The 72,089-nt window shown below is 32.0% G+C and overlaps 3 protein-coding genes and 2 long non-coding RNA genes across 11 annotated transcripts in view; 2 read left to right on the plus strand and 3 right to left on the minus strand.

The window, feature by feature from the left end:
- Positions 1 to 7,785: 7,785 nt before the first annotated feature.
- LOC107928582 (uncharacterized) lies at positions 7,786 to 26,677 on the minus strand. 6 transcript variants are annotated; one of them, XR_001692639.2, is made up of 5 exons: positions 25,697 to 26,677; positions 25,262 to 25,614; positions 25,036 to 25,160; positions 13,101 to 13,171; positions 7,786 to 7,801 (listed from the first exon to the last, which is right to left on the minus strand). It is a non-coding gene; the product is annotated as an uncharacterized lncRNA (long non-coding RNA). The 6 variants fall into 6 exon arrangements; XR_001692636.2 differs by lacking the exon at positions 7,786 to 7,801 and having other exon boundaries at positions 12,931 to 13,171; positions 25,697 to 26,675; XR_005906105.1 differs by lacking the exons at positions 7,786 to 7,801; positions 13,101 to 13,171 and having other exon boundaries at positions 24,888 to 25,160; positions 25,697 to 25,944; positions 26,035 to 26,676.
- A 9,345-nt stretch (positions 26,678 to 36,022) lies between these two features.
- Positions 36,023 to 39,919, plus strand: LOC107928605 (eukaryotic translation initiation factor 3 subunit B). Its single transcript, XM_016859864.2, has 11 exons — positions 36,023 to 36,365; positions 36,444 to 36,681; positions 36,773 to 36,919; positions 37,406 to 37,534; positions 37,645 to 37,773; positions 37,862 to 37,945; positions 38,030 to 38,154; positions 38,258 to 38,456; positions 38,544 to 39,076; positions 39,211 to 39,319; positions 39,430 to 39,919. Exons 1-11 carry the CDS (start codon positions 36,244 to 36,246, stop codon positions 39,760 to 39,762), a joined length of 2,148 nt encoding a protein of 715 aa, XP_016715353.2. The 5' UTR covers positions 36,023 to 36,243; the 3' UTR covers positions 39,763 to 39,919.
- A 6,435-nt stretch (positions 39,920 to 46,354) lies between these two features.
- On the minus strand, positions 46,355 to 49,346 carry LOC107945215 (protein kinase PINOID). The gene is made up of 2 exons (XM_016879106.2): positions 48,000 to 49,346; positions 46,355 to 47,315 (listed from the first exon to the last, which is right to left on the minus strand). Exons 1-2 carry the CDS (start codon positions 48,536 to 48,538, stop codon positions 46,535 to 46,537), a joined length of 1,320 nt encoding a protein of 439 aa, XP_016734595.2. The 5' UTR covers positions 48,539 to 49,346; the 3' UTR covers positions 46,355 to 46,534.
- Positions 49,347 to 60,607: 11,261 nt separating this feature from the next.
- LOC107928623 (glucan endo-1,3-beta-glucosidase 13) lies at positions 60,608 to 62,058 on the plus strand. Of its 2 annotated transcripts, none has more exons than XM_016859881.2 (4): positions 60,608 to 61,097; positions 61,247 to 61,585; positions 61,676 to 61,706; positions 61,794 to 62,058. In XM_016859881.2, exons 1-4 carry the CDS (start codon positions 61,037 to 61,039, stop codon positions 61,891 to 61,893), a joined length of 531 nt encoding a protein of 176 aa, XP_016715370.2. In that variant the 5' UTR covers positions 60,608 to 61,036; the 3' UTR covers positions 61,894 to 62,058. The 2 variants fall into 2 exon arrangements, with proteins under 2 accessions (XP_016715370.2, XP_016715375.2); XM_016859886.2 differs by having other exon boundaries at positions 60,677 to 61,097; positions 61,268 to 61,585.
- Positions 62,059 to 71,368: 9,310 nt separating this feature from the next.
- LOC121210854 (uncharacterized) overlaps positions 71,369 to 72,089 on the minus strand; it is a 9,813-nt gene continuing 9,092 nt past the window's right edge. Inside the window, exon 4 of the long non-coding RNA XR_005906106.1 lies at positions 71,369 to 71,417. This is a non-coding gene — a long non-coding RNA (uncharacterized lncRNA). The remainder of the gene's footprint in view (positions 71,418 to 72,089) is intronic.

Here is a 72,089-nt window from a genome sequence, read left to right on the forward strand (position 1 = left end):
CTTTTATGAATATTCAAGCTGTCCATCTGTGTCATAGTCACTAAATTATTTATATCTGGAGATATATAACTTCAAATTAAGATCCATAAATTTTCCCAGAAACTACACTCATATTTATTCTTACCATAAAAATTTCATGATTTTTGGTTGGGCCAATTAATACAGTTTATTCATTGAATTCTCCCCTGTTCTGCTGTCTGACAGTTCCGACCCTTCTTCACTAAAAATTAATTATCTCATTGTAAAGAATTAAAATTATATTCTCGTTTATTTATCTTGAAAATAGACTCATTCAGTATTCTAAACATATAAATTTAAGCCCATAATTATTTTTATTAAATTTTTTTATGATTTTACAAAGTCAGAACAGGGGAACCCAAAATCATTCTGACATTGTCTCACAAAATTCATCATATCTCATGATTTACAATTTCATTGCTTACATAATTTCTTCTATAAGAAACTAGACTTAATAAGCTTTAATTTCATATTTTATTCATTCTATAATTATATTTTTATAATTTTTGATAATTTTTCAAAGTAAGACTACTGCTGCTGTCAAAAACTGTTTTAGTACAAGATATTAATTACCATATTATAACACCCTTATTTTCTTTTTCTACACCATTTCTCATAATTTTCTCTTATTTTCTCTTCACTAACATATCAAGAATATAGGACCTTATGTAAGAAAACTCTACTATAACTTTATTTCCATGCTTTGTCAATAATAACAAACTTAAAAAACATATTGAAATCTTGATATACTTACCTTGTTCTATTGATACTAATCGTTAACTTAATTTTCTCTCTCCTCCAACTTCTATTTCTTGAATCCAACTTGATATTCTAACTCCCTATGGTCTCCTTAACATTTTTCTCTCTTAGTAGCTATGGAAATTCTTTTAATTTCTAGGTGAAAATGGTGAATTTTTGGTTGAAGGACCAAATTGTAAAGAAAAGAAAATTTCTTTCTTTTCCTTCTCTTCTAACGTTGGTTGCATGCATGGAAAGATGATGAAAATTCTTTATCTTTCCTTCCTTTTATACTAAATAATTAATAATAAAATAATAATGAAATAATAATAAAATAATAAAATATCTCATTAAAATAATATATATCTAATTAAATAATTATAAAATATTATCAACATCATCATTACTTTCTAGATTTCTCTCTCTTCCAATTGACCATTTTACCCTTTATTATCTTTTAGAATTTCATCCTTGAATTATCATTTAATTTGGTAAAATTGCAATTTAGTCCCTCATAGTTCTTCACCTATTCAATTTGGTCCTAATTCATCCATTTTCCTTAGTTTCTAGATCATTCCACTCTTAAAATATTTACACTATTGGTCCTTCAAATTTTTCGTATTTACACTTTAACCGCTCAAATTTTGAGTATTTACTCTTGTGCAACAAACCTTTTCTCACTTTTACAATTTAGTCCTTTCTTGAATTAATATATCATAATATACTTCTCAATATTGACATAATTCACAATTTTCCTTTTTGTCACTTTATTTCCTTATTTTACTATATCAAGGATAATATCTTACTGTAAAAATTTTCAGGGTATTACACGACGGCATACCAGGACGATAAGACGGTTGTACACTTCATAGGATGGGAAAGGTTCCAGGTTAGATTGTTCATATGCGGATTACTAAAAACAATACACACTGCGAACATTATGGTGTAAGGATCCGTCAAAGATCTTTGATGGAATAAAATAATGTGAGATCTAATGTTGTGGCAAGAGAAGTTGGGAGACATTCACTATCAATGCTTGTAAAGACTAGTTTGATATGATGCAGTTCGAGGCTCGCCAAAGTTAGGAGGAACAATCCCTAAAGTATGTGAGACTTACTTTAAAGGGAAGCAACCTAGAAAGTCACATAAACTAGTTCTAATCACAACTCCATTTCAGCTTCTTCACACTTATCTTTTTGGTCTAATGCAAACTGAAAGTATTGGAGGTAACATGTATATATTGGTATGTGTGGATGACTTCTCTCGTTACACTTCGGTGAGATTCTTAAAGGAGAAATCAGATACCTTTAGAGTTTTTAAGAAACTTTGTAAAAGGCTCATGATTGAGAAAGAGAGAACTATTGAAGTTATTGTTAGAATTATGAGTGATCATGGCAATGATTTAAAATCAAGAGTTTGTTGAGTTGATGATGAAGGAATTTGATCATAAATCTTTTGCTACCAACACTCCTCAACAAAATGGAGTGGTATAAAGGAAAAATAAATTCATAAAAGAAATGACTAGTAATGTTGAAAAGTAAGGGAATAACTTACATGTTTTGGGTTGAAGGAGTTCATACTATTGCCTATGTCATCAACAAAGTCCACTTGAGACCAAAGACCTGCTCAACTTCATATGAATTATAGCGTGGTAAGAAACCTAATGTTAATTATTTCCATCTATTTGGTAGTGTGTGCTACATTCTTAGAGACAGGGAACGCCAAGGGAAGTTTGATGAAAAGAGTGATGAAGGGGTCTTCTTTGGGTTCTTAGATAGAAGCAAGGCTTATAAGGTCTACAATAAACGTCTTAAGAGGATTATGGAGTCAATTAATGTTGTGGTGCAAGATGAAACAATGTAAATAGTTACTGATGACAAGAGGAATGTGTGACGTAAATAATGTCTGAAACTATGCCCATTGTTTCTGGCACAAAAAAGGTGATCAAGTGGCCCGATCCAAAAATCCATGAAGTTGTAAATGTTGATGAAATCATTGATTATAATTATTCAAATGAACCTATTCAACCTTTAGTAAGAGTCATAAAGAACTACTCCACAGAAGATGTTATAGGTGATCTTTGAAATGGTGTTAGAACTAAAGGAAAGTCAAGGCCTAACTACAGAGATATTATCATATTGGCCTACTATACATCCTAGATTGAGCTTAAGAAGATATAAAAGGCCTTGAAGGATGTTATTTGGATCTATGAAATGCAAGAAGAGCTTTAACAATTTGAAAGAAACCAGATCTGAGAGTTGGTTCCCAAGCCAGTGGTTCCCAAGCCAATCCACTGCAATGTGATTGGTACTTATTGGATTTTTAAGAACAACACTAATGAAAATGGTTGCATAAAAAGGAATAAGTCAAGGATGGTAGCTCAAAGGTATATACATAAGTTAAATGTTTAGATTCTGATGAGATCTTTGACCCTATTGCTAGATTGGAGGCTATAAGGATACTCCTAGCTATGGTCACACATTTGAACACCAAATTGTATCAAATGGATATGAAAATTACCTTTTTGGATGGCTACTTAAAGGAGGAAGTCAATGTGGCTTAACCAAAGGGATTTAAAAACTCAGCACATCCTCCAGATTACGTCTACAAGCTAAGGAAGTCTCCCTATAGCTTAACAGAGGAACTTAGGGCTTGGTATGATAGTTTAACTCTGTTTCTTCTAGGATAATGTTATCAAAGGATATTAGTGGACAAAAACTTGTTCATCAAGAAACATTAAGGCCACATTTTCATTGCATAGATCGATTTCGATGACATAATCTTTGGTTCAACTTTAGCTAGTGCAAAGGATGAATTTTTGAAGATAATGGAGAGATAATCCCTGTTGGGGAACTCTTATATTTCCTTGTTTTTTAGATTAAGAAGCTTGATGATGGTATTTTCCTTTCCCAAGTAAAGTAAGGTAGGAACTTTATGAAAAGCTTTGGATTAGAATCTATAAAGGCTGCCATGACACCTATGAAAACTAGTGTGAAACTAAGTTTGGATGCTGAAAGAGTGCCAACAGAAAAAAAAAGCATATTTTGAAGCATGATTGAGAGTTTATTGTATTTAACAGCAAGCATGCTTAGGGTTTAGGGTTCCAATCCAAAGGAATCTCATGTTAAAGTTGTTAAGAGGGTGATCAGGTATGTCAGTGGGAGTCTTGACTATAGGATTTTATTATTTGAAGATAGTACTATATCTTTGTTAGGCTACAATGATTCAGATTGGGATGGAAATGTGCGTGATCAAAAGAGCACATCTGGTGGTTGATTTTATCTTGGTTCAAACTTAATTTCTTGATCTAGTAAGAAGCAAAACTCCATCTCATTTTCCACAGCTAAGGCAGAGTATATAACCCCTCAAACCCGGTCTAAACTTTATGGCCAAGTTTCGAAAGCTACATCAATCATATAGAAAAGACTTTTAGTTTGATTGTGCTTAACTCGTCTTTATGGAAAACATTGCTTATTTTTAATAATAAATTTGTCAACTAAATTTTTTATTAGAATATGTTTAGTTTAAGTAAATTTCGTAGTAGTTCAGGTTGTTACTTTTTGATAGTTTGAATAGAAAACTTGCCTTGCAAATTTTAAAACATTATTTTTCAAAAATTCAATTTTAAAAATTCGTAGCGGAATAAATGATAACTTTGAAATTTCTTAAAAAGTATTCCAATATAATAAAACATTTTAAGTTCTAAAATAAGTAATTAAATCATTTAAAAATCCCAAGTTTATGCATGCAATCCAATTATGAAATTAAAAATCCGATGTCATAGTTTAAAATATTTAAAATAGTCCAAAGTTTAAAACAAGTCCAAATGAGTTTTTAGATACTTTTATTTAAATATATCCAAGTTCCTCTTCCAAATGTTGCATCCAAGTCCTACCCACGAGTGTTATCTGAAAAATTTAAAGAAAACTAAAACAGTGAGCTAAAAAGCCTAGTGTAAGTCTTAAATCAAGGATAATAACAGAAATTATACTAACCAAAACAAAGTATCACAGAGAATTTAACATTCAATTGCACAAATATCTATAAGCATGTTTATGAAAGAGCAATATTTTTCATAAAAAAACATATATGCAGATTTTTCAAAAATTTCCTACCCATCTCCACTACACACCAAATAGAGTTCCCCATAACTCGTCATCCAAAACACACCAACAGATAAATGCAAACAATGCCACCAAAATCGCAGACAAGCTACCAGAACGGATATGTGGTTAAACCACCGATAGTACAGATCCTTAAATAGCCTTAACTTCCTCCTTACCATATAGTCTCAACCCCATGCAATGTGACATGGCATGCAATTACAAAATCAAAACAGTGAGCATGTTAGACATGCAATTATTTATTACTCAAAAATCAATAATCATGGAAATCTATGCTTCACAGAACAAATATGTCAAATCTCAATAAGAATAGATAATTTTAATTAGATTTGTCATGACATGCCATGAGAATTAGAACAAATCACATAATATCAACTATCATCATATCAAACAGTAGGGATTAAAATCGATATACATACCTTAAGTCCAATTAATCACACACCATGATATTGTTAGCCTTTAGATTATACTTACAATAATATTTAATTGATTTATATATATTATAATCAAAATCATATTTTTCACAAAAAAAGTGCTTAAATAAGACACAAACCTTAAATTTTTGTCCAAAACGCAAATTCCTAAATCAAACTCGAGTTCTTCAGATCCAAGCAAATCGAAATTAGATTTGTACCCTCATTCCACTTCAATTGGAAACTATAATTTTGAAATCACAAGAGGTCTACGATTCTCATATTAAATCATTCAATCCAAAATAATCTTTTGGTTAGAAAATATTCAACCACTCCAAATAATCAAAACTTCACAAAACGAAATAGAGCTTACATTTCCAATTTTATTACCCAAAAGTCTTTAAATAACAACTGATATTGATGATGATCCAATTTGGTATGAGGATCTAGTCATCAAAGAAAAGAAAGAATTAATCAAAGAGAAGTTATTATTTAAGAATAATAAGATGAAAAGAAAAAAAGAAAGAGTAATTAAAACACAATGGTTGTCAGTGGTGGTCAATAGCGACGAATGGTGGTGTACAGTGATTGAAAAATATGGTAATTCAAAATTATGTTTAGTAGAAAAAGAAGAATGATCGGTTATTTATATCAAAAAAAGAGAAGAAATGAGAAAAAAAAAAGAGAAAAGACAAAAAGATTAGATAAGAGTGATGGTGCAAAATGAAAGTTGGTGAAGAGTGGTACAATGTTGTTTTCATGGTGGTTTTCATGGTGGTTATAGGCGACAAGTGGTGGTGATATGGTGGAGGAAAAATCTTGACTGGCACACAACAATAGAAAAATAAAATAAAAATGGCGAAGAACATGCAAATGAGGGTGGTTCACGATGGTTGATAGAGAGGTAAAAAAGAGAGGATTGAATGATAAAAACAAAGGATACTAAGGGATGGCACCACATTGCAACCCAATTCAAAATCCAAAATTTCAATTAAAATGAATTAATGGTGAATAAACATAGGAGATAAGGGAGCTAGAATGAATTAATGGTGAATAAACATAGGAGTTTCAAAAACATAACACGAATGGCTTTTAAAATGGATGTTACAAAGTTGAATAGGAGTTACATTCATGCATGGACGATTAGCATGGATAGGTTGACCAACTTTTGATCAAAATTTTAAAAAAAGTATGAGAGTATGGAGACTTGAACTTAGTTCCCAAGGGATTTACTTAAGGTACTTAACCACTAAGGCAAATCATTTACTTGTTAAGGAACTAACATCAATAATTAAAAATTTTGGGATGTGACATCAATTTGAGCAAAAGCCTTCTAAGGTTGATTTTGATGATGGCGTGTCCATCAAGAAACTGATGCTTGGTGGGCTGACAAGAACAAAAAGGCCTAATGTGTCTCTCTCCAAAACAACCTACAAAAAGATTTAAGGATACAGATCTTCGAAAGCTTTCTAAGAAAGAGAGAAAGCAGTATGAAGACAAGTTGCTGCAAACTTATGATTGAGTTTTCATCTCCATTGCAGGTGCTAAAAGGCATGCCCTCTTGACAAAGAACAACATCATTGAGGAGGAAAATATCAATGAAATAAGTTTTGGTGATCATGCGATCGACTCTATATCAAAAAAGAATAATCTTCTCATATCTGCTCAATTCGTGAAGCCCTATGTCAAGTAGGTGGTACTGGAATTCTATGCCAACATGTTGTAAAGTATAAATAACCCCACCAGCTGTTGAAAAATCTGATTTAAAAATAGTTCTCTATTACAATGAAAAATTAAAAATTTGAAAACTAAGTTGATTTGTGATATTTATAGCAATAAACATTTTCCTGAAAAATATTTGTATTTTGTGTGAGATGGGTTTTAACACCTCGTTACTTGATCCGATCGTCAAATCCAAGTTATAAAGTGCCACATTTGCTGTCGAAGCAACTACGATAAATTTACATTCAATTAAAACCCATTAAACATTCATTTATAAGTAACACATATGTATAAAATAATGCATAATCATTTTCGGGTCTTATACGAGCTTACGAAATCTCTTTTTCTAACTCAAGGTCGAAGTAGGACCAAATTGTAAAGATTTCAAAACTTTGGGTTGACGTCACAACGTTGGAGGCTCCTCGTTACTTTCACTGAAACTCATCTTGACCTCGAGTTTGGGGATATGTCGTCGCGACATGACATACTGTTTCCATAAAAATCAATGTGGTACAAGTTTAAGAGACATTTAATAATACTTAACATTTCAATTACAACCAAAACAACAATATGCCAACTGATTCAATAAAAAGGATGCCCAATATGATACTTTAAAACACCATCAACTACCAAAGTCTAACTTTAACCATTTACAATGTAAAACCATTCTAAGTCCTAGGTACATGCCCTTTACAAATAAAAAAGTACATTACAAACTTTCTTGAGATAGAGAATCGATTCTTGGATGTTGGAGCGACCTCTCGATTTCTTGAGGATCACCCACATCTGCGCACGGAGAAAACAATCGTACGCTGAGCAATAAAACTCAATGGTACCTTTATTAATATAACATAACATCCTAATTTGTCACATTACATACATTCACAAAACTATCCAAATTATGTGCTATAATTCCAAGCACTTCTATTGACACATAAATATGTAATGATACATCATTAATTGGTAAAAACCAATTCATTCAATATAGTAAAAGAATTAAACCAATCAAATAATTTGTCAGGCTCCCAACTTTAAGCCATTCATGAAATCTCACATTATACCATATATAATTCAATTTTATTCAACATCAATGATCATTTATCTTATCATTCAGGTATATTCTTGGAGTCTATTGACTCATTCGTATTTGTATTGGCCCCTAAGGCTTGTTTCTAACCAATTCATATAGTAAATCACATTTTTTCTATACTATGAGTCACAATTACATAATATGCCAATTTGCTCATCATTCTTTAACTCTTACTCTACTCTAGTCATCTCAAATTTCCAAACAATGAAGAATTCTACAATTTCACAATTTACCATCCTAGGTGTTGCAGCAATGATGATTTACACAAATAAAATATATTACCATCATGGATGGCATGACAATGATGGTTCATTCTATTCAATATATTACCATCTCGAATGGCTCGACAATGATGGTTCATTCTATTTCAATATTCTACCATCCTGAATGGCCCGACAACGATGGCTATCATTATCCTTACGTTTCACCATCTCAGGTGGTGCAGTAACTATAGTTATCACATTTTACCTATGCTACCATCCCGAATAGTCTAGCAAAGATGGCGCTCATGATCTATACATTCTGCCATTCTGTATGGCCCGACTACGATGGTTTTTGATCTGCTGTTGATAATACTCTAAAATGACGTACTTTTATGTGTTAAATTCATATATATTTTGAGTACGATCCTATTAAATTGGGTTGTTTATAATTTTTTTATCTTATAAGGGCTAAATTAAAGGCAAAAGGAAATTTTGGGGCAAAAAGCATGAATTTAAAGAAAAAAATAGGTTAGCATGCGAAATAGGGAAGAAGTGGTGCCGAAAATACAAAGTCTGGAAGATTTCGGGAAAAATTTCAAAATAGATATTTATAAACATAAAACCTTGTTTAAATTTGAACTTTATTTTTAAGATTATTATTATATTGTTTAGATTTAATCTCTTAAACATTATCATCTAGAGTTCAAATAGGAACGAACTAGGGTTTTTCATGTACTATAAATAGGGGATACAGTAACATGAATACTCACTCATCACTTATGTAAAAAACTCCTTCCCCCTAAGGTTCTTATCCTTTTAATTCTTTTCTTTTCCAATAAAATTTTGTTTCATTAAACTTGTGTTTTTATTCCCAAATAGCATGAGCAACTAAACTTGTCTAGCAAAAGGCTATCAAGTGATAAGCTATAAAAGTAACATGTTTTAATCCTATTCTTAATACATTTTTGGATGATTAATTATGCAAATTAGTGAATTTGATGCTCTTAATCCTTTAAATTCATGTTTCTATACTTAGGAGAGCATTTGGGAGTGAAAGCAGCAAAAACACGAGCCAAAATCTAGCAAATAGAGCTGTTTTCTGGAGCCACACAGCCTAGGCATTTTCATATGGATTGGACACATGCCCGTGTGAGCCGCACGAGCTTGACACACGTACTTGCCACACGCTCATGTGCTAGCCCGTGTCGATTTCACACCCTACCTCCCAAATAAGCAGAAAACCCAATTTTTAGGCTTTCTAAACATTCTAAAGCCTATAAATACCAATCAGAAGAAGACATAAGGGGACAATCAGAGAAGATCGAAGAAAGCACTCGAAGAACACCATTGGAATCAACTTGAAAGCAGATCTCTATCAAGATCGAAGATCTTCTTTTAATTTCTGTCAAAGTTTTATTGCATTTCCTTATGTCTTATGGTCATTCTGACTTTGAGATGCTTTCATTCAGGATTATGAACTAATTCCTTAGATACCTAAGAAGGATGAAACCTATGATGAATCATTCTATTTAATTTCTATTTTTACGCGATAAATACTTGATTCTTGTTCTCAATTATGTATGTTTATTTCTTGCTTTAATATTTTTGGGATATTAATTCATGTTTAATGTACTTATTTCAATGGAGGAAAAGTCTCTATTTAAGGGTAGATCTAGCATAATTGAGTAGAGTTGCATGCAATCCTAGAAAGAGGACGACATAAATCTACCGTATTAGAGTCAAATCTAATAGGAGAATCCATAGATTGAGCGAAATGCGACAATAGGAGTTTTAATTAAAAAGAGATTTCAATTAATCAACCTAAAGCCAGTTGTTCTTACTTTCGAAAGTGTTATTAACATAATTTAGGGATTTCTATGGATCAAGACACAAGTGAATAAATCGTTTAATTCAAATTCATAATAAAATGTGAAGTTTAGATGGATTTTTTTCTTGGGTATTGTCTATCTCATTGGTTAATATTCAATTATTTCGTTGATTTATTCTTTGTTGTGTTCTTAGTTAAATTAGTTTAGTAAATTTAAATTAAAACATATCACCCCAAATTGTCTGCTAAATAATAGAAAAACAATAATTATTAATACTTTTAGTCCTCGTGGTTACGATATTCTCTACTCACAATAGCTATACTATTGTTCGATAGGTGTGCTTTCCTTTGTCATATTTATAGTTAGTTTAGTGACCATCATCAAGTTTCCTAAAAAAGAGTTCATTAGGCTTTGAACCTGTAACCTTCTCAATGAGTATTCATAATTTTTCTACACTATGAGACTGACTTTTCCATCCATGTCCTTCCAAAAGTAATCTTTTCATCTTATGCAAAGGCAACCACTTTTTTATGTTTTAGGAAGGTTGCACAGTCAGTTCGCTAACTTAATGCTTTAGAGGTTGTCGAGCCTAAGAGATGAAATGGCGTGGCATTCATCATTGAGAAATGATGATCTAGTGTAAGATGGTCCCACAAAAGTGACGGTTGGCTAAAGATAGTTCCTCTAGACCGTAAGGCTATAACCTAAGTGGAGTTGGTGGTTATAAGTGTCCTCTTCCACTATAATTAACTTATTCGGTCATGAGAAGCATCACCTAAGAGTCTATGATTAAGCTAAAGGAAGATTGAGATAACTAGAGGCTGGAATCGCTCAAATAAAAAAAAAACTCATTTTTCTCAACTCTGCTTCTTTTTAGAATTGCAATTTTGATCTATTTAACTCATCTATATTCTTAATTCTATTGTTTTTCCCAGGTCAGCTATTTTTCTTGGGGAAGACTGTGCCCAGGATTTCGAAGAATAAGAAGCTGTAGCGATCCTGTCCTTAAGGATTTGACCTTATTCCCCTTATATTATTTCTTTTCGTTATATAGGGATAGGATATATTTGGTGCTTTCAACGATACACCAGCAGTAATTTGGTGTAGTAGATTAAACTAGTTTTCACACTTTAGGAGCTTGAACATAAGCATTTTAGTTAAGTTTTAATTACATTTTCGTAAGTCTAGTTAAGTACAATAAAGTGTGTAATTTGAGTCTTTTATTGACCTTAGGGGTCGAATGAGGTCTAAAGGTGAGCTAATATACTTTAGGAGCATACAGATGACCATTAGAAGGTGCGATAACTCAATATTGGTCGCTAGGTTGCAACACGAGCACTAGACGCTGCAACACAGAGGGCAGAATAGAAGAATTCTATGTCTACCTTCAATTTCACGACACAACCTGAGGATGTCGCGACATACCCCTAAAGATACCCTGAAGTTAAGCATACTACCCTCGATGTCGAGAAATAAAACTTGGTGTGTAGCGACATCAACTCTGTACGAGAAATAATTACAAGCTAGGGGCATTTTGGTCTGCACAACCAAATGCTAAACATGAGGACAACAACTGACCTAGGGTTAAGAACGACGATCGCTCTAAAGTCTATAAATAGGCTCATTTAACACATGTTATAGGCACATTTTAATATTGTATAATTTTCTCTTCGGTTTTAGTATTTAGTTTTTCTCTTTTATTAGGTTTTAGATTTTATTTCATTTTTTGTCATTTGCTTTTGTAGGGAGATCATATTTTTGAAACACTATCAAACTCTGTGAGGATTTGACACTTAAATCTAAATACATATCAGACTTCTTCTAAACCTTATTCTCTTGAATTATCCATCATGTCTATTCTTTTTATCAAGTTTATATCATTTATTAGATCTATGAGGAACTAATCCTTCTGTGGGGGATTAACGAGTGGAAGTATGATTGATTAACTATTTTGTAAGGGTTTCTTAACAGTTCAGCTATTTAGGAAAGGAAGAACCTAAAATCTAGGCTTGACAACCCTAGGAATCATTAAGGTGGGAATTAACTCAAATTTGGTAATGCCCTATCCGTGAACACTTTAACCTTGAACCAGTCTAAACTGTGATGTCGAGAGATAAATAGTTATTATCGAGTCATTATTCTAGTAGAAGATCAGAAGATACTACTGGATATAAACTAGTTGATTGAACGAGAAAACCTGAAGTGACAGTTAATTATAACTACCAAAGCAAGCTAATCACCCATGACTAGATTTGAGATAGTTTAATCTTTGATTTCTCGTGTTTTATTTCTTTACTTTCTTTTATTATTTTTTTCAGTATTGTCTATCAAAACTCTTATTTTTATTCTTTGCAATATAATCCAATTAAAGTAAGAATTAGATCTATTCATCCTTAGGTTAGAATTAATTTAGTGCCATACCTTCCTTCGGAATGATCCTTGGAGTACTCACCTACTTCATTCTAACTGTATTACAACCTAATCCGCATATTTACGAATACCGTCTTTCATATCTTTTGTCCAGGATTTATATTCTGGACATTGGTACATCTGAAGGCAGTTAGTTTTCATTATATACATCTCCTACCATCCCAGATGGCCCAACAACGATGGTTTTCAACCTAAGGCATGCCAACTAAATCAACAGTACTCGAGACCATTATTAAGGTAATACCGAATTGGTACACATTATAACCAAGCAACATATTTCGATCTCATCACCAATTCATTAATAAAAAACATACATTCATATCATACACATTTTCTATTCAATTTCCACAATACATATCACACTTCAAGGTAATGTATGTCATCTATCATCTTATTCATTTTAGTCCTGTATTTTGATATCTTCTAACACATTTAACATTACAATCCACTTTATTATTGTATACTCATCTTGACTATACAGTTTGCAAATATGTGAAAATAATTAAAATGATGTGAATCATATAGGTACAAACCAGAATCTCGCTCCACTTGTCAATAACTTTCGCTTTTCCTTTCTCTCTCGATGGCCCAGAATCGACATTATCTATGTACAGTCATAAAACATATATCAATGTAAATTTCTAGCTAAATTCACAATCAAATACCAAATCATGCATATTTTGTAATTCATTCAATTTAGTCTCTATACCTAGGACATGCATAATTTTCAATCTAAAGTTTCGGATTAAAATCTGATTTCTTATGTACTCGTTAAGGACTCTTTATTCCCAATTCCTACCTCAATTTCATAAAATTTTTTCATTTTATTCAATTTGGTTTCTAATGCGAGAAACTATAAATTAAGCTTTACTATTTAGTTCTTTTTATAAAGTAAGTTAAATTTCTAACAATTTCACCCTAAATTCTTCAAGTCAACAATAGAAACTTTCTAAAAATTTAATAGATTTACAAATTGGTACATGGGCTAGCTAAATCAAGCTCTTATAACCTCAAAACTATAAAAATTATAAGAAAAATATTAGATTGCATTACCTATTTTATGGCCGAATTTGATGAAAAACCTTTGAAATTTTCTTCTTTTCTTCAATGGTTGCTACGATTTTCGGGAAGAAGATGACAACATTTCATCTCTTTTCCCACATCATTCTCTATTTATACTATGGTTTAATTATAATTAAATAACTTAACATTAATTATTTAAGCTTTAATCACTAATTAACTTAATTTAATGACAGCATCCATCACGGACACTAACATCCTTTTAGAATTGGCTTATTAACCATTTTGGCTCTTTATGTAACTGTAATTCAAGTCCCCAAGCCTTATCCTACTTAAAAACCTATAGCGATTAAACTTTTACAATTTAGTTCTTGGGCTTAAATTAAGCGCAATTTCAACTAAATCACTTAGTCATTCTTCAATTTAACAAGATATTAACTTTGTAAATATTTCTATTTAATATTTAATATTACAAACTCAATTTATGAAAATGAGGTCTCGGAATTTCAATTTCCGACACCACTAGAAATCGAGTTATTACAATCTTTCCTCATTAAGAAATTTCATCCTCAAAATTTTAACTAAAACTTGGTGGGAACAATTTGTTGGAAAATTTTACGCTGAATTCAGGGTAGCAATGGGAACCTTCTTAACATTTTCCAAAAAATTACGAGCTAAATGCTCAAAGGATCCACATTAGAGGCATGCTCCCGGTTTCCTCCAATATTCATTACTATGCTTCTTATCACAGTGCTCACAGTTCAGGATCTATACATTCCTTTCTGAATCCTCAGCATCACCATTACTCACTAACAGTTAATTTGCTCAATTTTTCTCTGATTTCCTATTCATTTGATCCGATTCCCAAGATCCTCGTTTAGATAGATGTTGCAAACTAGTGGTCTCGACTCTTTTTTAGAATACTTGAGGATGTTCTACCTTCTTATCTAAGTCCATGGCTTGTTCAACCAATTTTGCTCGTTCAGTCAAGTCAATAAACTCTTTTATTTTATGAAAGACCAATAGAACTTGGAGTTCATCCTGAAATCCTCGAATAAACCGCATGCAACTTTCCGCTTTTGTGGGCACCGACTCGAGTATATTTGCTAAACTGCAAAAACTCTCGTTCATAATTGACTACTAACATGTCTCATAGTTTTAACATTAAACTTTCTTGCTTTTTAACTTCCAAATATAGTTAACAACTATACATATTTTCAAATTCAGATAGAAAAAATGCCTAGGTAATCTAACTTATTGGTACACGACGAGTCACAGTTATCCACCGCTGATAAGCTTCTTCTTTTAAAAGAAACACCGCACATGTAACACATTACCTAGTGTATATTCTAACTATTAGAAAACTTATTTGGTCGACTGTTAACTAATTTTTGATTGAAGAAGGGTCAAAACCTCCCACTATTTAAATTCGATTACGCCATACCTTCATAGCTCTTTTATCGAGCTCATTGGGCTGCAACTACTACTGCAGCTCGCGGAGTAGCTCTCGCTATTCTTTAAAGAATTTTCGCTATCGTACAGAACAAATTCTTGTCATCTTCTCGTTGAGATCTATCAGTGCTATTCTATCAAGCATAGGTAGGATCATACCTAGGTGCATCGACCTCAATCCTATTCTCATTCTCAATGGTGTGATTATTGCTCTTTATATCATCATTAACAACGATTCTCGGTTCCTATGACATCTTCGGATATAAAACAAAGAAATTTAATAATCAGCATCCAAATCTCGACTCAGACTCAACTCAACCTTAGCATGTATCTCTAGACTCAATTTTGAGCTTGATTTAGTCTAAGAATCGACTAAACCTATAGCTCTAATACCACTAAATGTAACACCCTATTATCCAACCCGATCGTCAGGTTTGAGCTACAAGGTGCCAAAGTTGTTGCCGGAGCAACTACTATTAATTTAAATTTGATTAAGACCCATTAAACATTTATGAATAAGTAACACATGTGTAACATGGTGCATAATCGTTTTTGGGTCTTATACGAACTTACAAAAGATTATTTGCTAACCCGAGATCAAAGTAAGTTTAAAGGGTTTTACGGATAGTACAATATGTCCATATTTTCAACATTGTACATATATAATTCTTTAATATTGTACAAAAATAAAAAAATATAAACATGTATATTCACGTGCACCGTATATACTATTGAACACTAGTATTAAATGTAACAAATAAATAAAACAAATTCTATGTTAGAACATTTACATTTTTTAATTTATTTAAATTGTTTTTTTAATAAAATGCATGCACAGAAGTCAACTGAAAGAAGTTATTAGTTTTAAAATATTTTTATTTAATTATTATATTGTAATATATGTGTCATATAAGACGTATAATCTATAAAAATAAATCTTAACATGAAATAACCCAATATATATTCATTAATAAATGCAAAATATTGAAGTAAACAGGTAAGTTTTGATTCTTAATGAGTTATCCTGTCACAACTTAAATAAATTAAATAAATTTATATTAAAACAAATGAGAAATGAAAAACATAAAAGGATTTTAAAAAACAAATAAAATAAGTAAAAAGATTTTTTAAAGAAATTGTGTTAAAACCAGCAAATCACCATTTATCATACACTTTTTTATATATATAGAAAAAAAGTTACATCAAATTAAACTGAGTGAAAAAACCACTAGTTTTGTATTGTTGAAGGAGTTCCGAAACCTTGATCAGTGTGATATCAAAAACTTGTAGGCTTGACCTCCATGTTAAACTAAACTTGGCTAGACAATCGGAACCTAGATTACATTATCTAGGAATATATCTTATCGTCCATTGTCCTTCAGCCCTCATCATCCACTAGATCCTTCTAAGCACAATGATTTCTAAATGCTCCATCGTATATTTGCAAAATTCTAACCACTTCCAGGTTATCTGTCTGAATATCGGCCCTTGTGATACATTTGTTAAGTAAAATAAAAATGCCATCTAAAATGCCCCACAATTCAACCTCAAAAGTTCTACATCTTCACAAATAATGTCTAAACCCCAAGATCCAATTCCCATAATGGTCTCACAACACACCACTTATCAAAGCATTCCCATTATCTCTTGCCATTACTCCATCAATGGATATATTCACCCACGTTCCTTCCAAGGCTATATGAGAGTCAGTAAGATGGGTAGTGCCTTGGACTTCCAAAAGGCTTAACTCATACTACTTTGCCCAAATAAATGAAACCTTGACAATCTCAATAGTCATCCAAGTTATGCCTTGGAATATAAACAAATTCATGTTTTTCCATATTGTCCAAACAAGAAGATCATATAGGCAAAACCACATAACCTTTCTACCAGGTACCTTCACATGACAACCTTAGATTTAAAGTAAACCAAGCATGTATAGATCCAGAGAAAAACCTATTATGCTGGCTGAACATGACAACCTGTTTCCAAAATTCCTTCACAACCAGGCAGTCCTTAAGCACGTGAAGGATATCCTCTGTTATGCTTTGCATTAGTTAGCAGTTTCTACTTAGATGCTAACCAAAGGAAGATTTTCACTCACTGTGGTCCTTGATATTTCCAAATGAACTTCCACATGGGATCTATGGGATTCCACGAAATTTCCTTTAGAGCCTAAAGGCAATACGAACTATAAAGGCATTTGATGATGTGCAATTCCAAATAACCCTATCCAAGCTGAAAGATGGATGATGAGGAAGGATATTTACTATTTGCTTAACAATATAGTCAGCCAACCAAACATGAAACAAATCAAGGCTCCAACCTCCATCGGGTGTAACCATATCTCTGAGAAGGCAATTCAAATTAAGATTGGTGTGTGTCGAAATATGTCGAATTAAAGGGCCTATAGCTCGAACCTAAGGATCCATCCAACATCGTATACTAGTACCACCACCAGCAGACTAAGCTAAATTCTCACGAAATAAAGTGATAGCATGTTAATTTTACATGTTTTATATGTTTAAATCGATTAATTCTTGAATTAAATATTGCGAAATTGGTGATTTTAAGCTTAAATTCTATTAGGAATGCAATTTGGATGCTTCAAGTAAAATACAAGAAGAAATGACTGAATTGGAGCAGAAAGAAGAATGCGGGGGTAGAAATACAATTCCAAAAAGTGTGGGCCGTAGAAAGAAATAATAAAATTTGAAAAATTCAAATTTGTTCAAAATTTTGTTAAATTGATCGTTATCTTCATCTTTATCTTTATTTTCTTTTTCATTTTTAATTTATACTATTTTATTTTAAATTTGAAAAGCTTGATTTTGAGGGGGTAGTTTATTAAGAATTAGTATAAAATGGAAGTAAAGTGGGGTATTCAAAGACGGGTTGCAATGGAGAATTAATTTTGACTCTCTTGTAATTTCTAGCAAACTTCAATTTAAGGCTACTGCCACATTTTTTTTCTTTATTATTATTTTGGCAAATTTGCTATTTGTTTCTTCTACAGCCCTTCACTTATTCTATCTACTACTTAAAAACCCAACTAAGCATGACCAATTTCATGCTTAGCTAAACTTCTACTTAACTTTAGGTCGATATTCTTATCGGATAAGAATCATGAAAAATAAGTTCGCACTAAAAAAATCTTTCATTATGATATTCAGCATATCTCCAAAATATGAGATAGTACAAATTCATCCATTAAAGTTAATTCAATTTCAACACAAAGTACATGTTGGGTTGGAGTTGTTTTTGCGTATAGTTGGGAAGTTGAGTCGATCGTGCTGTATTCGGATTTCCGTAAACAAATTGACATGTCCTGGTACAGGCATACTAGTGGGATTTTTCGTCAAGGGAGATAATGATCGGATTAAAATGACCCAAGCGGTTGAGGCTATTGATCCAAGTTAGATTCTTCAGAACACAAGGCTGCCTGGGTTTTGAATTGCAAACGCGTGTATCGCGGTTAGATAATTGGTAAGGGATGGTTTGCAGGTCATATCGAAATTAACTACCAAAGAAAAAATTGGCAGTTGGGACATTCTTAGTCGCTCTAACCAGCTTATGGTTTGGAAGAGAAAACCCATTTTTAAGGATCGATTCGGAACCGAAATTCACTTAGTCTAAAGCTAATACTTTACATTACTGCTTACGAAATTAAATTCAATTTTCTTATTTTTGATACAATTCAAGTTCGCTAGGAGTCATGGGCAAAACTATTGTCGCGAAAATAATTCTGATCGTGAAAAAAGGAAAATAAATAACCAATCCCTGTGGATTCGATCTTACTGCTCTATAATGCTATTTAGTGTTATTTTGTCGTAGAAATTTATATTTGGTGGCTTGCAACGCATCATAAAGGCCAAACCTTGGAAAGAGACCTCCACAGATTTGAACAGTGGTTTCGAATAATGGAATCCAGCAATCGCTTTTTCAAACCATACTTCACTCGGAGAACTTTTACCCATAAGGCATTATCTTTAGACACCAAATTGAACCTAATTTTCATAAAGAATGACGTGCTTTGATTATGTAAATGGCGAAACCCAATACCTCCACAAGACCAAGGCCGATAGATAGAGTCCCAACTAACTAGGGACATCTTCAGATGTCCTTCAGAATATCCCCAATAAAACTATCATACTATACACTCATTTGGGAATCATTATTGACTACATAAAATAATTAGAAATCAAGAGATGTATAGATTGAGCCAGTGTGATTCTGCTAACTACGAATAACTTATTTGCCTCGTAGTTCTGTAACTTGATCATGAAGAAAAAGCACCACCAAATAAGTTCCAGCTTCTGAGTTTCTTGAAATCCAAACAGCTCAATGATGTTTGAGCTTAAAACATCTTCAGTTCCTTTAGAGAAAAAATAATGCTTTTACGAGTGTAATGCCCCAAAATTTTAAGAATTTAATTGTAAGATTCTGTAGTGATTAGATTTCTATATCTTTACTTTTGTGCTCTACTTTTGTGTTTAAGGTCTAGAGTTCAAGTTGCAACATTAAAAGTTTTTAGGTTAGTTTTGAAATCAACCCATAAGCACGCGTTACCTGCTTAAGTTCGATTTAGTCTGAAATCGTGGCAAGAATGAGCCTGCTGGTTCACTGTTCAAACATTTGTTCGTATTCTGTCTAGTTTCGAGTTCGAATACCATCGTATGCATAGGGAAAATATTTTTGCTATATGTCAAAATCTACTTAAAAGCTAAAAATTAATTTTAATGACAGTTCTTCCTTTTCCTTTCCTTTTATTTTTTATTTATGTTCTCATCTTTTCGTTTTTATATTTTTGTTGTTAACCGAAAGTGGTGAGGGGATTCAAGATTAACGAAAGTTCTATTGTTGGTCACTAGTCATAAGGCTGTCGGTAAGTAACTGTCAGTGCGAGCGTCTCCGCGAATTTTCCTTCATTTTGTAAATTACTTAGAACAGAGGATTGTTGTGAGTATCGAGAATCTTTTCTAAACATGGGTGTATTTACTTAGCAGGTAGGGCTATTAACAACAAGGAATAGCAATAAGACAATCTCTGTGATTGTTGCTAAAGTTTTGATATGTGAAGATTTCATGTCGAAACTTTCGACGTAGGTATTAAGTGAGTAATCGAGAAGTTTTGCTGATTAATTGGCTAAATGGTGTTACTGGATTCTTATTTTAGGCTTTGAAAATTTTTAAGGTTGTTATCACTTTGAAATCTTTTCAAGTGTGTATTGGAAACCTTAGTTTTTGCAATTTTTTGGCTGAAAAATAGTGGCTGTCGACGCTACACGACCAAACACACGGGCATGTAACTAGGCCGCATGGGCCACACAATCATGCAATAGGCCGTGTAATCGGCCGTGTAACTTATTGGTCATCAAATTAAGGCCACACAGGACTGTGTTCAGGCCGCGTGTGGCCAAAATAGTGTAGGGTTCACACAGGTATGAGACACGGACATGTGTCTAGACAGTGTATCTCATTGCTTGTGACTTAGGACCACACGGGTAAGCACATGAGCGTGTGCCCAGACCGTGTGAGTTACATGGGCAAGGACACAGCGGTGTGTCCAAGTCATGCAACTCTCTGTTTACAGGTTAGAACCACACAAGCAGAGGGCATAGGGGTGTGCCTAGGCCATGTGAGCTACACGGGCAAGGGCATGGCCGTGTATCCAAGCCGTGTTGTAGAATAAATGAGCCCGAAACCTATTTTTGAGGCCAAAAATATGGTAAACGATTGATAATGTTTCCCATTGTATTAATGATCTGAACTGGGGTTTAGGAATACTTAAATCTGAATCTGATCTGCGATATATATACACCTATGAAACTGCGTATATATAAATGTCTATCTGTGTATAACTGATCTGTTCTGAATCTGAATTGTAAATAGTCCTGTACTGAACTGAATTTTTTAGTATAACTACTTTATAAATGAATAAAAATTGAATAACTTAACTACGGTTACACACTGAGTTCACAACTCATTCTATTTTGGTTGGATTGCAAGTGATCTCCGGTCTTCATTGGGTCGGTATCGCGAGAGCTCGATCAATTTTTTATATTGTCTTTTAAGCATTTCTATTAGGGATTTAAGTTCTATGGTGTTATCGAATTTTTGAAGACTATATGTTTTAAATTATTGTTGTCATGAATGTTACGTAATGAATGGTTTCATTCGACTGTATTTTGATAATATGAATTTTAGTGTGGATGATGTAACTCTCCAAACTTGGTCTAGACGTCTAGACCGGGTCTAGGGTGTTACAACGAGCATTGATCCTGTGCCTAAAGTACTGACAGAACTATTGCAAGACACTTTTCAACACATGCGTTTGCTCCTTATCAGCTTTACAAAAGATGGTCCGATCATTTGAAAAGAAAATGTGAGATAAAGTGGGTGCTGAATGTGAAAGGCGAATAGGGCGCCATCTACTAAAGTCAATTGTTGCACGAATAGAATACGCTAACCATTTCATGCATAGTATGAAGAAATTTAGTGATAAAGGGCATCCATGTCTAACTTCTTTAGTTGGCTTAAAATTTTGAGTGGGAACTCCGTTCCAAAAAACCTATATAGTAGAAGTGGAGATAACAAACATAATCACTCTTCAAAGGGAACTCGGTACACCAGTAACTTGAAAATAAGCATCAATAAAATCCCATATTACCCTATTCTACGCATTCTCCAAGTCAATTTTTGCTACTATGCAATCCTTAGCATTACACTTTCTCCTCATCGAATGAATAACTTCCTACGCTATAATTATGTTATGAAAAATAGTGCGACCTGCAATAAAGCTAACTTGTTCCTACGAGATGAAGTTAGGGAGAACCAGTTTAAAATGGTTGGCTATAACCTTCATTACCAGCTTACAAAGGACGAAGTATAGGCTAATGGGACAAAATTGAGCAAAGCTTCCAGGATTCTCTGTTTTGGGAATAAGTATAATCAAGGTGTTATTCAACTCTGGGTCAATATCTCTTCCTACAGAAAACCCTTTAACCCATTCGCACACAGCAAGCCCAACAATATCCCACTGATTCTAAAAAAAATAAGGCATGGAATCCATCACTTCCCAAATCTTTTAAAAGAGCCATATCAAATAATGCTCGTTTTATCTCCTCTTTCGGAACTGGTTTCCCCCAAAAGTCTACATTCAAATGACTTAACATAGGTAAAATACCCAGAGGAAGACTTATCATGGACTCCGGTTATTCACCATAAAGTTGCTGAAAGAAATTTACTATCTCATATCTCAAAACATTTTGGTCCAAGCTCTTCTCACCATTCTCAAGGCATAAAACATTAATCCGATTAAATTTTCTTGTTCGCATCATACAGCTATGGAAGAATTTTGTATTTTGATCTCCCAAAATGAAGCCAATCACATCTGGACTTCTGTTTCCAAAACAATTCTTCATAACTGATAACATTTCCAATTTGTCTCGAGCATCCATTTTGATTTGGCTAGACGGTTAGAATCTGACTTCTCCATCTCCTTGTGAATGTTTAAGGGTGACTTGAACAATTGCTTTTTGCAAGTTCTTAAAAAGCCATAAATGGACCTGTTCCATTCGTTAATGCGGGAGGTAATTTGTGATAAGGAATCAGACATATTACCCAAGCATCTCTAGTTTGTCTTTGATAAAGGGTGGAAAGTTAAAGTGCTTCGTCCACCCAGCTAAAAAATGAAAAGGTCTACATCTTGCAAGATTCGACTCTTGTCCCATTGAAAGAAGAATAGATCTATGGTCCCATTTTTTTTAATTCTAAATTTTTGATCATTTTTATTGGTATCAATAGTTAATTAAATTTCATTTTAAATATTAAAATTTTCTATTTTTAATTTATATTAATCATACTACAAACTATCGCAATTTTAAAAATTAAAAATTTATATCACATTTTTTTGTTTCTCTAGTATTATAAAAATATTACTATTTTTATAATAAAAATTTAACAAATAAATATGAAATATTAAAATTGGTAAAAAATAATTTATAATTAATTAATTAATTTATATAGTGCATAATGTAGATTTAAAATAAGCTTCAGTTATTTATACATGATTTTTAAAATCAAATTTGAAGAGAAAACCAACATATCACTAGGGGTGAAATCAGAAATTTTTTTAGAATGGGCCAGAAATAAATTTTAAATTTTTACGATAATAAAAATATAATTTCACCATTTTAATATTTGTTGCTTTCTAAATTTTAAAAAACTAAATCAAACTTTTATAATTTTTAGGGGACAAAGTGCAATTTTATTATTACTAATTTAATTTTTTATAAAATTTGAAGGGACCTAAATAAATTTTGTTTCCATTTTAGGGGTCAGGACCCGGACTAATCACTGGATATATCTTCTTTTTTTTTTTGAAAAAAGCACTGGAAATATCTAAATGTAAACAAATAGAGTGTTTCCATTGAAAATGAAACTTTGTAACAATAAAATAATATTGAATATAAAAACATAATAAATATTCATAAGTTATAATTAGTTAAATTAAAAATTAAAATATAAAAAATGAAAGATCCATTTTGAATATATTTATTAGTTGATTTTATATATTATATAAATTAAAATTTTAAAATATAGAAAAATATCTATTTTAGTTGATTTAATTCTTGTACTTTAAAAGTTAAAAAATTCAATCATCTTATTATTTTAGTTGATTTAATTCTGGCATATTGTAGGAAAGAAGATTAGTGATTACTGTTTGGAAGTCTTAAATAAAGGTTAGTCTTCGAAACCTTTAAATCATACGAACATAGTGTTAATTCCAAAAACTGCTCATCCGAAAAACCCTATAAATTTTAGACCCATTAGCCTTTGTTCGGTGTTCTACAAAATCATTTCAAAAACCATTGCCAACAGACTTCAAAAAGTACTTGATTCTTGTATTGACCCAGCTCAAAGTACGTTTGTCCTAGGAAGGCTAATAACTAACAATGTCCTCCTAGCCTATGAAATTCTACATACTTTGAGGAACAAAAGGGTGGGGAAAAAAGGCTAATGGCTCTCAAGATTGATATGAGCAAGGCATACGTTAGGGTAGAATGGGGGTTGTTGAAACAAATGATGATCAAGATGGGATTAGATGTTGAATGGGTTGCGAGGATTATGCACTGTATTGACACTGTTTAGTACTCGGTGGTCTTAAATGGAGCCCTAGGGATGGTCTTAATCCAGAGAGAGGGTTGCGTCAAGGTGACCCTCTTAGCCCTTTATTATTTCTCATATGTAGTGAAGGACTTTCTACTTCACTTAGGTTAGCAACCGAGTAAGGAAGAGTAAAAGGGATTAAAATAAGCAGACGAAGACCTCAGATCTCTCATCTTTTATTCGCAGACGACTGCATTCTGTTTGGGGAAGCGACTAAGAGGGGAACAACGATATGAGGAGTGTTATGGTCAATGCATCAATTATGGGAAATCGACCGTATTTTTTAGGTCAGATATAGTGAAGATGTTTCAGGTTAACATTTCAAATCAGCTGGGAGTTAAAAGGTCTAATAATTTTGAAAACTATTTGGGATTGCCAAATATGGTGGGCAGGAAAAATCTTAGGGCTTTTCAACATTTGAAAGATCGTATAAAGATGAAAATTGATAGTTGGAGTACTCGTTTGTTATCACAAAGAGGAAAAGAGGTGTTCATTAAAGCCGTTTTACAGGAAATTCCAACATACACAATCGCATGCTTCCTATTATCGTTATCAATATGTAATAAGAAGGAACAATTAATGGCTAATTTCTGGTGGCAGAAGGGTCAAGGTCGACGTGGAATTCATTGGTGTCCATGGAATAAATTATGTGAATTAAAAGACGGGGGTAGACTTGGATATTGTAATTTAACTAAATTCAATTTGGCCCTCATCGCGAAGTAAGGATGGAGATTAATAGATAACCCTACATCCCTTTTAGCAAGAACATTAAAAGTCAAGTACCATCCAAATTCTGATTTTTTAAGTTCAGACTTAGAGAGCTTACCATCATATACTTGGAAAAGTATATAGGCTGTAAAAAGACTTCTGCTTTCAGGTCTGAGATGGAGGGTGGGTAACGGGCGTAATATCAGAATTGAAGAAGATGTCTGGGTTCCAAACCTTGATGACCTGCTGGTAAAAAAAACTGTCAATAGGCAAAATGTCACAAAGGTCGAAGATCTTATCGATAATAGGAACAAAATAAGAATATCTAAGCTAATTTCAAATACCTTCTCTGAAGAGGTTGCTCAAAAGATTATGCTAATACCACTGGCTCATCTTTCTCATGAAGACTTTCTGAGTTGGAGGGGAGAGGCATATGGAGAATATACGGTGTGTAGCTGATACAAAATTCTTTTACCAAGAAATGAAAATTACAAGCCAAGTGAGATTTACAAATGCTACAAAAAAAACTCTGGAATAGTTACCTCCCTTCAAAAATTAATATTACAGCTTGGAGAGCCACCCTCAACTATCTTCCTACTCTAGTAAACCTAAGAACTAAGAGATTAATTAATGAGGCTATTTGTCATAGATGCATGCAAGGGCTGGAAACCAAGGAGTATGTTCTTCCGGGATTGTGCTGTCACAAAGGAAACATGGGAAAAATTAGAATTTGCATGGCCACAGAGTATTTTACAATCAGAGTTTATGGAATGGTTTACCTGGATCTTGCATAACAATACAACAGAAGTAGGTCAGATTTTCATCTATGCTATATGGGCTATCTGGTCAGCTAGGAACAAATGGATGCATGAAGGCCACAGGAGATCTGGAACAGAAATAGAAAAATTCATACTGAAATATATACAGGAATTAAAAGACATTGAGAAAAAGGATCTCGCCTCGAATCTGGATTCCGAGCTATGGAGGCCTCCGAAACAAGGTTTTTTCAAAATAAACTTTGATGTTGCTTTTGGTAATAGGCAAAATAGATCATGCTCAGGAATTATAGTCAAAAATTTCAAATGGAAGTTTTAGCATAAAAAACAACAGTTCATACCGACATTTTTTCTAGCTTTGCGGCTGAAGCCAACGCATGCTTACAGGCAATTAAAGTGCGCAGAGACTTGGGTTTAAATCATGTTATTATTGAGGGAGACTCCTTGACAGTAATAAAGAAAGTTCAAAGCCCAAAAAGAGATAGATCAGAAATAGAACCTTTTATTTTCAATATCAAAGATGAGAAAGCGGTATTTTATGATCGCCATTTCAACATGTAAGAAGAATAGCGAATGTAGCAGCACACAATCGGGCATCAGAAGGGTTAAAAATAGACAAAAATACATACATTGCTCCTGTATACGTTGGAAAGGGTATTACTGAAGCGGAAATAGATCGGGAATGGAGATGAAACATCTGGAAATAGAATCATCACCAACTGCAATGCTAAAGAAGGAGAAGACGATCTCTACATCAGGAAACATACATGATTTTACAAAATCTTTTAAAATGGAAAAGAAGAGCGAAAATCAGATTGAGAACAGAATGAAGCAAGGAAGGAAAAAGGAAAGGAAAAAGAAAAAAGATCAATAGGCATGGAGCAAAATCCTTTCCTTGGAAATCTGGAAACGTCTTTACAAAGCAATGGCAGATGAAATGACAAGACGAATACAGACTTTTCTGATTGGGCGAAATAGTGTCGATATTTTTAAAAAAAGTTTCTAGAGTTTTTGCTTTATTTTTGTTTCTTCTCTTCGAGCTAAAAACTTGTTGGGCCAACTCTTTCTTTTTGTTTTTCTTGGACTTTTATCTGTTTTTCATGGTTTTTTCTAATAAAGCCCAATCGGAGCAATAGTTTCCCAAAAAAAAATATTATTGTTGTTGGTAATTTTTTTGTTAAAATTTGTCAACTTAATATATTTATTTTCCGTCAATCATACGACATGTCACATGGAGAGGTGTCTTAATCAACAAGCCAAATTATTTTATAAAATTATTATTATTTTAAAAAATTAAAAATATTTAATAGTCATAGTCATAGAAAATTATTTTAAACTTATGTAATCTATTATTCTAATTTACTTGTTTAAAACGTTTTATTAGGAAAAACATTATAAACAAAATTACGAATTTTGAAAACTTGTAAAACAATATTCCCAATTTCTTATACTTTTAAAATGCATAAGACTTTTGGTAAATTACTTTTTATATTGTATATAAAAACATTTTTTAGCAATAAATATAAAATAGTTTAATTTTTTAAATTGGCTTTTGAATTTAAAAAATAATGTACATAGACGTTTTATTTTTAAACCATTTTAAAAATAATTTAGTTTTAATATTATTGATAAAGTGATATTTCAATCTTATTTTTTAAAAATATTTTTCGACCTTTTAGATTTAAAAAATATTATATGTTTGAAACAGTAAGTAATCATTCATGTAAAATTTTGGAAAAACTTCAAAATTGTTTTAAAAAATAATAGAAAAAAATAGATAAATTTCAAACTTTATAATAAATGTAGAGATAAAGTGACATAGGGCGAGTTTGGATGGGCGGTGTATTTATTTGCGGTTAGTATAAAAATAGCGGTGGCAGTGAGATTAGATACTGTAGCGATACTGTAGCGTGAGACAAAAAGTAAACTAAACGCACCGCACCGCACTGCACCCAATCGTCCATCCAAACTAAGCCTTAGTAGGCAAATAATCAAGTTATGATTTCAAATTTCTAAAGCATTTAAAACCTTGGAGGACTAAATTTATGAATTTAAAAACAAAAACCGAAAGTTATCTTAAGACACATGTAGGGTCAAATGTTGAAATTAATTATTCTGAAATTTCGAATTTTCAAATAAATATAAAATAGGAAGGGCCTAGGCTGTAATTAAATAAGGTAGAAGGCCTTACGAAAATAATAAGAAAACACGAAGGGACTTATCTTGCAAATTTCTCCATTAACTCCAACTACAAAAGCCAAAATTTCATTCCATTGTTCATTTTCACGGTTTATTTAGAAAAACTCTCATTTTCTTTTTAAATTTCCCTTTCTTCTCTATTTTGTCATGAGATTAAATCGGAAGAGAAGCTTTTTTTTAAAGAAAAAATCATTTTACATCTGTTTCACTTTATTTTAGTGGTAATTTTTATGTCGGAAAAATCATTTTTTTTATCGATTTCCAAGATCATATAGCTCAAATTTCACCAGAATATCAAAAAGAATTTTCAAATTTTATTTTATTTTTATAATTTTTTTAAAAAAATTATTTTTAAATCTAAGCTTGGAATAAAGTTGTTTCCTAGTGATTAGGGCTAATATGGTTGATCATTGAAAATTTTACCCATCACTTATCTCTGCTTTAAAAGGGTGAAGAAGAAATTTTTTATTAAAAGGAAATAAACGATTTTCGTCACACATCAAAATCACCATAAAAAGTTGAAACGTTAAAAATGAAGAAATTGAAATAATATTATTTAAGATGATTAATTTACTTATAAAGACCCATTTCTAAGTATATTTATAGAAATGAGTCAATTTTTGCATTATTTATTGAAAATGATTGATTTTGGCAAAACGCGTCCATGTAGGAGCGTTTTATGGAGCAATTTCCAGCAAATTGCGCCCTTGAGGGAGCGCTTTTGACATGTCAGCACAAAACGCGCTAACGTGGACGGGCTTTGCTGACATGACAAAACACTCCTTCAGAGTCGCATTTTGCTCCGTGTTTTTGTCCCCAACGGTTAATTTTTTTTTACAGTTGGGGGTCCAACGGTAAAAAAAAGTATAAAACCCCTTCCTATTATTTCACACAAAATTTCTTCAAAATTTAGCAAAAAACTCTCAAATTGCTCCCTAAATTTCTCAAAGTTCTCAAATTTCTCCTTAAATTTCTCAAAGCTCTTTTTAATTAATTATTTCCTTTAATTTCCTTTCTAAATTAGCATTATTTTTTTATAATTTCAAAAATATTTGATCGTGTTAACAATGGCCGGGGAATTAATTCGTCTCAATTATAAACATAACTCCGTCGAACAAATGAAAATGGTAAGTGTTAATTTTAATTTTTAAATATTATTTAATAATTTTTTCATTTATATAATTTTAATTAATTTGTATTTTAACATTTTTTATAACAGTCTGTATATCGGGTGTTACAATGTTATATTTGTACTATGTCTGGTCCTTCATCACCATTTATAAAAAATTACTTGAGGGAAGCAAGTTTTTGGCACGTGGCCACTATAGGTCGGGGGTACAAGTTAGACTCAAAACCCATCAGCATGTTAATAGAAAGGTGGAGACCAAAAACGCACACATTTCATCTTCCATGTGGAGAGTGTACCATCACTTTGGTGGACGTGCAGTTACAATTGGGATTGTTGATGGATGAGTCCGCACTCACCGGGTCCATTCAATTTGCTGATTGGGGAGCCGTATGCTACGATCTTTTAGGTACGATTTCGGATAATATTTATGAAGGTCGGATCGAGATGAGTTGGTTACGAGACACATTCCCGGAGCCGGGGAATGATTCGACTGAAGTAGAAAGAATACGATATGCTCGGGCATACATCTTTAAGATAATTAGAGGTTATTTGATGCCGGACTTGTCACGAAACCTCGTACATCTGAGGTGGCTGCTGAAACTCATTGATTTTAGAGCAGCTAGCGAATTTAGTTGGGGGTCTGTCGTGTTAGCAATATTGTACTAGAGACGTGCGGGGCGATGCCATAAAATAAAGCCAAATCGGAGGTTGTTTATCACTATTACAATAATGGGCTCGGTTTTGCTTTCAATTTTTTCGTCCTCGATTGAACCACCCATATACATTCCCACTCATAACGAGGTAAATATTTTATTTGATTTTAAAAGTATTACATAAATTAAAAAAAATTGTATGCCAAAAATTTATTTAATTAGGTAGAACTATTCGGTGAGTTATATCGGGATACCGACCGCTCTTGAAGATATACGGCTTCTATTAGACCAACAGTCGGAAGCGCAAGTAAGTATTAAATAATATAAATATACATAAAATAGTCGTTTCATATATAGTATTTAGTATTATGTATATAACTAATATTTTTATCACGTTCATATAGTTTCAATGGACACCATATGAGGATCCGGCAATTCAGGCAGTAATTTCGAATGAATTCTTTCAAAATTCAAACATTTGACATTTTAGGGGCCCATTAGTCAGTTATGCTACTGTTGAGATGCACCAGAAGAATAGAGTGTTCCGGCAATTTAGATTCTGACAACTGATTCCTAAGGCACTTGAGGTGCTCGATAAAGAGCACAAAGTTGACTTACGATAAATTGATACGAATTGGCCGGTATTTTTATCAGAATATATCAAAATTTGGGAAAATCGATCATTGTCTCAGAGTTAACGTGCGCGCTGGATTACATGCCATGGTTTAGGATCCATAACAAGCCATATTTGTTATCGAAAGAGCAAAGGCATCGACAAATCCGTGTTGAAAGGGAACAACAGTGCCCTTTAAATCCAAGGAGAAGAGATGACAGCACAGGCTTATCAACAGTTCCCACATAATCACCAGGCCCGACGCCTCAATCGATGACACCCACAGCATAACCCTTTCAGATTATGCTAGGTGCGTATCCTAGCCTTTATATGTATCCTAACCCTTATATGTTTCCTTTTCCCAGTCCTATGCCAGGTTGGAATACATAGCCCAATGCATCGTCACGAGGAGTTTATCTCGTTACTAATCCCAATCGCCTTATGGAATTCAAACACCTTCGTCACGGGTGATCCAAACACCTCAACATTCTTTATTCTATCAATGTGGGTCATCCTTTCGACATTCACAACCGGAACAACCACAACCCTCGCCAAAAGCTGAACCAATGAGGAATCCAGCACGTAATCATCGAACACCCCTATGTGGCATTGATTTCAACTGGCACATACATTAATTTTTTTAATATATTTGTAAAAACTATTTTTATATCAGGTCATTTAATAAAATAAAAGTTATTTTTAATATTTTAATAGTAAATTATTTTTATATTTCTAATAAAATAGAAGTTCTTTTGAATAAGGCGTAATAGAAATAATGCAACATAATTTCATTACAACAATTATCAACTATTTCGGTTTAGACATGATCGAATTGTATGACTTGGGTTCCTACACCATCCGTACAACTTCTGTTGGTTCGTTCTTTCCCAGATATCCATATTATTACATATTCTACTCGAGTAAGGTTGACTTTTTAGTTTGCGACGCAATTCTCTATCCGATAACAACTTAAACGGAGTAAGTGATACAAACAGCCACTTACATTCATCTGAGACCGGTGGGAATATATGTCTCCATACATTGTACATGTATTCTATTTTATACACTTCGTCGACATATCTAATAGGATCCAAACAGAGCTTCTGACAAGCTACAATTGCATAAGCGCATGGATAACGAAGTGCATCAAACGTATCACAATCGCAAGTCCTATTTATCAGATGTACATGATATTGCCCTCTAGTAATACATTGGTTTGGTCTATCAAACTCCATCACACGAAACCATAAGTTGTCGCGATCATGACACACTATGTGTATGGTATTGGCTCGTGCATTCGTCTTGTTAATTTCTTACAATACATTCCAGAACCATACATGACCTCCCTGCATTTGGCCTTTTATAACTCACTGCTCGTTTTAGAAATAGTGTCGCCAAAAGAAAATATGTCTCTCACACAATCGAGGTTATCGGCAAATGACATGTTCCTTTTAGAACATAATTTATTCATTCAGCCAAGTTTATGGTCATATAACCATATCATAAGTCGTCGACGTATGCTAGTGTCCATTGTTCGAAAGGTATGTTATAGAGGTAGTTTGCGCCTTAATCGTTAACTGAATACAAAATCCCCAACATATCATGAAAACGATCCTTATTGATCTCGTACCCTGCCAATATAAGTTGATAGCGAAAATTACATACCACTGTTTCATTCAGAATAAATTGAATATTACAAACGAAATTATATTAATAGAGATTAAATACCTATGTTGGTCACTTGTCGTCGTTCAATGGTAAACCAATATTGCCCACAGTAGTTGGACGCGACGTGGTTTAGACAATATCAATGGTGCGTACAATCCTATAGGTTTCCTCATCGCTCAATTGCGGCTAGTATTCCAATACCCCGACCTGATATAATGCAGATATCAGGTTGGGGGCATACATGCCTTTTTAACCTAGAAAGAAAGAAATCTCAGTCATTACCTGACTCCCATGGTGTTATTGCAAACGCAATTGGAAGGATTCTCCCACTGCTATCATGTGTCACAGCTAGCAGTAGCTGATAGGTATATCTATCATACATCAAGGTACTGTCAGTTAGTACCAATGGCTTGCAGTACACAAATGCATCCTGACATTGCTTAAATCTTCAGCACTGACGCTTGAACACTTGGCATCCACGGAGCAATCGGTCGTTGTAATACACAAGGACCGTTTCAAGGTCTATTATACAACTTGGGATGTACCTCTCTAGCACCTGACACCACTACCACACCTCATTATATGAAACGCCCCACCAATTATGCATCTTTTCCAACGCCTTTTACTTAACTATCCAAGCCTTGCGGTAACAGGGTGTGTACCTCAAATGGCTACGAATATTGGTAATTAAGACCGACACAAAAGTATTGAGATCTGCCTTCAAGATTGGTAGTATTAAGCTAGCTATCATACATGATTCTATCTTGAGATGAACTTGTGAAATACCTGTCAACGAAGTATGTTAAATAATGCAACATTAAGTAATAACATTATTATTCAATAACCCTAAACACCTAGTGATACTACACTAGAAACACAAGTATGTAGACCTTTGTACTTTTTTATCATCGTCCACAAGCCTGTCTTTTTCCTAAAAGAAGTCATGATTTTCCATAAATATGTATCGTTTTGCACTGCACACTTAGCCTCGAACTTCTTAGATTTGGATTTTAACCACGTTGTAGTTAACCCCGTGATTGATGATATGTTGTTTCAATGTACCAAGAAAACAATCCTTACTGGAAAACTCTTTACCAACTTCCAATTCACCCAAATCCAATGATGATTTTATACGATCACACTTTCTGTATGGTAGATCTGGAAACTCTAATGTATCATCTGCCAATATATCGATATTATGCATGTGGACTGGAGGTGAGTACGCCCTAAATCACAGACCTTCTTTTTCTTCTTCATCTGAACCCCCTTCAACATCTTTAGGTTCGGATGGAACAATATCTGGTTCAGAAAATAATACAACTTCTACACCATCAGGGCTAGGCTTTCGAGGTGGATCCATATCGAACTCATTATCCAACCTACCATCATTTGTAACGTACGAGGTCCACTCGTCGGTGGACGTTGTAGGGAGTACACAATCCCTTCTTGTGGATATTTCTTAACGTCCCCAATCATATGTGGATTGCCAACCACTAGAAGTTGATGTCATTCCCCAATACATATTTCCAGTATCGAACATCGACCCACTGATGTGCATGTCTCATCCACTAACTGAGTGTCATGTAGGAGTTGTGTATTCATACTACCACCAAACACAGGCGCTTCCGTATTCTGCCTCCCATTAACGGAGTGTCAGGTAGGGGCCGTGTCTTCTTTTCGAATAGCAGTAGATGTTGAAGTCGCAAATGTTTAATTTGGCGATGAAAATTGTACATATAACTCAAGATAGAGTGATTCGCTAGCGAGATAAGTTTGCACCATCGCCTCAAAGCTACGACCATCTTTGATATCAAATGAGTCATATGTCACAGGATCAATCAAAGCACAAAATTGATACTTAATAGAAGAAACCCTCATTAGCGTCGTTCCGAAGATTTTGTGCCTAATTCTTTTACGAAATTCTGTCAAATCTATAGTCTGTTTAAATACTATTCGCGTTGTGTTCTCAAATAAAAAAATAACGTCGTTCTCAATGTCACGGACCTCATCATCCTAGTAAATAACATCACTAATACGTTCACTCATATTCAAATTCTATTCTGCTTAGCCTCTCTAATTTTTCTTGCTGTAATTTATGTAACCTGATAATGAAATTTGACTCATTTATAGCCTAAAGCCAAACATGAACTATTGTAGAAAAAGAGCATCCACGTGAGAGCCTTTTTTCAGTAATTTTGCTGATAGTGCATCCTGCTTAAAGCATTATGGGCACTATTTGTTCAGAAACGTCTTCTCAAAATTATTTTTTTAGTAACTACTATAGAAAAAGAGCGTCTATGTGGGAGCTTTTTTCATCAATTTTGCTGACAGTGTATCCTACTTAAAGCGTTTTTTACACTATTTTTTCAGAAACGTCTTCTCAAAATTATTTTTTCAGGAACTACTGTAGAAAAAGAGCGTCCACGTGGGAGCTTTTTTCTTCAATTTTGTTGGCAGTGCATCCTGCTTGAAGCGTTTTTGACACTATCTGTTCAGAACTATTTTTTCAAAATTATTTTTTAGGAACTACTGTAGAAAACGAGCGTCCATGTGGGAGCTTTTTTCAATAATTTTACTGACAGTGCATCCTGCTTGAAGCGTTTTTGACACTATTTGTTTAGAACTGCCTTTTCAAAATTATTTTTTCAGGAACTACTGTAGAAAAAAACCAAGATCCTTATTGTTAATATAATTTTCCCTAAACCTTAAACCTAAACCCAATATTATTTTAAAAAAATTAAACCTAAATTTAATTAATTTTCTTAAAAACACTAAATCCAAATTTAATTAATTTATTTAAAACCCTTAAACCCTAATTTAATTAATTTATTTAACCCCCCGAACCCTAATTTAATTAATTTTTTAAAAAGAACACTAAATCCTAATTTATTTTTAAAAATTCCTAAAACCTAAAACCTTAAATTATTTTAACAAAACCGTAAACCATACAAACCTAATCTTAAAAATCTTAAACCAAAAAACCCTAGGGACTAAACATGCAAAAGGCCCTAACCTAGAAAAAACAAGGAGCAAAACGCACTCCTGAGGGAACGATTTTGCCACGTCAGCAAAGCGCATCCACGTCAGTGCGTTTTGTGTTGACGTGGCAAAATTGCCCCCCAGGGCTCGTTTTGCTAAAATTTCACTCTAAAACACTCCTATGTGGACGCGTTTTGCCAAAATCGGTCCTTTCCGGTAAATAATGCAGAAATTGACCCATTTCTGTAAATATACTTAAAAATTAGCCTTTATAGGTAAATTAGTCATTTAAGGCATTCATTTTTTTTGAATTTTTAAAAATTAATAAATTTATATTTCTAGTGATTTTAATTGTTATTAATAAATTTATATATCTAATGATTTTTATCTAGTGATTTTAATTGTTATTTATAAATTTATTAATAATAAACAATTTATACACCTCCTATTTCTAAAACTACAAATTTACATCTAGTTATGTTTTAGAATTTTATAAAACTACATATTTATTATTTTTATCTAGTGATTTTTTTAAATTTTATAAAACTATAAATTAATTATTTTTAATTGTTATTATTCAATATATATATATTGATTTTAAGTAATATGAAGCTATTCAAGTGTCATCTTGACAATTTATGTATCATTAAAATCACACTAGTCTTAGTATTAGGCTTTGCAATATATATAGTACGATTTATATTTTATCAATTCAATCGCCATATTTTATTCTTCATTTAAGGTATGAGTCTGTCTCTATTTAAGGTTTAAACTCAACTTATTTTTTAGTTTGTAATATTTTATATTATGTTATTTTTTATATATTATGTAATTTATAATAACTAAAAATTAAATTTATAGTAATAAATAATACTACTATAACATAAATATTAAAAAATATTAAGATAATTTTATATAAAATTATTAAATATTAAATTTAAATAATATAAATATATTTTTTTAAAAAATATGGATTAGCTTATCATGATTTGGGTTAACTATTTGTAAATATGTAAAATTTAGATAAAATTGTAAGCTCATATTTTTTACTAAACTGATTTTATATAAATATAAAATACATTAATATCGTACTTAGCTCCCGTGTTATTCAAGAACACCTCTAATAGGGATGAGTCCAAGAGTAATTGGGCTGACAACTCCACTCAATAGTCATCTGAAAACCCTAGAGAGAATGGAAAACCAACCCCTGTTTGCACTTAAATCACCCAAAAATTTTGTAATTTTTTTTCGTTACTTAAAGCTATAAAAAAAAACACTATCTCCTCCATCCGATCCGAAATAGTTCACTATGGCGGCGGAGGTGATGCTAATGAACGAGATAGAGGCGAAGGCTGCTAGCATGGGCATCGATTTGAATATCGATTTCAATTCCATTCAACTTCCTCGTGGTGAAGATTGTGGCATCGTCAGGTACTATACTCGATCTTCTTTCTAATTTATTTATTTTTTATTTAAAAAAATACAAATCTGATTTTCACTTTTGGATAGTGATGATGAGGATGTTTACCATGACGATCACTTGGAATTCGATTCCGGGTTTGGAAACGTTATTGTAGTGGATAATCTCCCGGTTGTTCCGCGTGAAAAGTTTGAGAAACTCGAGGGTGTCATTCGGAAAATCTATAGTCAGATTGGAGTCATTAAGGAGGATGGTCTTTGGATGCCTGTTGATCCTGAGACTAAGAAAACCCTAGGTTATTGTTTTATAGAGTACAATACACCACAGGTTCGACTTTTATGGCTTTTGGATTTTGGTAATTATGTTCTCTTACCTTTCAATTTTTTATTTGCTTTTCTTTGATTTCTTATGGATGTAGGAAGCTGAGCTTGCTAAGGAGAAGACCAATGGGTACAAGTTGGATAGAGCACATATTTTTGCTGTTAATATGTTCGATGATTTTGATAAGTACATGAGAGTTCCGGATGAATGGGCTCCTCCTGAGATTAAACCCTACACGCCTGGGGTAATATTTTCAATTCAATGTTTTGGTAGTAAATGTATTTGGTTTACGTTTCCTTGCAATGGCCATACAGACCCATATGTAGTAGGAACGTTGATTAGCTTTGTTCTAACATATACTGACTTGATTGAAACATTGATAATAAGCTGCTGATAATTTGTCTGATCTTGGAGTTTGTAGCTATGGGGTCTTACTAAATAAAAACATCTAGAATTTGTAAAAGATGGTTTGATTTAATTTGAGCCAGGATCAGTGCTGAATATTTGAAATTCTTCTATACTGGCATACTTGCTCTAAGATTTTAGGCAAAAGTTAACTATTGCAGTTTCTTCTTTTGTGGCATTATGTTGAATTTATTGCTATAAGAGTTGTGTCTGCAAGTACTATTTAACCATCTTATGTGCCAGTTAATCTCAAGTCTTTAAACTCCTAACACACAAAGCCTGTGTTCTCTCTGAGCTCCTGTTTATTACTTTGATGATGTTACAGGAAAATCTTCAAAAGTGGCTTACTGATGAAAAGGCACGAGATCAATTTGTAATTCGTGCTGGCACTGACACTGAAGTTCTGTGGAATGATGCAAGGCAGTCTAAAACCGAGCTCGTTTACAAACGCACTGTAAGTAGTTTACCCCTTGTATCAAATACTGGAGCTTGGTTATCTGTTTTTCATTTCCAACAGCCATTTTTTAATGGATATAATTGGTTATAAAATGTTTTTGCATACAGTACTGGACCGAAAGTTTTGTGCAGTGGTCTCCCCTGGGGACATACTTGGCAACAGTTCACAGGCAAGGAGCAGCAGTTTGGGGAGGTGCAAATACATTTAATCGTCTAATGCGTTATGCGCATCCTCAGGTCAGAATTAGGCCTTTTTTAACATTTTCTCCCAAGTTTTCTTTTCTCCTTTTCCTCATTTTAACCTCCAATGATATTGATAATACAGGTTAAGCTTATTGATTTTTCTCCTGGTGAAAAATTTTTAGTAACCTACAGCAGCCATGAACCAAGCAATCCTCGTGATGCAAATGTGAGGTTTTCAGACTCATCTCTTGTTACTTAAATCCTGTTCTCTTATTCCAATACAGATTCTGATATAACATTTCGCATTCAGAGGGTTGTGATAAACATTTTTGATGTGAGAACCGGAAAAGTGATGAGAGATTTTAAGGGAAGTGCTGATGAATTTACAATTGGAGGAGCTGGTGGTGTTGCTGGAGTTTCTTGGCCTGTTTTCAGGTGATTCTTGTCTTTTGTTTTAATTTTATCTTCAACCGTCTCCTCTCTTCTCATTTTTGGTGAGCATGCTTGTGTCTAAAGAATTAGAATTGTCATGTTCCAGATGGGGAGGCGGAAAAGAGGACAAGTATTTTGCCAAACTTGGAAAAAATATGATATCTGTTTATGAAACAGAGACCTTTAGCCTTATTGACAAAAAATCTTTGAAGGTTGAAAACGTTGTGGACTTCAGTTGGTCACCAACTGATCTCATTCTTGCACTTTTTGTTCCTGAACTTGGAGGTGGAAACCAGCCTGCTAGAGTAATTACTTATTCTTTTGAAAGGCTCCATTATTTTATGAGTATAGACTTGATGTCAACTAATATGCGACTTGCATGTATATCTCAGGTGAGTCTTGTTCAAATTCCCAGTAAAGTGGAATTGAGGCAAAAGAATCTTTTCAGCGTCAGCGACTGCAAAATGTACTGGCAAAGCAACGGTGAATATCTTGCTGTAAAAGCTGACCGATACACAAAAACAAAAAAAAGCACTTATACCGGTTTTGAGCTCTTTCGCATCAAGGAAAGAGACATACCAATTGAGGTTTTGGAGCTTGATAATAAAAATGATAAGATAATTGCTTTTGCTTGGGAGCCGAAGGGGCACAGGTTTGCTGTTATACATGGGGATAATCCAAGGCCTGATATTAGCTTTTACTCCATGAAATCATCGCACAATTTGGGCCGCGTTTCAAAGCTCACTACTCTGAAAGGCAAGCAGGCAAATGCGTTATTCTGGTCACCTGGTGGCCGTTTTATTGTACTTGCTGGATTGAAGGGGTTCAATGGTCAGTTGGAATTCTTTAATGTCGATGAGCTTGAAACAATGGCAACTGCTGAACATTTTATGGCCACAGATATTGAATGGGATCCCACTGGAAGGTAAAGCCAATAAAAATTGATGACATTTAAGTGAGCTGAGATGCCTTACTGTTTATCTTTTTTTTTTTTTTAAATAAAACATTTATTATGCTTAAAATTTTATTCTAACAATTGCTGGCTCTATTATTGTAAAGATATGTTGCAACCGCAGTAACATCTGTTCATGAAATGGAAAATGGTTTCAATATATGGTCCTTTCATGGTAAGCTACTCTACCGGATACTGAAGGATCATTTCTTCCAGGTAATTGAATTATTGTACATAATATAAAAGCATAAATGGTTGGTTGCAATTAGATGGTTTATTCTGGCATTGCGGAATCATGATTGTGGTTGTTTTGTGGAAAATGACAGTTCTTGTGGCGCCCAAGGCCCCCACCCTTCTTGAGCGCTGAGAAGGAGGAAGAGATATTAAAATACTTGAAGAAGTACAGTAAGAAGTATGATGCAGAGGACCAGGATGTTTCGATGCTATTGAGCGAACAGGATAGGGAGAAGAGAAGGATGTTGAAGGAAGAATGGGAGAAGTGGATAAGCGAATGGAGGCGGGCAAGTGAGGAAGAGAAGTTGGAGAGGCAGAAGTTGAGGGATGGAGAAGCAAGTGATGAGGAAGAGGAGTACGAGGCCAAAGAAGTTGAAGTTGAGGAAATCTTGGACTTCTCCGAAGAAGTCCTTTTTGAAGAGTGAGTTGATTGGGACAAGATTTTTCAGTATGTAGGAGTGGAGTAGATGATATTTCGGCTATTTTTATTTTAGAATTTTGATCATCGCGTTAACACTTTGTGTGTATTTATAAATGATTGTGTGAGGCAATGCAAAAATTAGTCCCTGCATATTTTTCCAACTTGTTTTGACTGTGATACCGGTGATTTAGGCATTTTAGTGAAAATTTTCAACTAATATAATAAATAAATTTTTAATAAGAACTAGAATCAGATTTTAAATGATTATATATTATTTAGTTTTTAATAAAATTTTAGTTAATTACTGCTATTTTGTTTCTGATAGTTTTTTCACTTTAATTTTTAATACAACATTTTTCAATTCTTAAATAAAAGGGTCAATCGGTTGACTACCGAATTAAAATTTAATTGACAGTTAAATTGTGAATTAAATTAATATAAAATTAAAAAGATAAAAAATTGAAGGGAGGGAAAATTAGAAGGATGGAATCTTTTTCATAGGTGTACTTGGATAGAAAAGACGGAAAAATAAAAAGAAAAATCAATGTTCTTTTCTTCTATTGCTTGGTAGAGTTAAAAAGTGAAAGAAAAGAAAATAAAGTAATTGAAAAACGTATAATTTGGACTAACAAACGCTTCTCTCCCAAAATTTTCTCCTCTCATTATTTCAATTTGAAAGAATTAATTTTTATGCATTAGGATTGAAAATGATCACCTCCTTCTATTTTCTTTCTTCTCACTATTCTTCCTAGCCGAACACACTCTAAATTTATTTTCTTCCTATTTTTCCATTTCCTCCTCTCATTCCACAACTTTTGCACTCAAACACGCAATCAATGGATAACATTACTAAAGAAAACGCAAGTTATTTGATTGTAACTAGTCTAGGAATCCTATACAAACCGAAAATATGCTATATTCGTTAGTTGAGAAATTGAATATATCAATCCCATCAGTATGTAAATCCATACATGTTCTATTATTTAATTTACTTTTCATACTTAATAATTGATTCATTTTATACCCTAATTGTTATCATTATTTTATATTAGCAATTACCATGTAAAACATTGAAAAACTTGAATTTGTGGTCCTCAACATATCAAGCAAGAATTATTTATCATGAGTGTTAAATATCGAAATTCACTTAGACGTTAAAAGTCTCGAGAATACAATTATGCATGGGATTGAGAGATTTAAATAGGATAATGCCTAATCTGTGATTTTCCCTTTTCATTATCTTCATGAAGGATTGAAAACAAAATATTTGACTATAAAAAGTCAACTTGAATTGTGGAATAGCCTAAAAGAAAGATATGACCATTAGAAAATGATAATTCTACCAAAAGCTCGTTATAATTGGATGAACTTAAAGTTGCAAGACTTATAAAACAGTAATTGAATATAATTTCACAATATTTAAGATAAATTCTCAATTAAAAATATGTGTAAAAAATAACCGATGATAACTTATTGGAGAAAACTTTCTCAACTTTTCACGCATCTAAGGTGCTCCTGCAACGACAATATCATGAAAAAAATTTAAAAATATTTTGAATTAATCTCATCCCTTTTGGTGGCTAAGAAAAATAAAGATGCATTAATGAAAAATCATGAAAGTCATCCTGCTGGTTCAACTTCATTCCCAGTAGTGAATGCAACCATACATAATAATAGAAATGAAAGAAATATGGTCACAGTTGTGGCCGTTGTCATGGATATGGTCATGGACGCTATAATTACTATTATCATGATGGTACTAATTATTATAACCACCAAAAGAAAAATAAAAGAGAAAAGATGAAAAGGATGATGGTCCAAGCAATCTTTCCAAAAACATTGAAAATTTGTGCCATTGATGCAGTATGAGTGTGCATTAATGGTCACATACCTGTTGTACACCTGAACATCTTAATATGGGTGCTTTTCACTTATCTTGGCTATTGGAGCTAGATTGACTCAAAAATTTGAGACATTAATGTGATTGTTTGGATAGATAACACATTGAATAAGTACTAAGTTGAATTTATTCTAAATTCGTTTATGGCTTAATTCACTTATGACGTGGTGTAATTTACCTAAGTTTTGAGTAAGTGTATAATCATTCATGTATGACTCATATTCTTTTATATATTAAAAACCTCTGCTCTTAAGATAGTTGGCAAAAAATTATTATGTTGGGTACATGACTTAAACATGTCATGGCTTCACTCACAATAGTGGAATCATAGCTTGATAAAAAAAAGTAATCGGTACCTCTCATCGGCATTGTATATGAAACATTGTCATGAATTATTTGTTTGAGACAAATGATTTAGTCATTATTGATATAGATAATGATAATGTTTATTGTAGAAGATACAATAGTGATAATGAGATAAAATGGATCAGATTAAGTGAATGGATTTAACATAAATGGATCATGAATATCTTTTAAGGGTAACACATGTATGATAATGTCATTAGACAAAAACTTGATTTAAGTAGTCTTACTAATGGTATATAATGAGGAGTTCAATCATGGTATTTTTAATGGATTGACTCCATGACCCAAAAAAAAAAATTGTAATTAGTAGATGAATAGTCAGAACTTAATTACAATTTATTCTACCCTTAATTATATATGTTCAATTGGTCCATTAGCTAGCTCACTATAACATTAGATGAATTGCTTAAATAAGAACATTTGAGTGAATGAAAATTAGATTGCATGAATTACCAAAAAGGTAAGAGGTGACTTGGGATTAATTTAATTTCTTTGAATAATTATTTAAATGAATAAATTAAATAATTGAATTCAAATTGAAAATTAAATTAGTAGTAATAATTAGTTTAAATTCATTCGAATAATTAAATGGAATTATAATTGAGTTGAGTAATTAATTTTTATTTGGATAATAAAGTATTTAAGCTTAGTTTTAATTTAAATCAAGAGTGATAAGCTTGAAAAATTGGACCAAACTTGGACTAGTCCAATTGTCCCAAATGGACTAGGGTGCTACAATATAAGAGCTATACAATATGTCTCTTTGGGAAGTCCACTCGATTTATTTAATCAAGAACCTAGAATGAGAATTAAACTCATATGTATTTTCCTATGTTAAAGTCAAACTACATTGAGAGGAGATAAATTGGTATTTTAAAATTTTAGAAAATAAAGGCACAAATTAAAGATATGAGAATTTCAAAGAGATTCAAATTTAATTACTTACCTCCACGGATTTTGCTTACTCCATTAATTTGTACCTTTCAAAGATAATGTATAACTTTTACAAAACCCTAACTTTAAAATAAGTAAAATAGAACTACTTGCTCTAAAGTTTTTGGTTAAGTAATGAGAAACTAAAAAGAGAATGAATAAGTAAATTTATAATGAATAGCAAATAAACACGTGAAAGAAATAATTATATATCCCATAAGTATTTATAAGAGAAAAATGAGAAAGATTTGGATTTTTGCATTTTTAACTTTATAACCTTTTTTTCTTGTCTTCATTTAAGCATTTGTAGATCATTTTTATATAACCTCACTGATTATATTAGAATTTAATTTAATTTATAATTATGTTTTTTTTAAAAAAAATTAGATTTTTTTTATTTGTAATTAAAATTTGTTTCAAAATAAATGAAATTTATTTGTTTAGTGTATTCTCCATCGAACTTGGAGGGTAAGTGGGATATTTTCAAACCCAAACCCCTGATGTTTTGAATGTTTTTCCCTAATTATTTTTGTAGTAGTTAGAAATTAATTGAATAGTATTAAATTATGATGTACATTCGATGTGGGAAAAATCATTAACAAATATATTAATAAAAAGTGATGTAAAAAATAAAGGAGGTTTTGATTGAATTAGTAAAAGTAAGATATTAAAAATTATGATGTTTTAGATTTAAATCATATTAAGTATAATATTTTTTAAATTTACATGAAATATAAAATAATAAAAATATCATGATAATAATGTTTGTTATTTTATAATATATATTTTTAATAATTTTTTAACTAAATTAAAATTCAATAAATAAATTATATTAATTCAACCGGTAAAATTTATTCAATCCATCCTTTAAATAATGATATAAATAAAATTAATTTAAACATCATATAATATTTTTATGATAATTAAAAATAAATTAAATATTTAAATTAATTTTTTCGATTTAAAAAAATATTTAGATTTTATAGAACATTGCTAATTACATGTCTATCCATCTATTATAACTTAATGATGAAAAAACACAAATGGTTGATAATAATAGGAGAGAGAGAGAGAATGAGTAGATAAAAATTAAAAAGAAATAAAGACTGTGGCAGGGCTAAGTGTAGGGTTGGAGAAACTGCAATTTCAGTGGACGAAGACTATAAGCTACGTAAGCCTAATGTTCCACCAGGACACAGGCTATAGCATACATAGTGTCATTAGGCACAAGTTACGTTGCATTGCATTCTAATCACTGCTCTTTCATCACTTTCCTTTCATCTCTCTATCCCCCACACCTCCATTTCTTTATTATTCCTTCCTCCATTTACTAAATTGATGATTGGAGTATGTATGAAGGAGCTTTCCCTTTTAGTCTACTCCTATAAATATATGAATAGGTAAATGTCGTTTTCCATTATGTTGCCAATTCCGACTGCAGTCTAGCATTATAAATGAATTAGGTGAGAGAGATGAGGCAGCGGCTACCTATGCCGTTTTTGCCAATAGCTACTAACGCTGGACACACTGACTCATTAAGGAGAGGAGAGAGAAACGAATGAAGCATTTGAAGATTCACGCAAACCCCACACTTTGTATTGCGTTACCATTGGTCACTTCACTTCACTTGTGTGAATGGAAATTGCACAGTGAAGTAGGTATAAATATAATACCAACATCACAAGACAAGTGAAGTTCCAACCAAATTTCCCATGTCTATATTTAAACAACTACTATACAACGACAGTGTTGAAAAAGAGCTTCATTGTTTAAACTAAAACACAGTCAAACAAACGTATATCATCTTAGTTGCTACTTAGTTATTTATACCTAGTTTGGATGGATGTTTGCATCACCAATGAGGATAACAACACCCCACAATAACCACAAACTTAGTAAGCTACTCTACCTCACCAGCTCCCTTAAAAATCAAGCAAACAAACAAAGGGTCGGCAAAGTAGGGCTAGGTGGCCCTGAGGATCAGGAATGGGACAAAGTGATTAAAGCCACGTCGCAGGCACGAGGAAATCGACACGTGGGAGAAGGTTATTGGGTTTGGTGGCATTTTGTTGGGGACAAAGGAGGAGACAAAGAAAGGCAACCGTGGGAGATCACATGGACAGCCCCCATGTCATGTGTTGTCAAACCGCTCACTCCTTTCCCCAATTATTATACACAAACTCTACTGAATTTTCATAAATAATGGTAACTTATGTGTTTATCAACTCATTTATATATCAAAATAATTTGACTATTGGTTAAGTGGAGAAGTAAAAAGGATGAAATTGAAGAGTGGTAAAGTAGAAAGAAAATTAATTTTGGGTAGACCTGGTAGAAAGAAAAAATAAATGATCAATTTTCAACTTAATACATAAAAATTAATTTTTTTAAATTACAAGTTAAGAGGAGAGAAAATGAGGTAGGGGTGTTGATAGTTCAAAACTATATTTTTTTTTAAAGTTTTTTTTCTCTTTTTTAACACTACCAAAAAATGGAGGAAATGAAATGAAATTTTTGTTTTCTTCGATAAATTACAAGAAGAGGGTAAAAAACTTACCAACAACGTAATTAGTGTGACTCAAACTTAATAAACACTTTAACCATTAGGCCAATACATGATGCATTTCTCTAATTTTCTCTCCTCTTACCATTTCAATTTTTTATCTCATCTATTCTTCCTATCAAGATTTTCTTTCTACTTTTATACTCTCTTCTTTTGAACTTTCAATTTTCTACTCAACCAAGAATTATAAACTTAATAAACTAATGATTGAGTTTAGTTGATTTTCCACAATTATATGTTTTAGCATAAAGAGACATTGATGAGGTAAAGTATGGGAAATTCTGAACCCATCCCTGTTATTACTTGAAACTCAATAAAGGTAATATTTTGTTTTAGTGAGAAGACATCAATCATTTTCATCAACTTTAAATTATTTATTGCATTCCCACATTATCTATTAAATCCTACTCATAACCCTTTTTTTGTTTGCGTTTGGCCAACATTTCGTTCTATGCCCCAAAATAATAATTACACATTTGTATAAAATATATCATAAATTTAAGAAAAAATACAAAAACTTATCACATATAGATAAGCAAATTTCTAATATTTCTATACTATTTAGATAAAAAAAAATCAATCCATAAATCATACTAGTAATTTATTGATTTCTTTTCCACTTGGTTTTTGAATATCTTCCATTAATTAGCTATGCATATATCTTCCATACAAAGTCAACCTAAACCAGCTGAGCTAGGGAGCTTGCAGGATCAACCTTTAAATGGAAAATTTTTATACCTTTAATAATTTATAAAATTTTAAATTAATAATAAAATTATATTTTAACTTTTAAAAATAATTAAATTTTTTTTTTTTTAAATGATAAAAATAATATAAAATAATAAAATTATGTTTTTACTATTATACAAATATACAATCTAGCTAATTCCCAACCTAAAAATTTCTTACTTCAAATAACACCATAAAAAAAAAAAAAGACTGCTCGAATATACATATCTGTCTCTCCACTGGCCAGTCATAAAATCTGGCATAACCGACAGAACACGTGGCGTCTCAGAAGTAATCAAACGCGTTGGATTGTTCCTCGATCTTAGGATGGTGAAAGGACGTCGTGGTGGGTGACCGCCTCAAACCCGGAATCTCCGGCGGCGTAAGCGACCTGATGAGGGCGAAATTGAGTCCCTTAAAGAAAGGGTGGATTTTGACGTCGGCAGCGCCGCGTTTGGATCCCAACCGAGTGTTGGGGTCCTTGTTTAACAACCCGGAGATGAGGTCTCGAGCGTGGTGCTCGAGAAGAGAAGCAGGCGAGTGGGTTGGGAAAGTGAGTGGCCTTTTCACGATGTTGCGCAGCGTAACCTCGTTCGATGGAGCCGCAAAAGGTGTACCTCCGTATATCATCTCGTAAATGAAGATACCTAGAGACCACCAGTCCACGGCGTTACCGTGGGACCCACCGGCTGCCACCTCGGGAGATATGTACTCGTGGGTCCCTACGAAGGAGCGTGACCGGGCGGTGACGGGCTCCGCCACGAAGAACAGATTGTTGGGTGCGAGCGTCTGTATCTTCTTTGACCGGAAGAAGCGGTGGAATAGGCAGGAGAGAGGGGTTGTAGGTGGACGAGAAGAGCGGTGGTTTTGGGGAGGCGTGGGATCCGGGGACGATGACGGTGATTCAACGGCTGCGATGGCATCTGAGCAAAGTGAAAGGTCGAAATCCGATAGCATGATGTGACCGTCTGATCTTACTAAAACATTTTCCGGTTTTAGGTCTCTGTAAATAATACCCAGCATGTGTAGGTACTCTAGAGCTACCAGAACCTCAGCTGCATAAAACCTGGAATAAGCAACTAATCATCAGTTTATTTAGTTCATTTTTAATGTCAGAATTGATGGAACCTGGAAACAGAGTAGTTTAGTGAAATGTCTTATAGTCTGCAAATTCTCAGCAACAGAATAACAGAATTAATGGAAAGCATTCATCTCAAGAGTTTGCTTGCATGGCAAGGAATTTTATCGAGACAATAAATGGAAAGACACTATCGAATAAGGGAAATTCAGGCTAAAGTCAGATGTATGTAATTGCGTGAACAATCTCAGCTGTCGAGCAAGAACAAGGAAAAATAAATAAAATGCTTCCTAACATCCCCGAATTCTCGTACACTGATGAAAAATCAAATGAAAACCGAGTAAAATAGAACAAAACTCAAATAATGAAACTTTATTTTCTAATGATATTTTGGGGAGAAAATTGTAAATCTTAGTGCTTTATAAAAGAATATTTATTTATTTGTAATATTTATAGCAACCAAGAAATATTGGAAAAAAAAGAGAGACAAGGTTGCTTATTGAAAGAGACTTTGCAGAGTTGAGGCAGACAAGGATAAGAACAAGACAGGCTAAGTGTTTGAAAAACAGCAGAAGAAAACAAAAGACAGATTAAAGCATGCAAGAAGGATAAGCGTAAAATCATTGTAATGAATATGAAGGTAGTGAGCTAAGAAAACAAAAAATGAAGTACCTTGCGGAGCTCAAAGAGAAGCGTTTTTGAGGTTGTTTATGTCTAAGAGAATGCAAGTCACCGCCGGAACAGTACTCCATAACTATGCAAGAGAAATGAGAAGCTTCGAACTCGGCGTACAAAGTAGGCAAAAATGGATGATCCAGCATCTTCAAGATCTTCTTCTCCATTTCAGCACGTTGCACTTTATTCTTCATGGGCATGGCCAACGCTTCTTTATCCACCACCTTCATCGCATAACAGCATTTTTCATCTGCGTCGGCAAGCTGGCAGAGGTAGACGGTTCCGATGTCGCCGGAACCGATGCGCCGGATGAGCTGGAAATCACGGGACGTGAGGCCGGTTTTACGGGCGAAGGTGGCGGAACGGATAGCGGAGTAAGCCAAGTCGGAAGATCGGTGGGGTTTGAGAGAAAGGTTTTCCGGGGAAGACCGGAGCTCAAAGGAGAGACGGCTGGAGCTGCTACGGCTTTCACTTGTCATTGAACACTCACTCGATGAACTTAACTCACTTTCTGACTTCCGTTCGCACTCCAACATTTTATGTTCTCTCTACTTGTAAGACAGGGAAAATCAACATAAAACTCTTTGATGATCTAAGAAGAAGAAGATGATGATGATGATGATGAAGTCAAAAAAGAAAAAAGTGGGAATCACTTCAGATGACCGAAATTAAAGACGGTGGATAAAAGCAATCAACTTTGAACATTTTGGGTTTTAAGAAGATGATTTGATGATGACTGGAAATCTGGAATCAGATACCCGTAAAGGAGATGAAGGAGAGTCAAATAGTGAAGTAGAAAGAGAGCAGTAAGTTTGAAGGGAAAAAAGGGAGTCAAAAACTATGGGCAAGCAGAAAAGAGAAGAAATGAATGATTAGCAGAGAGGGGGCATTGAATGGGATTCAGTGAAATGCTTTGAATGCATATTTTGAAGCACATCAGAGGGGCTTTTATGATGAAGGACGGGGACCTCATATTTAGGGTTTCTAAGCAAACCCCAAAAAACCACCAAGTACGTAAGCAGAGCCAAATTTCTGAGACGCATAATAAATAAAAGCAAAATGAAAACAGCCTTTTGTTTGGTTTCTTGTTTGATGAGTGAGGCCCGAGGGGGCGGTGGGGGATATTTAATGTTTATTACGCTGCTGCTGGTGAGGTGATTAGGGTGGCATGCAGTAAATCGCGGTTAATGGCTTGACCTTTTAACTTTTACCCATGGGTGTTGGTGTTTGCCTATACTATTATTATGACTTTTGGCTTGCGATGACGTTGGGTTATCCGCCACGTGCGCCTGCTTCATATCACTTAACACTATAATATTGTGTTATTAATTAATTATTTCTTTCTAATTTCCATTTTTCAAGGTAAAATAAGCCTTAAGCTCTACTTTAAACACACTACTGCGTTGATTATTTCCCTCTTTGCGAGGTAAACTAATTAAAAGATTACAAATTACTTAGGATTAACAATGTATAAGAGTATGAGATTTCATTTCCTCTCTTAATTATCAAAAAAAATTAAAAAAAATGAGCGCTTGGTAGTTTATTAACAGGTAAAAATATTATGAATGTTTTTATATTAAAAATAAAATTACATTTTATTTTTTTTACTAAAAAATAGATAAATCAATCTATGTACATCAAATTAAAGAATAAATTGGTCATTCTGTTAAAAGTTTCATCCATATATATTGTTAAAAACTGTCGTAGTTGACAGAATAATTCGGCAGTGACATGTGATATGTTGTCTGTACTTCATATTGACATACATAAGCCAAACTTTAACAACAGAAATGGATGAATATTTGAATAGAAAGATCAGTTTGCTCTTTGATCTAATGTATAAAGATTAATTTGTCCAATTTTTGAATAGAAAGAATAAAATACAATTTAACTCTTAATACAAAGACCTTCGTAATACTATTACCCGTAAATCATAACACTTAAAAAGTATTAGTATATGAGAAGATGAAACTTAGAAATGCAGTTGTAAATCTAACCTAACCTAATCTAATAATCTATATGCATATGAATTATGATAGTTGGTCCCAAGTTGTTTTGTTAACTTATTTAGAACCAGAAGAATTTAGCAGACAAAAACCCCAATCATAGAACTGCATTGCTGACAACAACTTATGTGTTTTTTTTTTTTTAACTTTAACTACAATCTTTTTTTAATTATTTTTTTAATCTTTTATATATTTATATGCATGTTCCTCATCATGCAATGTTTTTACTCTGGATCATGGTATATAAAATACTATCTTGAAAAAGAAAAAATATATAATTAATCTGAAAGTAAAGGCAAAGCTTGCTGTCCACAACTGGCTTCTGCTAATATCTCTAAGGAAATAAAAAAAAAATAATTTTGGTTTTAAATTAAAAGAGGAAAGCAATATATAACAGTAAAAGAAGCATGAGACTGCAAATATTTATATACTAGTGTTATTAAAATCCACATGGCCAAATAAAAGAGAGCATGCATGACATGTCCACCAGTTTTGGGAGCAATCTCCTGGGCCCTGAGGTTGGCAACAGTTAGGGCCCTAACACTTAAAAGAGAGACGAGGTCCAAACACTTCCCTAATAAATGCCTTACATTTGATCACCAACTTGAATTTAACTTAATGTAATATTATATTTAATATGGGGAGGGATTTGAGATTGAAAAACCTACAAAATTTGCTACTAAAATAGATTAAGAGACACAACTTCATATAATAATTTGATGATTAAAGACGTTCATTACTCTAAATATAATCTAAGTTGGAATCGCGTTTATGGTTTAAAATTTACTTTTATTATTGTAATTAATAAAAAGAATAGATTAAGAGGCAAAAGTAGGATGAAATTGGTAAAGCGGCAATCACGTCATGTTGACAATAATAAACAGAAAGAATGCAATAATTTATATAGTATTGAGGAAGTGTGGGGTATAGAGGATGATCTATAATTAAGGTTTGATTTGATAGTGAAGGTCCCCCAAAGGCTCTTGAAAATCGAGAAATCAACCCACCTGAGATCCCATCCAAATCTAAATCTATCTATAGGGTAAAAAATCTCTACTTAATTTTTCCTAAAATTAATAATGAGGTTGTCAACCTACAAATTAATAAAATACATAACTTGTCCACAATAATTGAACAACACTACCTAATAATGATAATCTTAAATCTCAAAGTTATAACTGAGATTTGGCATGAAATTATGTTGTGTCCACTTGACTGCATTAGAGATTCTATTATTGGTATTAGTTTTATGGGGTGGGGGATCTATATTCAAATTACAACTATGTTTGTCCCCTATCTTTTTTCCCTTCTTACTCCACCAATATGCTATAAAATCTTAAAAAGGGAATCCTTTTTCTAGGGAATAAGACAACCCACAACCTCACATTTTAATATTATATATGCTAAATTCTCTAATTAATCATTTAATTTTTAAGGCGTTTTTATTTTGCAACTTTTAAAACACTTTCATTTTAGCCACTCAATCATTAAATCTCTAATGACAGATAACTGTACACGCCAAATCATGTTCACATTTCACTTTAATCGCTCAAAAAACATCCCTCTTTTTAAAGATTGATTGGAGTAAAAAAAACATTAACAATTAAAATGAAAAAGTGATAGAAACTAAAATAATGATTTAAAAATTGTCAAATTGTACTTATTTTCACCCTTACCGAAAATTCTAAATTCTTTTTTTTTAATATTGAAATTTTAAATTTCAAAACATCATAATCAAATTAAATAGGTTACTGAATTTTTTTTATCCATTGATAGTGTCAACTGATTTTTACAATAATATTGAAATTAATTAATTTAGTCTCCTTTAAAATGTTAAATTTTTATTTTATGTTTCCAAATTAAAATCAAATAAATAAATCATCTTTAATAATTGTACATGAAACCCATTTTTTTTATATGATCTCAAGTCTTTCATACTAAGCTAAAAGCAAAGAAAAATCTTTACAGTTAATTAAATTAATTAATTTTATCTTCCATGCCAAATAAAACTCAAAGATTTTTCATCACTTTTTTACCCAAACGAAGAACAATCAATTAATTTAATTAATTACAATTATTTTTCTTTTTTTTTTAGTTTATTATGAAAGATTCGAGATTATAGAATCAAAATAAATTTAAATTTCGCAAACAATTATTAAATATGAGTTACCGAGTTAATTTCATTAAGAATAACATGGAAACATAAACTAAAATTTTAAATTTTAGAAGGAGATTAATTTAATTAATTTTAATATTACAATAACAAAACAATTAATATTATCAATGGATAAGACAATTTCAACAATTTATTTAATTGATTTTTTTGTTTTGAAATTTAAATTTTTAAAATTGAAAAAAAAAATAGAATTTTCAACAATGTGATAAACAAGTACAATTTGACAATTTTTTAATGCATTATTTTAGTTTCTACCACTTTTTTATTTTATTCATTTTCTTGTTACCCTAATTAATATTTTAAAAAGGGATTTTTTGGGTGAGCAAAATAAAAGCAACCCAAAAGTTAGGTGACCAAAATGAAATTGTGAATATGATGTTGCGTTTAATCATCGTTAGAGATTTACCGGTGGGATGACTAAAATGAAAGCCCTCTAAAAGTTGAGTGACGAAATTGTAAGAATTTCATTTTGGGTGACTAAAATAAAAGTTTTCTAAAAATTGAGTGACCAATCAAGTAGTTTACCCTATTATATATTTTAATTGATGCCCTCTTTCTTCCTTAATTAAACTTATCATACTTGGTGTTGCCTGATTTGCTGGTCTTGTATTTCCATGACACTATCATTATCATGCTTGATTTGGATATATTTTAATCTGCCTTTTTTTACTCCAACAAAATAATTATTTAGTATATAACTTTTTAAGTTAAATTTACTTGTAAATATTTTTTTAAAAAACAATAACATAGAATACATAATTTTTAATTTTAATATGTTTCAAACACTGGTTCAAGGCTGTCGAGATTGATAGGTAGGTCAAACTTTGGACAAATACAATTCCTATATCTAAACATGATCCGGTTGGTATGATTCATAGGCAAACTTTACTATATTTATAATTTTTTTTAAAGAAATATAGATAAGATAAATCGATCCCATTACAAACGAGCTGATTATTTATTCAAATATGTTCAATGATTTCTGTCATAATCTCCTTAAATATTTTAAGACCATAAGAGAGATTTCTCATTAATCCAGCCAAAGTATGTGTTGCAACATTGGCTTTCTCTTGAAACCTTCTGTATGTCTACCCGCCAATCTCTCTTACAAAGCTCTTGAATTCTTATAACCAAGTCCCTATTCGATTGTCCACGAGTCTTATCCAAAATTGCTGCAATAGCTTGAGCACAATTGGTTTCAACGATAACATTATCTCATTTAACATTCCATGCCTAAGAGAGGGCATCAAAAATTGCCCAAAGTTGAGCCTGCTTGCCATTGCATTTGCCAATATTTCTCTAAACTCCCCCAAGCCATCTACCAACATTGTCTCTTGCAACTACGATAGCCAAAGCCAGCCCTAAATTCGGGGATCTCACCCTGTCTGTGTTTAGCTTAATGTACCCCAAAGGTGGTGGTTTTCATTCTCGACATTGTCTCTATCTTGTATTATTACCAATAAAGGGCATAGAACTATGTTTAATAGATTTTGCCCAAAACCACGAAAGATTGAAAAATATGTGACATACATCGAAATCTTCTTCTTAGAATATCCACAAATTCCAACAAATAATGCTGAATAAAGATCGCCACTCAACTTCTCCAAAATCTAAAGCAAAATGATTCATCATGAGCCATTAACAGCACGGAAAAAAAAACTGCAATAACACCCTCTCCGAGAAAATCTACTTCCACACTACACGAGCCTTGCCACAATCTCTCAACACATGAATGATGAACCATTGCCCCAAAATATACAAGAAGGGTCATCAACCATACCTCGTCTACATCGTTCAGCATTAATCAGTACGTGTTCTTTAAGCACCAAGCAAAGGATCTGTCTAACACGTTGATGGCCATATGCTTAAACACATTAATTTATAGGTAATAATATTAAATACAATAATAATAGATGATCGAATCTTAATTTAATTGATATCATTACCATTATAGAGAGTTATCAAAAATTTTATTTACTCTTGACGGTCCGGGATATACAAGGTCGGGCTTTTTAGTATATTATACATCAAGATACAGGTAGTGTATATTTAGATGAACTAATTTTATTATAATTATAATTGGGATTAGATTATGATAATCATAAATTAGTACTACAAATCTAAGGTTATATATTGTAAGGATATAACACAGGGAGGTAATAATAAAATATTATACAGAGGTCAGCTGCGGGCTTCCTTATTTTATTTATTTATGTACAATTATTTGGATTTACATATTACAAATCATCATGTGATTTTGCAGTGAGATTGTTTAGGATATATATAAATACCATTATATTATTTAATAATTCTTTTAATTTAATTCCTTCATTTTTGTTTTGTTTTTAATTTTTTTTACTGATCTAAATATGAGATTTATCAAAGTAAAGATTATTTAATATATTAGAAATTATTCTCAAACATCTTATCATAATAAAGCACAATGATGATCTTTGTAAAATTAGAATTCTAAAATTTGATCTTTTATGCATCATTAATGCAATGGGCCTCTTGTGACTATTGACTATAATTTCTTGATTATTAGAGTTGGTTAGGTTAGTCTAATAACGGTGAACGAGGATGCAATTTTAGTGATTTATTTTAGAATTCTTCTAATATTATGTTTACTGTTGTTTTGGGATTATAATACAAATATGACACTTGTGTATTAATTTGTAATATTTTATTTACCATTTGTACTATATATCACGTTCTTGTATTATTATTAGAAAATTTAATTATTAGAAAACAAAATTTTAATATAATCTAAATCAAAATAATTGTGGATAGAGATGAAATATGAACTAAAATGGTTTTGGAATTTAGATAATTCCAACCCCGTTAATGATTCTTGTATAAAAATTAACATTTATTAATTTTGTTGGTGTGACATACATATATTTATAAAAATTTATTTTTTAAAAAATTAATTAATTATTAAAATAGCGTACATGCAGAGATGAATGGTAGGTTAATAAAGTTAACCAAATAATGCAATCAACAAAGACAAGAACAATTTACATTTTTATGAATTGCCATGTTTAAATCATTCATTCCTTGTATTTCTCAATATGCGGATACTCTGATGAGTAGTCTATATCAAAAGACCCCCTGCTCTATATTATGAAGTGGATGATGCTCTCATGTTTTCTGAGGCTTAAAAACAAGGTTAAAATATGATACTACTCCCTCTAATTCTCTAGAATTTGAGGTTTAATCCATGCGCTTTTAAACCTAAAAGTTCAATCTTATCTTTTTATTTAAATCATTATTTTCATTGGTAATTTTTGTTAAAATTTATCATCTTAATATGTTTATTTCCATTAATCATGTAACATGTCATGATTTAAGTAATATATGAAATTGATAAATTTTAATAATGAAACCCGATTATTTTTTAAAGTCTGAATTTTGGTTAAAAGGTAAGAGTAGTTGAATTGTGGTGGAATATTACTTTTACCTTTTTTTCTTCTTTACCAAATACTAATTTACATTCAGCAATATATATTATTTGATAAATAAATGCAAATACTTAAAAGTTTCTATTCAACAACACGAAAAGGAATAATAAAAAGGTTAAAGTTTTTATGTGGCTGATCTCGGGGATTGGTTAACCAATAAGAACCTCAGATAATGACGTGTCACTTTATATGCATGTCATACAACAACATAATTCTATTTTTATGTTTCATTTTTTTTTAAAATTAGGGTGTTATTTTCGATAATAATGATTAATTTTTTTGTCACGAGTATTCTCTAAAGAAATCAATTCTCATGAGCAAAAATTAAACCCTCAAATGAGATATTTAAAGGATTGACTACATTTTTTTAAACAAAAAAAAATCCTACATCTACTCATAATATAAGTTTAAGTTTGTCAAATGTCCCTATACTTTTTTAGAATTTAAATTTATTTTTTATATTTTAATTTTGAGACATTAAGTTCTTATATTTTTTTATTTGAAAATTTTTGTCACTCCGTCAATTTTGCTGTTAAAATTGATGTTGTAGCTGTTATAAAAAATAAAATAACTCTTTTAACCCTCAACATTTATAGTTTTTTTTTCCTGTCAATTTAGTTCTTACTCTTTAAAAGTACATAAATAATTACAAAAATATTTTTAAAATTAAAATTTTTTCATATTTTCAATAACAATATTCAAAAAATAGATGTTATTTATTTCATGAATGGTAATAAGATCTCCTTAAATTTTGAGTTATTGGTTCGATCCATATTAAATTAAATTTGAACAAGTTATTATTATTTTAAATTGAATTAATTATATATATAATATTTTAATTATAAGTATATAAAATATATTTTAAAAAAGAATGATATAAACGATTGAAAAAAAAAAGGAATATAAATGAAGGAGAAAAAGCAATGGGAATTGGAATAAATGAAAGACAGAAAATGGAATGAGCACATGGGCTTTAAAAGATAAAGCCTTATTAGGTTAAGCCAACCAGAAACAGAGAGCCGGCAAAAGGAAAGTTGTTGGTCGGGCGCCACCCACGCCTTGATAGGAACCTCTCGCATCTTTGATTGGGCTTTCCAATTTTCTAAATACCCTTCAATAAATAAACATCATTTACTTCTGTAATGCAGGAACAACGGTGGAGGGACTGCCAATGGCTCCCACTCCCCTCCTTAATTTTCTTTTAAATTTTTCTAAATTCACTTTTACTTTTTTGTTTATGGGTGGAATTGACCCCTCTCAAATTTAAATTAAAAATATATTTATTTAAATTTAATTATAGAAGTAAATAAATAATAATATAACGTTATATATTTTTAATATTTGATTATTTTTTATTAATTGTTTTTGTGTATCTTTTAGGTGGGTGGAGTTGTATATTTGTATGATATGATTATTTTTTATGGATGAAACATTATAAGTAGAGTTCATGTATGTCAACACGTATCTTACTTTAAATTTAATATATATAAATACTCTTCTTACTAATACTTAATATTATATGAGCTCAATATATAAACAGTATAAAATTCAACCTAGATCCATTTAAAATTTGCGTCAATAATATTAAATATCATGACACTTTTTAGAGAATGAAATGCGTTATTCGGATATCCTAGGCCAAGTTGAGTTCATCTTAGTATTTAAAAAAAAAAATGGACCGCAGCTTAGTTAGGCACAACTCATCCACACCTTTATCTGGGTATTTATTCAAAAATATGGTAAGTTATGCTCGATTTCCAAAGGTTTTCTTTTCCTTTTTATAAAATTTGTAATTTGATGGGATAAATTTGGTAATATTTTTTTTGATTAAAATATACTTTAAATTTTTATATTTTTCGTATATTTGTAGGGATGGATTTAGGGGGATGCGAAGAGTGATCATTTTTCTTAAAATTTTTAAATTTTATATATAAATTATCATGTATTTTAGATTTTGTGTTCACATTGTATAATATTCGACCACTGACTAAATTATATTTCATACAATTTCGCCCCTTACGTCATAAGGTTATACATTATATTAACAAAGTACTTTTAAGTTTTTAATTATATAACTTTAATAATAACAATAATCAAATATTAATATATGATGGGCCTTGAAAGACTAAACTTAGAGGACCAATATGGACTTTAAAGTCAAATTTCAAAATTAATTGATTTGACTTATACCGTATATATTAGGATAGTGACTTCCTTGTATTTTAATTTGTATGTCTTGTGAAGGAATTATCTTCCTATGGTAAGGCTTCGCAACATAGTGGAAGATGATTTCCTTTCAACTTGGTGGCATATATCGAAAAAGAGATAGGTCGAGGATTTTTAACAAATTCTATCATTGATGAGTTTGATCTTATAAAAAGCAAAGAGTGCAATTTAGGATGCATAGTATTGAAAAATAGGAATGCCAAGTTTTTAAATTTAATTTTTGAAATTATAATGATATTTATGAAATTTTTAGTACGGTATTAGTTATTCTTTTTTGCATATTAGAAAGAAATATTTAATTTTATATAGTGTGATTTTTTCTTTTAATTTTTCTTATAGTTAAATCATTCATTTTTTTTAAAAAATTAAATTGATTTATTTGATAAGAATTTTTTTTTGAAGAATTAACACTTTTTTATGTTACAAAAAAGGTCGTTCGAATATAGAAGTTTCGCCTTAGTTGGAGTAAAATTATGGATCCGTCCCTATATATTTGGAACTTAGTTCTCCTACTTTTATTTCAATGAATTTAGTCCATCTATTTTTTAAATTTAAAAATTTAAATTCAATTGTTAATACAATTAAATTTCTTTTGTCAAATCTAGATTCATTAAAATACCAATTTTTTAGTTATGTAGTTATAAAGTGAATGCATTTTCTCACTAAGTGCAAAAATAACTTAAGAATTAATTTAATGTTTTATAATTATTATTTAATTAATTATAATTAAATAAGTGATTAATTAATTGAAGTTAGAAATAAGAATTAAATTAATTAGACATTATGGATTTGTTGAATAAAACAATTAAATATGTATCCTCTTATATTCTAATATGATAAAGTTGTAATGACTTTAATGGAATTAGAATTGGGTTGAGAAAGTAATTTAATTAAAATTTTAATTTAAATAAAATTAAATAAATAATATTTTAGGTAATAAGAAATAAATATTGGGTTAGATTAAAGTTTAGAAAATACATATAATTAAACTGAATATAAAAAAAAAACCCAATTAGGCCTTATACCATGTAAGGGGTGATAAATCCTAGCGTTTTACTAATGGTGTCACCACTCTTTATACTATAGTTCTACTATAGTATTCTATTTTCTATTAAAACATTATTTAAATAGATCTCTTGTGTTGTTTTTATAAATAGAAACTACTGGTTAAACAATTTAAAAAATTTAATAGACATAATTATTCTGCTATAAAGTAGTGGCAATTTATTTCATATAATAAATTCTATTTTTTGAGAAAAATGTATAGTTATCTATTACGGATAGAAATTAACATTCCTATTGAAAGTTAATTACAAGTTCCATTTTGTGATTTTAGTTTGTGTTGCTGGAGTCCATACTCAAAACAATTTATGATTTGAAGATAGCAAAGTAGGGTGTTTAGTTGAAAGTCAGGATTGACTTAACCACCTCATATAAAGGACAAATACTGTTATAGATATATCATCAAATTTGCGACAAGTGACAACCTCTCCTTTTTATATATATATTTTTAATTCTCCATTAAATTTATTTATTTTTTAATAAAATCATATTATAGATATATCATTAAATTTTTAAATAAAAATAATTCAAAGTAATTTAACCTTAAAAAAAAAACTCAGATTCTTTTTAAAGGTAAAAGCTCTCAAAAAAACCAAATATTTTTTTACAACTAGGTCTTGACTATAAATTTTTTGCATAATGACTATTATCATACAAATTTTGAAAAGATCATTTTTACAACAATTATACAAGATTTTAAAGGCTGAAATCTTGTTTATAAATTTTTCTGATAAAAACTAAATAAAAAAATATCTAATGAAGATTTAAATAAATTACACAAGTTTAAAACAATTTTTTATAAATATTTTTAATTATTATTAAGATTCTTTATAAATGCACTCTCCACTTCGTTAAAACCCTAAACTAAAATCTCATGGGTTTTGAGGCTTGACTTTGTACACTGAAATGGGAATCAATTTTGGGCTTTGACTTTGAATATGATTTCAATTTGGAGTTGGGGCATCGATATAAAATAGGCTTTCAACTTTGTGCTTTCTGGACACTCTCTTTTTCACTATTTCAATTTTAGAATTTCACTTCCCTCCACCCAATAACATATTAATGATATTCCCTTCCCAATTTTTCTTAATTTAATATCTAAATTTTTTATTTAATTCGGTATTTAAATTTAATAATTTTTTTGTTTGATATTTAAACTTTTTTTAAGTTTAATTTAGTCCCTAAACTAGTGAAATGTTATACAAATTACCCTAAAACACTAATGCTGTTAAAAAATTCATGTTATGCTACAAAAATATCATTAATATTAGAGAAAATTTGTGTTTAGAAAAATTATGCATTGAACTATACTTAACAAATTAATATTGAATAAAAAAACAAGAGTTCTAAAAACCCAAATTAAAATAATTTCAGTATTTTAAATTAACAAAATGAAATAAATAAATAAAACTAAAAGTAATTAAACATTTAAAATACAAAAAGAGAAATACCATGCCATTTGCTACATGTTAATAATACATTAATTATTTTTACTATATTATAAAAAAAATAACATTCTTAATATATTAGAATAAATTATAAAACATTTGACAAATTTAGGTGTCAAATTGGATAAAATTAGATTAGATATCAAATTAAGAAAAAATGTTAAGTTTAAATATTAAATTAAATAAAAAAATTCAAGTTGAAATAGTAGCCAAAACACATTAATTTGAAAATGGAATAAAAAAAAAACCGAGATATACAATAAGGAAAAGAAAGAGAGAAATTATATAAAATCAGTGGTATAATGGTGTTCCCCAACTAGTGTACTTGGATGGCTTAACACTGATGCATTTCTTGATACATACATCACTCTTTTTTCTCCTTGAATAAAGAGAAAAAGAGGATAATTTCCTTTCAAGAAACTCTTGATTCCTCTCAACTCCCCTTCTTTTTTCCCATCTGCTGCATTTATAACACATGTCTTCACTCTTGTTAATGTAATTAAGTGGTGTAAGAAGAGTTGATGTCTCTTAAGACATATTACGAGTGTTAAGGACGTGAGCCTTTTTTGTCACACTCAGTCATTAGTGGTGTAGTGTGGTGGAGTGAAAGAGGTTTTAGAAGAGGAGGTTAGCTAAAGAAGAAAGCACCTACACCATGACAAAGGTAGCTTTGGTTTTCAAGTGCTCCCTCTTATTAATGACCTGCTGTTTTCTAGGTATGCTTCTTTCAATGGTTTGTTTTGCTTCTCTCCTCTTTATTTCTTGGCTTGGTTTGGGTCACAGAGTTCATTTCTCTTTCTCCTCATCATTGGCCTCTCCGATCTCATTCTTGTTTCTATACCTTTCTAAAACTTAACAATGGTAGTGTCAACAATGGAAACATCAGTGCAAGACAAGGCAGATGCAGGGATTCCAGTGACAACCCTTTCACCCCCAGAAGGAAACACAACTTTCCTTGATGGCACCACATGGTGTGTGGCACTGGCAGGTGTCTCCCAGATTGACTTGCAGAATGCATTAGACTGGGCATGTGGACTGGGAATGTCTGATTGTGGTGCAATCCAGGAGGGAGGAAAATGTTATGAGCCTGACACACTCCTTTCTCATGCTTCTTATGCCTTCAATAATTACTACCAACAGAATGGGAACTCCGATATCGCTTGCAATTTCGGAGGAACGGCCACTTTAACAAAAAATAACCCCAGTAAAAATCTTTTTCATTGTGTAGTTTGTATAAAGAAATGATTCATTTCATCATCAACCTACAATAACTTCGCTCATCTTACATATGCAGGCTATGGAAAGTGTCTGTATGCAGCACCAGGGTATGGTCATTGTATTCTCTTCTGTTTGACACTTGGCAGGGTTGATTAATGTTGATATGTTTGCTTTTGTTTAATAATCTCTTGCAGGTCTGATAGGTCAGCAACACCTCCTTTGTCCAAGCATAAATCAAGCTTTTTATGGTGGGAAATTGTAGGGATTTTACTGCTTTTGTACAAGGGAAGCTGATGCAAGGTTTAGTTTTACCCTGAATTTGTGATTTTTATGCTTGGGAATGTAATGTCAGATGGAATTAAAGCGTATGGCAACGTATTACTATTATAAATATTATCTGATTCCTATCTTTGTAATTGGTTTAGGAATCTAATATTTTATATCACTTTATTTTATTTATATTAACTACACTGTCACTTTTTTTTTTGTCTAATATAAAGAGAAAAGCCCTTAAGCTACTGGAGCCTATACATATATTCCAGCCAGGGTATTGGTTGAGAAATTGTGATTAAGCTTAAAGATGGTGCGAATAAAATGATACTAGGATTAGATAAAATACTAAAGAGAAGTGAAAGAGGAGGTGGGGGTGGGGCAGAGGCTGATACGTTTTGTCTTTTGTCTGAAACAGCAGTTGCATGGGGCAGTGTTCTTAGCAGTTTAGCTGACAATGGGATGAAATGAAATGATGAGGAATCTCAATTATGTCCATTCACCATCAACTGCTAAAAGTAAAACCATTGCTTGGCTTTTCTTCAGGCTTGAGGAAGCCCTTTTGACTCCAAAATGATTTCAATATCGCAGATACCAACAGTTGTGAAATTCCAGAAAACTTTGATCCAACCATTTTTAAACGTCTTGAGGTTATATATTTTGTTCAAACCAAATCAAAAATCTATCGGACTCATTTTGAGAAGTTCAAATCGACGATTTAGAATGCCAATGTATGTTGTAGGTAGGGGAGTCCCAAATCACTATCTCGGATGGGGGAGGGGAGACGGGGACGGGGACGGAGACGGAGTGAGATGATTTTTCTTTTATTTAATATTAATATAATTATATTTATTTAATATTAACATCAATATTAAATTTAAATTTATTAGTATATTTTTTGAAAATATTCATGTATTTTTATATATTTCTTTAAATTTTTTAAAATCAGGATCACATTAAAACTATTTGTAAATTTAGAAGGTTAATTTTTTTAAAATTATAATTAAATTGATTTAATATGTAAAAATTGAGAGTAAAATTTATTATTATATTAATTTTTAACTATCACATCAATTTACTGTTTGTGATTTTAACGTGAGTGATCAAAATGACTAAATAACTTAAGTACTTAAATTACAATTTCTTTTATTTTGTGTGCCTAAATTAAATTTTTTATAATTAAATAACTATTTTATAATTTACTCAAAATTTTATTTTATTACTACTTTTAATCTAATCATTAACTCCCATTTAAAAAGAATTCTGAATAATCAAATAACGGCACGTTGTAATTTTAAATATATAAAAAAATAAAAATAAAAATAAAAATAAATAAAAATTAAATTAAATTAAAAATATAATCTCTCTCCCCATTCCTAATTCATATTCTTTATCTTCATCATTTCAGGAAAAAAAAATGTAAATTGTTAAAACAAACTCTTACTTCAAATTTCTCCCACTAAAACAAACACCCTTTTTTCTGTGTGTCGTCTCGCATAGTTGTTAATGCTCAAAAAAATAATATTGTGGGGGCTTTCACCATTTTGAGGCCATGGCATGTGGTTTTACATGGTTTTTGTATTTGAGTTTTTGATTTCACACATATGCTTTGGTAATTTTTTTTTTAAAAATTAGATCGGTGATCGAATCAGTCAAGTTATCAGTCCGATTAATTTGATTAAAAATTTTAAAACTTAAAAAAAATCAATTTAATCGTTTCAATTAACTTGAATCAATTCTCAATTTAATCGATTCAAAATCAATTTTCGAATTAGTATCTCAATTAATTTTTGATCAAATTAGTCGTCTGGCTTGTCTGGTTCAAATAATATTGGGCTATGGAGGTTATTTGCTAAAAATGTTGGGTTTGCAGGGGATTCAAAATTTAAGATGAAAACAAAGTTGATGAAGTAGGAAAGGGAGATAGAGACGGAAAGAACGAGAGTTGATATTTTTATTTTTAATTTTTACTTAATATTAAATTTAAATATTTTTATTTAATTAAAAATGACATGTGTTATAGTTTAATTAATTTTAATTATTTTTTTAACAGGACTTAATAGTTGGACTAAAAATAATAATGGAATAAAACCTTAACTACTTACATTGATAAAAAAAAAACTTTAAGTATCTAAATGAAAAAAAAATTTAAATACCTATTTTCCGTATAAACTTTTTTCTTAAATATTTTAGATAATTTGATTCAAATGATTTGGGATATGATTGAGATGAGGGATTTTTACTATAATAATACTAAAAAAAAAACCAAAATAGGATGCCTTGAAAATTATATACGAAAATAGGCTATTCCAAGTGGTGGAAGGTGGTGCATAGGCGGCACCACCTTCAAATTTCTTCCATTTCTGGCATTTTGCAGGTAAAAAAAAAACTATAGGTCGGAAAAAAAAATATAGGTTGAGGGTACCCCATAGGCGGCACCGGTGCTGCTGTCATGGAAGAGTAAGAAGAAGAAGAGAAGAAGAAGAAGAGGGCAGCAAGAAAGGAAAGAAAGAAAGAAAAAAAAGAAAGAAGAGAGACGGAAGGAAAGAGAAAAATAAGGAAAAAAAATTAAATGAAAGGAAAGTTTAGGGAATAAGGAAAAATAATTAAAGTTTTTGAAAGGTAACTTTTTTTTTATAAAATTTAATTTGTATATACAAACAATAAAGAAATATTATTATAGAAATATTATAAATTTATAAACTTAAATATTTACATATACAAATAATATAGAAATATTATTATCTATAAATATTTAAGTTTATAAATTTGTAATATTTATTTTTATTTTTCTCTTAGTTTATTCAATAGAAATATTATATGTATAATTGTATGTATTGTTATTTTAAAAATAAATTATAAATCAATAAAAAATAAAATAAATGCAAATATACTTTAATAACTCTTTTTAACTAAATAATACACTATAAAAATAAATTTAAGAATTAAATTTCAATTAAATTCCAATTAAATCAACAATAATAATAAAATTAAATTAAATTTTATAACAAAAAAATTATATTTTTAACACTTTAATTATTCTTGTAAAAAACCAGAAAAGGAAAAGAAATAATAATTACAACAATTAAAGCAGGTTAAATTACTCTTTCCTAAACCCTAAACTTTCCTTTCATTTAATTTTTTTCCTTATTTTTCTTTTTCCTTCCCTCTCTCTTCTTTCATTTTTTCTTTCTTTCTTTCCTTTCCCGCCGCCCTTTTCTTCTTCTTCTTCTTCCATGGCAGCAGCACCGGTGCCGCCTATAGGGTACCCTCAACCGGTGCCGCCTATGGGGTACCCTCAACCTATATATATTTTTTTTGACCTATAGTTTTTTTTACCTGCAAAATGTTAGAAAATGGCAGAAATTTGAGGGTGGTGCATAGGAATAGCCTATTTTCATATATAATTTTCAAGACATCCTATTTTAGTTTTTTTTTTGGTATTATTATAGTAAAAATCCCTTGAAATGATTTTAGCCTAACATCAATACCCAAAAATATCAGTCATAAAAGTTCCAATACTTCTATCAATAATTTTAGCTAACTTGATAGTTTGCTCTTACTCATTTCACTTCCTCCCAACCCTTTAACCACCTACTTCCCCTATTACCTTATTTTTTTACACATTTAAACCTTAAACCTTTCAATCACTCACAAAATTTACTATATATTATTTTATTATTTAAGTGTTTTTCTTCCTATTGTTATTTTATTAGTGTTATAAAATAAATTCTTGAATATGTCATATGTATGTTTTTATCATTCAAGCAAATTAGTGTTTGTTTTTGTTGGATGATTGATGGCTATTCAATAAAAACTTAATATTTTTTTACCTTATTTTGCTTATTTTTGCTTTGTTTTTATGCGCTTTTATACATTTCTTGGTTTGCATTTTTAGTTTTTTATGCATATTTTTAGTATTTTTATTTGAATAAGGTTGCATAAAGTTTTCTTGTAGGTTTTGAGACTTTTGAGCAAGTGAGGACTCTATATCTAAGGGCATTCGGTTGGATGCATTTTAAGTGTAATTCAATGTATTGGTGTTTGGTTGGAATGCTAGTGTCCTAAACTTCATTAAGATTACCAAGGGCTAAACTTCTAAAATTTACAATAAAAATAGTGAAGTAGTTGAATAATCGTAAAACGAATTGTAAACGAATTTTTTTGAAAAAATTTCGGTTCAGTTAACGGTTAAGAATTTAAAAGGGTCGATTAATTCGGTTAATGGTAGTTCTGGTCAGTTAACCGATTGAACACCCCTACCTTATGCTAATTGGTATTTATAGTGGTGGTTCCTCATAAAAAAACCAACAACTACACATCCACTATCTCACATACAAAGATGTGAAAGTTGAGGGCAACAAAAGTAGGAATAACCCCACGAACCAAAACGTGGAGCAATCCCAACATTCTCCCACTTGGTTCGTATTGCCCATGAATACTTAAAGTCAAAACATAATTCACGAATCATAGCGATATTTTCTCTTAGAATCTGAGTAGTATCTTCCATGTATCATAATATATCCTGTCTTAATGCTTTAACCCAAATTTCTTAATGAATAAGCCCAATGTTTATTCCAAGTCTAAACTTTAGTGGCATTTCTCGAAACAATCAAATTAAGTGTGCGCAAAATATGAGAAACATCAAACTTAATAGAGTTTCTTTATAATTATTCTTATAACAAAATTTACAATATGGGAACAAGTCCCATATTGACTACATGAACATTAATTAAACATGCAATCATTTTAAGTGTTCACTTTATATTAAACTTGATCAATTTTATGAAAAGCAAGATAGAATTAACCCTGTTATTCACAATTATTTTTAGCCTAATAAAAATAAAATAGTGGAGATGGAATCAATTATGGGAAAAATCATAACTTCCTTAGAAGGTAAGAATCATGCATGAAAGTCAAACAGTAGGCAATTCCTGGTAAAATCTTGGGCATGAAAAGCAGCAGGATATTCTTAAAATAAATAGGCAGAAACGAGTACAAAACAACAGCAACAACAATATGACAGCAAAAATAGCAGATAATAACAGTAACAATGAAGAATGCCTCCCCCCACTTAAAACACATAGTCCTCGATGTGAAAGTAAAAGGAAAACAAATAGGTAGAGAAAAAAAAAGTTTAGAAAAACTCCCTATGTAGTTACCGTCGGTTGGCGCACACGATGGAGAAGAAGATGGCGAAGCGGCAAGAGATGGAGACGGGGTGGGTGACATGTGCAATGTTGGTTCGGCTTCGGGTTTTCACCATGGTGGCTGAGAAATCGACGGTGGGTGGTGGAGGAGAAAGGAGTCGGCGGTTATGGAAAAATTTGGGAGAAAAAATGTAAGGTTTGGGGGTTTTATTTGCTGGAAAGGGGTGTTTGGCTGCAGAGATATGGCATTCTGGGTTGGAATAGAACTGTTTGGCAGCATGGATAGGGTTGTTTTGGTGCACACTTTCTGTCTTTTTTTTCTTCGTATTTTCGCTCTATTTCACCTAGATGGAAGAAGAGAAATTTATTAATATTTAACTAAAAAAAAAGAAAAGAAAATAATAAATAATAAAATAAAAAAATAAAAATAAAAATAAAAATAAAAATAAAAAGAAAGATTGGGTTGCCTCCCAACAAGCGCTTGTTTAACGTCGCTAGCTTGACGCCTCAACTAGTATTGGGGCTGTTCCAGCTGAATTCTTTTGTTCTTATGAGCTTGGAAATTCTCATTTTTTAACACATCCACCATATTTGGGTTTAATCATCCTTGTGCCTATTTCTTTGGTTCCGTATTTTCCTCCAAGGGGCTGATCCCTTTTAAGTCGGCAATGGTCTCATCATTCTCCAAAAATGTGCATTTGAGATGTTCAGGAAGTGGATTTAATTTCAGATCTGGTGCCTGTACAACAAGAGGTAGAAGTTTAGTATTCATGGGAGCCAATAATTTATTAACAGATTCAAAATTATCAAACATCATTTTAGGTTTATCTCCATAAGATGACTCAAAAGTTTTTTTCTACTGATGAGTCAATTATGTCGACACGGTTTACGTCCAAGACTTCACTTGGGTGACTAATAGTGCCATAAACGTTAAACTTCACAATTTCCCCGTCAAACTCCATCGTGAGGGTTCCGCTTCGTACATCAATCTTAGTATTCGCAGTACTAAGGAAATGTCGCCCCAACAAGATGTCTGAAGACCCAGGAGCGTTATACTCCTCCATTTTTATCACATAAAAATCTGCAGGAAAGATAAGCCCATTAACTTTGACTAATACGTCCTCGAGAACCCCTTCGGGATATACAATGGACCTCTCTGCCAATTGAATGGTAACACCTTTCTTTGTCAAAAAACCCGCGTTAAGTGATTCATAAATAGAATAAGGCATTACATTTATGGAGACCCCTAAATCACACATAGCCTTCTTAATTCCCAAATGACCAATTTTGCATGGAATAGCGAACATACCCCTATCTTTACATTTAACCGGCATTTTCCGCTGTAGAACTGCGGAAACATTCTCACCAACACTTACCTTTTCATTACCTGTTAGTTTTCGTTTGTTGATGCAAAGTTCTTTGAGGAACTTGGCATACCGCGGAATCTGTCTAATGGCATCTAACAGTGGTAAGTTGATCTCAACATTCCTGAATGTTTCGAGGATCTCCTTGTCTTCCTTACTTTTTCGACACTGATTTAATCGTCCTGGGAATGGAGGTTGTATTTTCGGCAGTGGGGGTTTCGCTCGGATCTGTTCGTCGTTTCCTAGAGTCTCCTAGACGATTTCTTGACCAAGATTCTTGCCAGGAACTGGTTCCAGGACCTTTTCACTTCGTAACGTTACTACATTCGCATTCTGCCTCGAGTTTGGTTCTGTTTGTGATGGCAGTTTCCCTTGAGAGTTTAATTTCTCAATTGATGTGGTCAACTCCCTTATGGATGCTTCGGTTTTCTGCTGAAAACCCTTCATTTCTCTTTGGAAATTGAGAGTTTTCTGTTGAAAATCAAGGACATTAGTTACTATTTTATTGACCAAAGTTTCTAGAGAATTACCTGAATCTTGTAGCTGTTGTGGGACTCGATTTTGGTATGGCTGGTTATATTGTGGATTAGCCCCATAACTAAAATTAGGGTGGTCCCTCCATCCTGGGTTGTAGGTATTGGCGTAAGGGTCGTATCGTTTTTGTGGTGGCCTAGGAAAATTTCTTACAGCAGCTAAATGGGCCATAGAATCTTCACACAGACTAGGGCACGCATCAGTCGTATGTTCAGGTGTAGCACATATTCCACATACTCGGGCTGGTTTTGATTTTTCTGTAACAAGGGAATTCACAATATTAGTAAGTCTATCAAGTCTATCTTTAATGGTAGAATTACTTAGCCGGTGAACCCTTCTAGGGGGTTCAGGATTGGCTCGAAATTGCTGGGAATTCGCAGCTATTGTGGAGATTAAGTCTCTTGCTTGTTGTGGAGTCATGTTGACTAACGCTCATCCACTTACGGTATCTACCATATTTATCTCCATGGGTTTCAAGCCTTCATAAAAGTACTGCAGCAAAGACTGTTCCGTTATACCGTGTTGTGGGCAACTTGCACACAACTTCTTAAATCGCTCCCAATAGTTGTATAGAGTTTCTGCGTCTTTTTGCCTTATGCCCATGATTTCTCTTCTTAACTCAGCCGCTCATGATGCAGGGAAAAACCTGTTAAGAAATAAACGAGATAGATCAGCCCAAGTTGTAATGGATCCAGGAGGTAAATAAAATAACCATTCTCTAGCTGAATCTGCTAAGGAAAAAGGGAAAGCGCGCAATTTAATTTGATCCTCAGTTACTCCCGAGGTTTCATACTCAAACAAACCATATGGAATTCTTTTAAATGCTTGTGGGGGTTTTCATTTTGTAACCCACGAAAAGTTGACAGTAGCTGAATCAAGCCTGACTTTAATTTAAAATCAGTATCCATAGTAGGATACGCAATGCATAGTGGCGGTTGTTCTATCGGCGCTTCGGCCAGTTGCCGAATTGTCTGAGCCATAGGTTGAAGTGCTAAATTAGGGTTTTCGTCAACCCTAGTGTTAAGTGCTTCTTCGGGTGAATTGACTTCTTCTTTTTTACTTTCTAACGTTCGAGTAGGGTTTTCGTTAACCCTAGACTCTGCTTCGTCGTCGATTCTGATTTCTGCGGTGGATTGCTTTGAGTTCCAACCAACGCTGACTGCTTTTTCTTTAGTTTTGTTTCCTTTCTATTAGCTTTCGCAGTCTTTTCGATTTCTGAGTCGAACGCAAGAGTGCCTGGAGTAGATCTGGTCATAGAAAACAAAGAAAAACAAGATTAGTATGTTGCCGGTCCCCGGCAACAGCGCCAAAATTTGATGCGGTCGTTGAGAACACCAAAAATATCATATTCCCTGTAAAATAATAAAAAAGAAATAGTAAATGGGAAGTAGGGTCGAATCCTCAGGGACCGGATTATACGAATGCTTGTCTCTCTAAATCCTGGGCAGAATCGTGCCCAAGAAAACCTGCGTTCCTGGAAAAAAAATAAAAAACAGAATTTAAGAATTGATTTTGGAAGCGAAAATAAAATAAAAACAGAATTTAAAGTTTACTGAAATTATGATTACGAAAATAATAAAAATAATAAAAAGAGTTTTAAGAGAAAAGAAATTCTTATGGGAAAGTTCCAGCCTCCGGTTGTCTCATTCCGCCTTGGGCTCAATCATTGGCTTTTGGATGATCCTTCTCGACTCGAGTAAGCTAGTTATAATGGAAGAGGACACCTACGACCACCAGCTCCAAAGATTAGACTTACGAGTTTTAGGGAACCTGACTCTAGCCAGTAATCTATGCTAGATCAACGCTTCTCAATGGCGAATCCCACGCCATTTTGTCTCTTTGGCTCGGCAACCTCTGACGCAGTAAGTTAACGAACCGACTATGCAATCCTTCCAAAACATACAAAGCGGCTGCCTTTGCATATGCTGAAAAGCTTACTTCTTAAGGGCCATGGACGAAAGCGTCAGCCCGTAGTGCGGAGAAACGATGAATACTTGGCGAGAAGGCTAAGTACGGATTCTAGAAGGGTTTTTTAATAGCTCATGATAATGGAGGGAAAGCAAATAAATAAAAATATGGAAAAAAAAATTTTATTGAAAAGAAATATGAAAGAACAAAAGACTTCTGGGGGAGAGTGTTTACAGAAAAAGTTGCCCTTAAATAGAGTCACTTCACCCCCTATTTATAGTGCTAGGGAGATAGTCTAATTGAACTTAAATTCTAAAAAGATAAATACATTTAATTAAAGATAAACAAAGATAATTAAAATAAAATCCTAAATTTGAATAATCCTAATAATTATCTTAATATTAATTATCCTAATAGAATAAAATAAAATAGAGTCTTCCAAAATAAAATCTCTTCTATTTGCTTTTAAGTCCTTGTGGCTTCCATGTTCGCACTTTTGGCACCATATTTGTCCCACGTTGCATATTGGCCCATTTAATCTCCAAATTGACGCTTTTTCCCTTGAATTTACTTTTCACCTCCAATTTAGTCCCTAAAAGATAAAAAGACATAAATAGCTCAAATTAGTAGGCTCAAGCTCAAAATAAACATATGATTAATATATAAAAACACGTCATTTTAGAGTATTATCACTACATAATCCTTAAATTTGAATGGTGGCATGCCTTTAGTCAAAGGATCAACTAACATTTGCTCAGTGTTAATGTGTTTAGTAACTACTTTTTTTTTTCTTAAAAACGTTCCCTTATGACTAGATACTTAATATTGACATGTTTAATTTAACTTCCACTTTTATTGTTCTTAGCCATAAATAAAGCAGCTGAATTGTCACAATATATCATTAATGGCATAGAAATTGAATCCACAAGTCTAGGCACAAAAATGAAACTCTTCAACCATACTTCATGTGAGGTAGCTTCAAAACATGAAATGAACTCAGCCTCTATAGTGGAAGTAGTAGTAAAGGTTTGCTTGACGCTACTCATAGCTCCGCCACCAAACATAAATACGTAACCTGATATTTATTTACGTGAATCAACACAGGCAGAAAAGTTTAAATCGGAGTAGCCAATCACCTCCAAATTGTTTGACCATTTGTATGTAAGCATATAGTCCTTTGTCCCCATTTTGCAATTCTTTAGTGGTCAATACCTAGATTACTTTGATATCTTTCCAACATTCTAACTACAAATGCAATGTCAGG

Source organism: Gossypium hirsutum, chromosome A12, assembly GCF_007990345.1.
Source record: "Gossypium hirsutum isolate 1008001.06 chromosome A12, Gossypium_hirsutum_v2.1, whole genome shotgun sequence".
Lineage (NCBI taxonomy): Eukaryota > Viridiplantae > Streptophyta > Magnoliopsida > Malvales > Malvaceae > Gossypium > Gossypium hirsutum.

Excerpts from the sequence above, each read along its gene's own strand:
- LOC107945215 (XM_016879106.2), bottom strand. The coding sequence starts at position 48,538 with ATGTTGGAGTGCGAACGGAAGTCAGAAAGTGAGTTAAGTTCATCGAGT. Across the intron at positions 47,316-47,999 it reads TTCTCTTTGAGCTCCGCAAG|GTTTTATGCAGCTGAGGTTC; the intron begins GTACTTCATTTT and ends TGCTTATTCCAG.
- LOC107928605 (XM_016859864.2), top strand. The coding sequence starts at position 36,244 with ATGGCGGCGGAGGTGATGCTAATGAACGAGATAGAGGCGAAGGCTGCT. Across the intron at positions 36,920-37,405 it reads TTAAACCCTACACGCCTGGG|GAAAATCTTCAAAAGTGGCT; the intron begins GTAATATTTTCA and ends ATGATGTTACAG. Across the intron at positions 37,774-37,861 it reads TGCGTTATGCGCATCCTCAG|GTTAAGCTTATTGATTTTTC; the intron begins GTCAGAATTAGG and ends TTGATAATACAG.
- LOC107928623 (XM_016859881.2), top strand. The coding sequence starts at position 61,037 with ATGACAAAGGTAGCTTTGGTTTTCAAGTGCTCCCTCTTATTAATGACC. Across the intron at positions 61,098-61,246 it reads AATGACCTGCTGTTTTCTAG|TGTCAACAATGGAAACATCA; the intron begins GTATGCTTCTTT and ends TAACAATGGTAG. Across the intron at positions 61,707-61,793 it reads TGTCTGTATGCAGCACCAGG|GTCTGATAGGTCAGCAACAC; the intron begins GTATGGTCATTG and ends AATCTCTTGCAG.